Source organism: the organism of the source record quoted next, unplaced genomic scaffold (assembly GCF_019419815.1).
Source record: "Pyrus x bretschneideri cultivar Hongxiangsu unplaced genomic scaffold, Pyrus_bretschneideri_v1 Contig2, whole genome shotgun sequence".
In the NCBI taxonomy this organism is placed as follows: domain Eukaryota; kingdom Viridiplantae; phylum Streptophyta; class Magnoliopsida; order Rosales; family Rosaceae; genus Pyrus; species Pyrus x bretschneideri.
In genome coordinates this window covers 13,604,383-13,661,146 of record NW_025999501.1, presented here as the reverse complement: position 1 = coordinate 13,661,146, position 56,764 = coordinate 13,604,383, and the positions used below count along the sequence as shown (strand labels likewise).

Sequence of the window (56,764 nt, the reverse complement as noted above, 5' to 3'; positions counted from 1 at the left end):
ACTGCCCTTAAACTTATCCAACTTCAGATTGTACATAGTTTCCAGAGGAGTCCTCTGGGGAGGGCGCATCACTGCCTGAAGGGCTGTAGCAAAAGCTTCCCCCAATTGAGTAATATCGGGGAACATAGGCTCAGAAGAGCGACGGGGTTCCCGACGAGGCGGCATAGTTCTGACAGAAGACACCAAAATTATTAGAATACTCACAAGGACACAGGACTGCCAAACCTAGGCTCTGATACCAAACTGACACACCCCGACCGAGATAGGAGTGTGCTGGCCATCACACAAAGGCGACGTAGCCATGTGCACGTGCGGAAGCTAATAGAGTAGTAATATAAAAGTACGAATAATTAAAAACTAGCATTCAAGTACTAGAATAAGTGCTAGTTAGTGCGATACAAATTCAGAGCAGGTCTATAGCAGTCCAAATAACACAACAACAGTAGTACGCCCGAAGGCGACCCTACAATATGGAGTGTCTATCAGAACGCCGAAAAGCTCGCAAGGGAAACCACCGCAACGGCTAAGCAACTAGAACCTGGAGGGGCGCAAAACAAAAGCGTGAGTGGGCAAAAACAAAGCTCTTTGAAAACCATTTAGCAAAACACAATCTAACCCCTCGCCGTAAAACCTGTATACTTCCCAGAAAATAACATATGTACGTATGTATAGATGTGCCCAAACATGCTCAAGGGTATGCCAACATGCTCAATATATGCTATGACAAAATCTCCTAATGATATGCAAGTGCTCAGGTGTAAGTCGTTGATGCGAAAATTATACGCACACAAATTAAACCCTCTTTTTGTCAATTGTAGTAAGTACGTAAGTAGGGATCGTTCTGGACCGGGGATTAGGAGGGATTGTTAACCACTTGGATTTGACTTCAAAAACGTAAAAACAATATAAAACACTAAACTAGACTCAAAGAATGTGAAAATAAACGTTAAAACACTAAGACAAACCAAAAGACTCAAAATGCTTTAAAAACACAAACTAAAATGATTTCTAACTAAATTGAACAATAAAGTAAAGGGGGATTGAGTTTTGGACGGAATTAAACTAAATGAACAAATTGCAATTAAAACATAATGTAAATATGAAATTGATGAAATGAAATGAATGGATGCTAGCCAAGGGGTTCATCTCCACACATGTTACACTTGCATAATAAAAAGATTTCTAATTGCTTTTCAATAAACCATGAATTCTCAACGCCCCGGGTTAATTAGGTCCGCTTAAATTAACCGTCAAGTTTTCCTTAAGTTAATGAATTGGATGATTGCATACGACAATCCAAAGCATTCCTCACAAGTTCCCTACATGAATTGCATAATAGAGATACAAGCAAGAATCATTAAGCATCATGAAAACTATAAGTGTTGACGAGGCATTCGTTACTATGATTGCATGAAACTTATGCCAAGAATATGTTTAACACGATTGTTTATAAGCAACCTCCACTACTTGTGAATATAAGTTCATAACTATTATGTGAAACTCACTTATATTCTAGCGTCAAATTCATGCATGAAAATTAAGCGTTCATTCTTAATAAACATACATAAATAGGTTATCAATCAAACAGTTAAACAAATTGAATTCACAACTTATGAAACGTAATTAAAAGTAATCAAATCATATTACAAACATAAACATAGTTTCGAATTACCCCCTAGCTAAAGGGGGTTTAGTTCCTCATAACTTTGAAATCAAAGAAACACCTAAACATTCCAACAACTCAAAACTTTGAATTGTATGAACGTTTAAGCACTCTTTTCTTCCATTTCTCATACGTACAAAACAAAGAGAATTAAAATGAAACTTTGAAATCAAAGAAACACCTAAACATTCCAACAACTCAAAACTTGAATTGTATGAACGTTTAGGCACTCTTCTCTTCCTCGTTGTTGTAGCACAAGGTTTAAGGATAGGTTGGTTGGGGGGATGGAAGTGTTGGGGAATTATGGAAATGGATGAGGATTGGTGGAAATGGAAGATGGTTTTTGGATTCTAAGGGAGAAAGGAATGTGTTTGTGGTGTGTTGTTGTGTTGTGAATGAGATGCTTTCTTGAATGAATGAATGCAAGGGTATTTATAGGAGGAGTGGAGATGTATATGGCTATTTGTTTAAGGTGTTTGTGGTTGCAATGATGAAGAATTGCATGTGGAAATAAAAGGGAAAATGTGGTGAAATGATGAAGTAGGAAGGTGGAAATGCATGTGAGATGTTGGAAAGGAAATGGGAATATGAGTAGGCCATGGCATGGGAGTTGTTTTGTTGGTGTAAATGTGCCATGGTTGCAATGATGAAGAATAAAGGGTGCATGTGGGGTGGAATTGAATGAATGCAAAGTGAATGAATAATGAAATGAGTTAAAGAGGGAGAATGTGCTAGGCCCTTTGTTTTATGTCCAAAATGAATACAAGGCCTTCAAATTCGTCCAACACTTTGGCTCCAATCATATGCTATCCATTCCAAGCCCAATTTTGCTCCAAAATGCTCCAAAATGCATCTTTTTGCTTCCCTAGCCATATGAACCTAAAAACACACGAAAATGGCTTAAACTACTAAAACAACTATGAATTAACAACATAGATGCACGAAAACAAGCTAAGTAAGTCGCCTAAATATGCTCCTATCAAACTCCCCCACACTTATCTTTTGCTAGTCCTCGAGCAAAACAGAATAAAAACAAATAAACAAAACGACACTAAACACGTAAAACACAACCTACACCTTCCAACAATCGTTTCAGGGATTTCCAATGCACATGACAAGTTAAAAATTATTATTCCCACAGAATTTAGCCATCTTTACCTTAAGTACATTCTTAATCATAGTCACCACATACTAGTTCACAATTAAGCATTTAAAACCATGTTTTGAATGTAGTAACATGCCTTAGAGAATTTGCTCAATTCCTTACAAGATATGCACTCAATTTTCACTCAGATTTTCTAACTACACACCCTAATCTAGTTATATGTGAGAAGATTGATGTAAACATAAAAACGAACACTCACATATATGTATCACAAAGAACACAATTTTTGAAGTTAATAAGCATGTTTAGATTATGATCTCATGAATGGAATGCTACTACTTAGACGCGAGAACCAGTGACACCATATGCTCATACCAAGTTCAAACTCCACAAATTGAAACACATAACACTCAAGATTGAAGTCACGGGTTGTAATGGGGCTTGGGGCGTGTGGATAACAAAGAAGGGATATGGAAAACAAAGGTTCTTAAAGAAATAGTGAGCAAGGCAATTGAATCAACTTAGAATTCACTTTTGAATGAAAACTCAACTTTGGAATAAAAAGGGAAACAATTTAAGGCCAGAATTGGTGTTTTGAGCCCTTACTTCAATCACTCATTCTTTCATTTTTTTCAAGCTCTTTTTTCTTTCTTTCTTTTCTTTTCTGTTTTTCTTTTCTTTTGAAACTCAAAACATACTTAAGAACAAGCATTCCTTCTCCCACACTCATTTTCTTGCATAATGTAACTCAAAAGGAATTCATTTAAGTCATGCTCACTATCTTCTAAGAACAAAGGTGTGGATTGTCCTAAACTAGGCTAGGTGAGGATAATGTGGGTTGACAATGAATAAAGGCTAAACAAAGCTCAACGGGGGTAAAACTTACAACATATACGAAATATGGGAAGTGAGGCTATTTGGCTATGGTGGCAACTACACAACTTCATCTTGGTATATGTTATGCAAATCAATAACATGCTTTGAATGAAATGGGCATGAGTTCTAGCATTTGGAACTATATGATGAAACGCCTTCTAAGTAGTAACCAAGCAAAGAATAATGAGATCATGCAACGACTTTAGAAAACAAGAAATCACAGATTATACTCTCTAAAGAACGTTATAGGCTCAAGTCTCTCAGGGTTGTAGCGTTTGTTTGAGTTCCTTCCTTCAAGCATGTTACATAACTAATTTTTTTCTTTTATAATTGCATGTGAAGTCATACATTATAACCATAACCAAGCATATACCAAGAGTAAATCAAACTTTTCTCCATGTTTATAACTTTTTTCAACAATCATGCAATTAGAAACCAAATCCTTATCATTGTGTTGGAAGGTGACCTACGACACAAAAACGACTCAAAACACTCTTTTTAGGCTTTTCAAAACATGTTTTTCAAATTTTTATGTGATTTTCGAATTTTTAAGTCAAAACACACTAAACACACTTAAAAACAGCAAGAAACAACATTTGAAGTTATGGTGGATAAAACCCTACGAATTTGCATCAAAACACTTTAGTAACTCCCACACTTAAAACAAACATTGTCCTCAATGTTAAAAACCATACTAAACACAAACAAACATATAAACAGCAATTAAACATACTAAACATGGCAGAATGTATTTAACAAAGAGAAGAGTTTAGAGATGCAAATCTGGTTATGGAGTTTTCGTTCCATCTTCTCCTTGGTGATTGCAGTGAGGCTTGGATCTTTGTGATTCCACAGGCTTACTCTTGAACTGCGCTGCTCCCATCGTTGATTTTCCTTTGTGCTACTCTTGAACTGGGCAGCAGGCTTCCTTTGGTCTCCCCCGAAGGTCTGAGCTTCCTTCTCTTATCTGTTTCTTTGTTCAATCTCTCCAATTCGTATTGAAGAGGGTTAGAGGATAGCTCAGCAAAGCTAGGTAAGCAACCAGGGAATAGAGTCTAGATAGACTCCAAGTGCCGGCTGATTGCTTCTTTCACTTTGCTATGCGATTAATAACAAAGACAAAGGTAAAGACAGGGAAAGAGCATGATATGGGATACTTTTGCTTTTGACCTTGATGATATGAGATACCTTTGCTTTTGAAGAAGCGGTGAATGAATCAGCACATGTATTTGTTGTGCTGCTTCCTCCTGGGTCATCTGTACTCCAGGCATCTGGTATCATCTTTGGGGAAGAAGAAAGAAGTGAGTGTTTCGAAAGGCTTTGCTGGGAGTGCGCCCTCAGAGGTGAGAAAGAGTTGGGCATTTTCTTCAGGTTTGCCTTGCCATAAAAGATGAAAGTCGACAAATATAGGGATAGCAAGTGGTGGTACTGTTCTCTTACCCTTGTCGACAAACGTTTTGATCCCGCAAATCCGGCTTTTTGAAATAGTGACGACTCTTCGATATTTGAAGACGCCTCTTCGATTTCTGAGCAGGCGCTTTCTGAAAAGCAGAGAAAGCGTCGCCGAACTTTGCGCTTGTCGGCTAAAGACGTGTAGCTGCGATGATGGCCTCCACATGTTGAACGCGTTTTCTGAAAAGCTGAGGGAGCGTCGCCGAACTTTACGCCTCAAATTCCGGCTTTTTGAATCGGTGGACGCGTTGCCTTGGCTTTTTATAGAGCTATCGATCACCGCCAACTTACACACTCTAAAGATTTCCCATTCTTGAAACTCGTTTCCGGCCCTTTGAAAATTTACTCCGTCCACCCCTTCTCTTTGAACACTTTTTAAAAAAAAAAAAAAAATGGCAAACCCATCGAACCTTAGCTTAGAATTGAGTCTCCGCAGTGATACGGGCGTGCCGCTTCAAGGTAACGTATGGCGCCCTTCTTTCTTATCTTCTAACGGTCCTCTTACAGGTGAAGATTCCGTGATGCAGGACGCCACAACAGCTACGATAGTAGCTCGGAACCTCCTCACTCCCAGAGATAGTCAGCTGCTTTCAGGACGGTCCGATGAGTTGGCCGTTCAAGAGTCCCTGGCTCTCAGCGTTCAGTGCGCTGGTTCTGTGTCAAACATGGGCCAACGCCTCCTTGCTCGCTCCCGTCAGGTTGAATCATTGATGGCGGAGGTGGAGAACCTGAAGCAAGAGATAAAACAACTTAAGCACGAGAATAGAACTTTGCACGTGCTTGCAAATAATTATTCATCAGGCATGAAGAGGAAGCTTGATGAGCTTGATGACCGTCAACGGTTTGCAGCTTTCTTCCAGAGGCACCTCTTTCCTGGGTCATCCAGCGTTCCACCAAGGTTTGGGGCCTTGAATGATCTATCCTCGGTGCCTCCCGCTCCTATGCCTCCCGCTCCTATGCCTCCTGCTCCTATGCCTCCTGCTCCGATGCCTCCTGCTCCGAGACCTCTTGCTCCGAGAGTGTTGCCACGTAGTGGGGCCTCACGTACACAACCTTTGTAAAGGCTCCATCTTTCTGCCATGTTTAGATACAATTGTAATTTATCGAAAAAAAATCAATGAACAAGCAAAAGTTTTATTTACTGTATTGGGTTGCCTCCCAAGTAGCGCTTGCTTTTACGTCTTGTAGCCGGACGAAGAACACAATCATGCCTTAATGGAACCCACGGCATGGAGTTGATCATTGAATGGATGATGATACTTGAAATGTTCCGGCAATGGTTGAATTTCAAGAGTGGGTGCCCTAATCATTGACATCAACAACATATTAGTCAAAAACGACTTTGGATTTTGAGTTGGTGGCTTACCTATGGGCTGCAATATTGGCTCTAAAGTCGCAGCACATTCAACAAATGCACAAGGGATGTTTTCATTCAGATTGGACATTTTGAAGGTTGTGGCTGTGTGATCCACTCCAATTTCCTCCTTAATGAATTCAAGATGCTCCTCAACCACTTTTTCCTCGTGAATTGTTGGAAAGGTGTCCAAGATGTCTTTCTTCCCCTCATCTTTCATGGATTGCATGAACCTGCCAGGGAAGGGTGCATTTGGGGGAACAAAGTTAGAAATAATTAAATTTGGAACAACCTTACTTGAATGGGGTGGTTTAGGAATATTGGGAGGTTGCGGCAAGGGTTGTTCTTCCCTTGCCGTGCCTTGTGCATCCTCCTCCTCTTCGAGCAGTAGCAATTCATCCATGGGCTCATCTTCAACCATTTGTTCTTGAATTTGTTCCATGCATTCTGCATTCTGCCTAAATTGACTGTTCCACTCAGCCAACTTTTTTGCTTGATAGAAATCCTCAATTGGTCGCCAAAATGCGTCTTGTTGAAATGGTTGAGCTTCCCTGCCCTGCTCCACAGAATTCAGTTGTTGAATAACTTCATTATAATAATTTGATATACCTGAATTTGGATGTGAAGATTGAGGGGAAGGCTGTGGTGGTGCATATGAATCCTCATATGGTTGCCAATATGTTTCTTGGTGAGTCTCCTTAGCTTGATTTTGTGAACCCTGCACCAAAGAGTTTAATTCATTAAGAATTTGATTATAATCTAATGACGAATTTGAGTTTGGTTGGGCATATTGAATATGAGGTGGCTCCCAATATCTTTCTTGTTGAACATTTTGAGGTTCCCACCACATAGAAGTTAAATGATCACTCCAATCCGAATTGTAAGTATTGGAAAACACATTATTCCTTGATTGAAGATCAACTATATCAACGTTTTGCATTTGGGACCTTTCCATGAGCTGTGACAAAAGATAAGCATTATCAAATGCCATGTTGTGCTTCTAAAATCAACAAAATAAAACTAAAAATATATACACACAAACGAAAATAAAACAATCCAAGGGATTAGCAAAGTTGCTAATCCCCGGCAACGGCGCCAAAATTTGATGCGAAAATTATACGCACACAAATTAAACCCTCTTTTTGTCAATTGTAGTAAGTACGTAAGTAGGGATCGTTCTGGACCGGGGATTAGGAGGGATTGTTAACCACTTGGATTTGACTTCAAAAACGTAAAAACAATATAAAACACTAAACTAGACTCAAAGAATGTGAAAATAAACGTTAAAACACTAAGACAAACCAAAAGACTCAAAATGCTTTAAAAACACAAACTAAAATGATTTCTAACTAAATTGAACAATAAAGTAAAGGGGGATTGAGTTTTGGACGGAATTAAACTAAATGAACAAATTGCAATTAAAACATAATGTAAATATGAAATTGATGAAATGAAATGAATGGATGCTAGCCAAGGGGTTCATCTCCACACATGTTACACTTGCATAATAAAAAGATTTCTAATTGCTTTTCAATAAACCATGAATTCTCAACGCCCCGGGTTAATTAGGTCCGCTTAAATTAACCGTCAAGTTTTCCTTAAGTTAATGAATTGGATGATTGCATACGACAATCCAAAGCATTCCTCACAAGTTCCCTACATGAATTGCATAATAGAGATACAAGCAAGAATCATTAAGCATCATGAAAACTATAAGTGTTGACGAGGCATTCGTTACTATGATTGCATGAAACTTATGCCAAGAATATGTTTAACACGATTGTTTATAAGCAACCTCCACTACTTGTGAATATAAGTTCATAACTATTATGTGAAACTCACTTATATTCTAGCGTCAAATTCATGCATGAAAATTAAGCGTTCATTCTTAATAAACATACATAAATAGGTTATCAATCAAACAGTTAAACAAATTGAATTCACAACTTATGAAACGTAATTAAAAGTAATCAAATCATATTACAAACATAAACATAGTTTCGAATTACCCCCTAGCTAAAGGGGGTTTAGTTCCTCATAACTTTGAAATCAAAGAAACACCTAAACATTCCAACAACTCAAAACTTTGAATTGTATGAACGTTTAAGCACTCTTTTCTTCCATTTCTCATACGTACAAAACAAAGAGAATTAAAATGAAACTTTGAAATCAAAGAAACACCTAAACATTCCAACAACTCAAAACTTGAATTGTATGAACGTTTAGGCACTCTTCTCTTCCTCGTTGTTGTAGCACAAGGTTTAAGGATAGGTTGGTTGGGGGGATGGAAGTGTTGGGGAATTATGGAAATGGATGAGGATTGGTGGAAATGGAAGATGGTTTTTGGATTCTAAGGGAGAAAGGAATGTGTTTGTGGTGTGTTGTTGTGTTGTGAATGAGATGCTTTCTTGAATGAATGAATGCAAGGGTATTTATAGGAGGAGTGGAGATGTATATGGCTATTTGTTTAAGGTGTTTGTGGTTGCAATGATGAAGAATTGCATGTGGAAATAAAAGGGAAAATGTGGTGAAATGATGAAGTAGGAAGGTGGAAATGCATGTGAGATGTTGGAAAGGAAATGGGAATATGAGTAGGCCATGGCATGGGAGTTGTTTTGTTGGTGTAAATGTGCCATGGTTGCAATGATGAAGAATAAAGGGTGCATGTGGGGTGGAATTGAATGAATGCAAAGTGAATGAATAATGAAATGAGTTAAAGAGGGAGAATGTGCTAGGCCCTTTGTTTTATGTCCAAAATGAATACAAGGCCTTCAAATTCGTCCAACACTTTGGCTCCAATCATATGCTATCCATTCCAAGCCCAATTTTGCTCCAAAATGCTCCAAAATGCATCTTTTTGCTTCCCTAGCCATATGAACCTAAAAACACACGAAAATGGCTTAAACTACTAAAACAACTATGAATTAACAACATAGATGCACGAAAACAAGCTAAGTAAGTCGCCTAAATATGCTCCTATCAGTCGTATCAATCACACAATCCTCTGGCAGCCGGAGTCACCTAACGTGACCTGTACGGCTGTATATAGAGCTCAAATGTCAATCTCAATAACTAAACCTGCCCACGAGTCGGAACCACCTAAAGGGTCTGTACGACAGGCCTGGGTGTAACATGTATATACGCTCTAGTGCTACGATCACGTGAAGGCTGTGCGAATAATCGCGGGTCACCTACGAGTCGGAACCACCTACTGTGGTCTGTACGACAGGCCTATGCACCTAACTTGGATCCAAGCTGAGCGTATGGTGCGGGAGGTGAACAACACGTGAAGGACTGTGCCCTACTCTGGGCGGGAGCACTAACACCGGGGGTGCAGGTTATGAGCTCTCTAATCATCTCTAACCACTATTTAATGCAATCGTTAATTAACGCTTACCTGGCACTTACCTATGCCTCCACAGCACCCACACATAAATATATATGACATATGCATATGTATATGTACGCCACAAATGATGCATGCAACGATGCATAAACGATAAATAATAAAGTACATGGCATAAGGCAAATAACCCTTTTTAAATCAATTTCTGGGAATATAAATGTATATAGGTATATACGGAAAACAAAAGCCCACTCACTGGTAAGTAGAAGGGTCGTAGCCCCCCTGCCTCGAATGTGCACGCTCGTCCTCGGGATACGTGTCACCTATATGCGAATTAACTACAAAAACGTTAACTTTAAAGCACATAACCGTCCATTCAAAATAACTTCTCATACATTGCTCAAAATGGACAAATGAATATACCAACGTGACCTACACAACCTCACGATCACAACCATATTTTTAAAATAATTTTTGGACCACGCACGCGCCCCCACGCGCCTGGAATGGCACGGGTCCACGCGCCCCCACGCGCGGCCACGTGCACGGCACACCGACGGAATATTCCGTTGACTGACGGAATATTCCGTTGACTGACGCCGTTAGTCCTGTAGGAATATTCCGTTAAGTCCAACGGAATATTCCCCTGTCTTCTCCGGCGAGCCGCCGCCGCCTGCGCCGCCGCCGTCGCCGGAAAACTGGAAATTTTTCAAACTTCGTTTTCTCACTCGTTTTTCAACCATTTTTCACGTTCTTTATACCAAAATGAAGCTTAGGACTAGTAGAATCACGTTAGACTACTTTTAAGGCCTAAAAATCAAAGAATCTCACCTGCAACAACGATCCAAGTTCGGCCAACTTTGAAACTAAGCTTTCCCGACGTCCAAATTCACCCAACGAAGCATTCCCAAGCTCCTTGAGGCCTCACTAACACATCTACAAGCTTAGAATGTCCAAAAACATACTAGATTAGGTTTGCATGAACAGTGCTCAAAACGGAGCTTACGAGATCGACGTGAAAACGACTGGTTTCTCACCTGAAAATGGCACCACTAGACTCCTCTCGGCCTCACCATCACGATGGTGTACTTGGTTCCCTCGATCTGCAAGGTTTTGGATGGTTTTGGGTTTGGTCCGTACATATATGGTGAAGAAGAAGGGGAAAGAGGGAGACACGGGAGGGAGAGAGACAGAGGGAAAGGGAAGGGCAGAGAGTGTGCAGGTGTGTGTGTGGCCCAACACATGCCACAACACACAAAACAACCCCACTAAGTGACGAAAACACACTAGGGGCAAAATTGTAATTCCACACGTACGTGTTAATAATCCCGGGACGGGATGTCACACGAAGCCAGTGAGCTCCCAAAAGGCCTCGTACTAGGTAGGGATGAGAATATACATGTAAGGATCACAACCTTGGGTGATGTGGGATTTTACAAAAAACCCTTAAATTGCTCTCAAATTCCTTCCAAATTTGGGTGATAATGAGAAAATGAAGGGTTAGATGATGATTGGGAGTGGTGGCTTGGTCCAATTCGTAAGAAATACGGTGGAAAACCACCGGAAAACATGGTGAAAATGTGTCGAATGGTGTGGGTCAAAGATCTGGCCGATCCCCCCTTCTCTTTTTCTCCCTCATTTCCCCTCTCTCTGGTTGGTCACTCTCTCCTCTTCCTTCCTGATTGGGTAGGAGCCCATCACTTCCCTTTTTTCTTTCTTCTTCCTCCAACCTTTTTCTTTTTCTTTCTGACTCCCACCACTTTTTCCCCCTTAGGAAAACGCTACAAGAATATTTAGTACGTCTCACAACACGTTGGTCAATGAAAGTTAAAACCTTCGCCTCTAGGGCATTCTCGTAAATTCTCATTTTAAAAATTTATAAAATAATAAAATTTGGGACGGGTTGTCACACATATATATTATGAAGTATTAGAACATATTGAAAACATGGGTAACAAGCATATAATGTGTGTTTATTTAAATAGTCAACAAGTTTCTTACAATTTATTGAAACAAAAAAAAAAATGCAAAATGAAAGTTATCTATTTTCTGTTTAATTGAGTCGCAATCTAGGCTTGTGCCTAGGTGGGTTTGGACATGCTAGGTGATCTAGGCGTCCTTTCTTAATTTTCAAACGTCTGAGCATTAATTGGGGCAGCGCTAGGCGAAGATTTTTATAACAACGCACAAAACGAGTGGAATTGGCATGTTTGAATAGCAGTCCACAAAATCATACTTCAAGCAAAACTTTGTTAATCAAATCTGCTTTACAACTAAATGTGTGTGTGTGTGTTTTTTTTTTTTTTTTTTTTTTTAGCTAAAAATGAGGGTAAAGGCAAGAGTTCAGACAAACTACTCAATAATAAGGATAATGCTAGAAATATCAAAATTCTAAACCAAATGATATGTCATCAACATGAAATAAACACGTTAATAAAAACTTAAGTAATTATCTAATTATTAAAATACACATAATTTGGTTTGCAAAATTTGGTTTAGGAATTTGGTATTCCTAGCATTACCCCAATAATAAATCAAGACGGAAACATCCCAAGTCGATCTTCATGAATAAAACTAACTAAACAAAAAGGACGAGTATAAAAAAAATATATCCTAAATCAAAATCAAGATTATAAGTCGCTAAACTATCCGGTACAAATTCTTTTCTCTATAGACATGACGAAGTTCACATTGCCAAGGACTTAAAAGCAATTCTCGGTAGGCCAAAACAAGGGGACTTAAAGGATGATTATTGTTAGTAGCTTACAACACCAGATGAACTATGACTGTAGAGTCTGATTCTATCAGTAATTTATCAATCCTTAATCTCCATGCCAATTGTAAGCTTAAGTAGAGAGAAACTGTAGGCAAAACTTTTTTTTGGAGCTTTTTATAGAATTGAACCTCGTTCTTTGTAAATTTTAGTGTGTGTGTGTGTTTTTCCTTCTTTTATTTTTTATTTTTTTTTAATAATTAATCTACCGCTTTTACAAAAGAAAAAAAGAAAAGGAAGAAAAAAAAAAGTGTACTTTGACATATTATCAAATTTAATAGCGTAACGATCAATTGCAATCTGCAACATGTATCAATCGGTGACTTTACCGGTCACCAACGAATGGAAGACAATATTTATAAAAATAAAAGGGAAGAAGAGGACAAATGCTTGGTTGCTTTAAATTGAGGTTTAAGTTTGAGAGGAGGCACAAGTAATCATGTTTTTTAGTTAGTCACCAAAACAAACCAACCCCATACCTGTATTACCCATTGTTGGCAAAATGATGTCAGTTTCTTCAATTTGTTTGATCTAACAATCGAAAAGTGAGAGTAGTGTGTAAAAAATAAAAATGAGTGTGTGGATAACACTATCCATACCAAAGTTAGTTATGACTGAAATCAAGGTAAAGTTACATAAAAGTGAGAATATTAAAGCAATGTAATTACCAAACTAATCATCCGTACCCTTCATATAATGAGAACAACTTAAGTAAGATGAGTTCACTTTTATTGTAACACCTTGATTCAATATTGAATTCTCCTTGTCCATACCTAGAATCCCCATTAAATTGTCTTGGTGGTGGTGGTGCGCATATTCATCAAATGAGTTTGCCCTCACATGTTCCCGTCTCTTTTGGACGAAGAGTTCGGCCATTGCATAAAAAAGGTAACAAAAAAAACAAAGCCGATAAGAAATGGGCCTTAGTCGATGGAAGGGGGCTATATTCCGGCCCAACATTTTTGTCTTTTAAACCCTGTGTAGGCCATCCATTTAGTTCACCAACCCAACCCATTTTACCATCTTGATTCCCTGCCGGTGAGAACAATGCATGGTGATCCAATTGCATGGTAACAAAATAAATTGACTTTATTTTATCAACTCGAGGGATCTCTAAAATCCGATGGTGTAGGTTTAAATCCTAAAAAGCGTGATTCTGTGTCACTACTTTTTATATTTCCAATTAATATAACGGAATCATAATTTTCTTCACAGTATCATAATAGATTACTTTTATGTCTGAAATTTAATAGGGACAAGTATTCCACGTATCCAATATGTATTGTTTACCCACATGGCCTAATAACACGTTCAATGATAATGGACAACTGGGCGGAGCGAGCCCAGCCGATTCTTCTAATTTGCACCCACGTGTCTTACGCGTCAAGACACACATCTTTCTTTGCTTTGCTTGCGCTGCCGGCTTTCCAGCGTTGGCACTTGGATCGATTCGATGCTTCCGCCAGCCGCCTTTATGGATTTCTTTCCCCCTTCCCACGCTCTTACCCAAACGCGTCGCCTCCACAAATTCACTTATACTCTTGTATCTCTCGTTAATAATTCATTTGCAACAAATCATAATAAATTGAATTTTCACACTTAATTTACTACATTTGAACAATTTATGTTCACGTGAATTAAATATAAGACATATTTTAACAAACTGAAGATAGACTGATGAAGCTAAAATAACTAATAACATGTATACATTGATCGCCACACAAATATTTTCATAATAAATTGTTGATTTGTTCATAACAAATTACGATGAACCACAATTTACTATTAAATGTTTCCAGTATATTGGTTCATAAGACAAACTAATATTTAACGACTAGTTTGACAATGTTATAATCTAAACAATGTGGAATACACCGATACGTTGTAAAATTTTCAAAGTTGAAAATGCGCGTACTCTTCAAAAGTTTGAAATTAAATTCAAGGGGAGAAAATATGCTTCCGTTGAAGTTGACTTCAAACATAAGTAGCGCCACCCAGAGTCGTTACTAATCCTCGCTGTTTCCTCTCTTAATTTAAAATCTTTGGAAAATCCCAACATTTCCACCTCGCCCCCCTCTCTCTCCCTCTCTCCGTCTCTCTCTCTCTCTCTCTCTCTCCCCCGCTCGTTCGCTTTGTATTCTTCTTCTCCAGAAGCTGCTGTGAGAGCAAACCAGAATCTAGGGTTTTTACATCGGCGATGGCTTCCAATCCCAAGGATCCGAAGCAAAGCGGAGGTTTCTTCGCCTCCATGGCTTCCACTTTGACCAATCTCGGTAGCTCCATGACCAAATCCGTCAACGGGTATAAGTCAAATCCCTCTTTGATTTCATCTTTCGAGCTGATTGGATTCGTTTGGAGTTTTTGGGCACGGGGATTTGGATTTTTTTTTTTGTTTGTTGAATTATGCTTTCTTGGTGTCAATTTTTAGCTCTGTTAGTGTTAGCTGTTACAATGAGCTTCCAATCTGATTCAGTTAGTTACTAATTTGGGATTTCTATTGATTTGTTTTAGAGTTTTTGATCAAATTGTGTGTCTAGTTTGCTGGATTTGGGCTGCACTTGGTGCTTAATTACTTGTAGTTCTGCCTAGTTTTGAATCTCATGTCTGCCAAATCGAGGTTTTATGTTATGTGGTTGCTCCGTGCGGTTCTGATTCAATAGATTAGTAATTTATACTCAGTTTACTAAGTTCAAAATGCATGCTCAGAAACTAGTTTTCGATGTGTGTTGATAAACTAGTTTTTGTATGTATTGATCAGATTATGACAATCCCTGGTGTTTCAATGTGCAGCATAATGGGTTATGAGGGGCTGGAGGTTATCAATCCAGACGGAAGCCATGAAGATCTTGAAGACGAAGCAAGGAAAGGAAGATGGAAGCAGGAGGTACACTATTTGTTATGGAAATACCAATTTCTCTATATGATAGTAGACATAAGGTTAATGTCTTGGGTTTGTTCTAATATAGGTGTTAGGGGTGCAATGAATATGTTACATTTGGATTTTGAGCACGATGGTCTGCCCTCATAGCTCATCTTGCATGACCTTTGAAGCAGCGTTATTACAGAGGACCATACTATGTACAAAAATAATCACATAGGTGATTTAGTACACCTCTAAAATCATGCATCATGACATTTCTAGTTTTGCATTGGAGAAGGAGGAGTATCTTCTTTATTAGGTGACTCAGAGGAAAGTTCTCGGAAGAAATGAAATACCCAAAACTAATGATAGATCACATATGCATTAAGCAGAAATACAATTATTTTAGGGAAGTGTTATTGGTACTCCAAAAATCTCATTCTACACTCCTCACAAGTGTGTTTTTCTTTCCTAAGTGTAGAATGAGATTTTTGGAGTGCTAATAACAATTCCCTTATTTTAATACTAAAGGAATTTTAGTATTGTTTATCTCATGATGAGGACAGAGCATGATCACAGATATTAGTTAGCCTATCACCATTAGATTGTTTTTGTTTTGGCTAGATAAAATTAAAGGACACAACCTTCGCTAAACCTGGAAAGTATTTCAAAAGATTTGTCAATGTATCTACCAGCAGGCTGCCCTCGTCTGGGCTTATCACCATTTTTTTACTTAGCCTGTTTCATATTAATTTTTTTCCTTCAGCATCAAAACCATTTTGCTGTATTCTCTCTTTGGAAATCACCTTTTATGGCCTTGAAAAGTTTCCAGCTTAGTCTTTCCAAGTCTAGTAATTCAATCAGAGCAACAATAAAGCACATAAGATGTCATTTTCTTGTATGGCAGCTTCTATGTGTCCCATAGATTACTTGTATAGTAAGATCATATTGGCGGTGAAAAAACCTATAAAATAATTCTTTCAAATGCTTTCATGCATACTCATTACAGAAGATCTTCCCCTTTTTTCTTTTTTTCAGGATCGGGATAGTTACTGGAAGATAATGCAGAAGTATATTGGCTCTGACGTCACCTCACTGGTGACCCTTCCAGTACTTATTTTTGAGCCGATGACTATGCTACAGAAAATGGCAGAGGTTTGTGTTATCTGTAATTAAATGGTACTGGAGAATCTTGGTTCAATCCAATACTGTTCTGCCCAGAAAATCTAACAGTTTTCCAATCATGTCACAGCTTATGGAATACTCCCATCTGTTAGATCTTGCAGATGAATGTGAGGATCCATACATGAGATCGGTATATGTTGGTATGTATTCTCTCTCTCCGTGTGTGTGTGTGTGTGTGTGTGTAAACATAGATGTTTTCCACTCTCCTCTCTCTCCTCTGCTGTTTGAGCATGCACTGTTTGGTGACTAAGTTATGATTGCTGTTTGCAGCATCATTTTTCATATCTGTCTACTTTGCTTATCAACGAACCTGGAAGCCATTCAATCCAATACTTGGTGAGACTTATGAAATGGTTAATCATGGGGGCGTTACATTTTTATCAGAACAGGTGTGTTCTAAGCGCCAAAACTATCAATTCTATGTTTACTTGAGATTTACGATGCTTAGGCATGCAAATAAAAGAGTGTATTTTGTAAATGAATCTCATATTGTTTGGTTTGTTCTTGAAGGCTTACCATGATCATATAATTGTTGGTGCAATTTGTATTTTATTAAACTTATATTCTTCTTTTATTCCTTCCAGGTCAGTCATCACCCTCCTATGAGCGCTGCTCATGCTGAGAATGAGCACTTTATTTATGACATAACTTCAAAGGTGAAAACCAAGTTTTTGGGGAACTCAGTTGATATCTATCCAGTCGGAAGGTAACCCTATATGATCTTTCTCTGTGGAGCTGAAATTGCATAGTGAGCATAATCTTTAGTAATAACTTATGCAACATTTAAATGTTTTTCAATGCAGGACGCATTTGACCCTCAAAAGAGATGGTGTTGAATTTGAATTGGCACCCCCTCCAACAAAAGTTAACAACTTAATTTTTGGACGAACATGGATCGATTCACCAGGAGATATGGTTCTGACCAATTTGACCACGGGGGACAAAGTTGTGCTGTATTTTCAACCATGCGGTTGGTTTGGGTATGACATCTTTCTATTGTAGTGCTCATCACTTGTAACATTGTTTGCATCATATGAAAGCTTATTTGGTAACATCTTGCGAGAGGGTATTTTGGCCATACAGTCAAAGTTCCAGGTCAAAGGATAACCTTATAGCCTTCTGTTAAAAAGATGTTATTCTAAAATTGCGAGTCTACCTTGATATTGTCATGTTAGTTACCTACTCCAAATGTGAACAGTTATATATAACTATTTTCCTTAAACACCATGTATAACTTCGTTCTTCCCTTGGTCGTGATTGTGTTATTCAAATTCATGCACCATACGATTACTTATAGAACATGACTGGTAAATCACACTATTCACATGATGCGATGATCAGAAACAAAAATCTGCTAACGCTGCAATTTTAGACAAAACTGAGTGGCAGGGGAAAATTCCAAGATTGAGGATCAAACTGATCTGAAAAAGAAATGTAACTAAGCCCAGTCTTTTGGGATGAAGAGTTGGTTTGGGTTCAAGGATTTTAATTATTAGTTATCAACTAGTGCATGCTCTATGTTGGTTTCACACTTCTATCTGAAGGAAATTTTTGGTTGCAGATCTGGTCGCTATGAAGTAGATGGATATGTTTATAGTTCTGCCGAGGAACCTAAAATATTGATGACTGGAAAATGGAACGAGTCAATGAGTTATCAACCCTGCGATGCAGAAGGGGAACCACTTCCTGGCACTGAACTGAAAGAGGTTTAGTTTCTTACCAGCTACACATTGCAGCTTGTTGAATCTTATTTAGGAAAACCTGGAGTGAGCTTCTGTACTGTGCTTGTAAAGTGGAATTGCATGCACCGACTCCTAAAGGAATTGAAAGCTATATTTATCCTTTATATATCTGGTGTCCAGTAGATGTATGAAGTTGTAGAAACGAATAAATCTTTACAGTTCATAGGTGCTCCTAATGGTTTTGATTGCCATGTTAGAGAACATTCGTTAGCTATTTATAAAGTTTCGGTTTGTTTCCGATAGGACAAAAGAAACGCTAGGAAATTATTCTATTTTTTCAGTACAGGAAGTTATCCTAGTAAGCTCATAGGAAATTATTGTATTTTTCTATAACAGGTTTGGAGAGTTGCTGATGTTCCACAGAATGACAGTTTCCAGTACACACATTTTGCACACAAAATAAACAGCTTTGACAGTGCCCCTAAGAAGTTGTTGGCATCAGATTCTCGCTTGCGTCCTGATAGATACGCACTGGAGCAGGGTGACCTATCCAAAGCCGGTTTTGAGAAGAGCAGGTCTCGATCTATCTTTAATTCTCTCTCTCTCTCTCTCTCTCTCTTTCTCTCTCACACACACACACACACACACACACACACTCACAAAATACAGTACTGAAGGGATTACGGATATCCACAGCAAGCTTGATGCTTGTTTTGACTGTAAAATTTTATATCGATTTAGTAAGACTAACCCGAATGAGGAAACTGACATCTTAAATACATCTACCTGCTCTTTGACCAGTCTGGAGGAGAGGCAGAGGGCTGAGAAGAAAAATCGACTGGAAAAAGGACAGGAGTTTACTCCAAGGTGGTTTGACAAAACAGATGAAGTCTTCAAGACAACATGGGATGACATGGACGTGTACCGTTACAATGGGAAGTACACCGAACACCGGGCTGCAATAGACAACTCAGACAGCGTCGAAGCGTTTGACATCAAATCAATAGAGTTCAACCCCTGGCAATACGAGGATTTGGCTGCTGCTTAAGGTGTATCGTGTGATTGTTTTTGCCTGTATAATATTTTTTTTCTTCTTATTTGTTATTCTTACCTCTGCTCGCTCCCCTTCGGAGTTAGTATCGTGACGATGGAACCATAAGACTCACAGGCTTTGCCGACTATGATATTGCTGTGTTGTGGTGTATCTCTCGCGATTGTTTATTTATGAATAGAAGTTAACAAATTGAAGCCTGACTTCTTGTCTGCCTGAATTTCTTGAAATCGAGTAGCATTGTCTGGTGGGAGCATTTTAGCTCACCACCTTAACCGCAGGTACGTGTGTATGACCATATGAAGATCCTTGGCTGCCGCATGGGAGGTGTTTTGCCTTTTCGCAAGTCAGTTTCCTGACGATAGTTATAAGACGGGAGAGAAAGGATTCTTGCCGGATCCTCTTTGGGAGGATTCCGGCGATCTTTCAATCACATCCATTTATCGTACATCGTGCCGTCAGTTTTTGTTAAGTACTATTTATATTCAATTTAAAACAAAAAAATTTACAATAATTTCTGATCACACGATCTACGATGAACATGATCCAACGAGAATCCTCCTGGTAAGACGAGAAATGATTTTTGTACACATTTTTTCTTCTTGCACACATGGATGAATAGGCATTTCCGGCTATGACACGTGTAAGACAGCGAGCTGCTTCCAAAGTTCATGGCGATGGAGCCGTTTGTTCAGAGAAAGATTAGGGTTTTGTCTTTTTGAGATGTCTGATGTCTATCTTTCTGTTTCTTTCTCCTTCCTGTTACTTCGTTCCCTCTCAAACGACCTTTTCAGACTTTTGCTTTCATCACTTGGTCCTCCCTTATCCACTCTCTCTCTCTCTCTCTCTCTCTCTCTCACCACAAAAAATTAGGCCTCCCCTTATCCCCTTAGCTTATCGTTCTTTGCCTAAATTTGTGAGCTTGGATCTTCTATTGCAAAATATAATGTGGATTTGGGGGTTAATTAAGCTCGTTTGGAAGTGTTTTTGAATGTTTAAAAGTACTTTTGATGAAAATGTTTTTAAACTCAATCAGTCAATCCTTAATAAAAATATAAGTGAATTATGAAAAAGCACTTGAAGTGTTTTTGAAATCCAGAATCATTTTCTATAAAAGCATTTTAAGCTGTTCATATTCACCCGCTACTCTCTTTCTCTCAAATTCTTTAATGCACATTTAATAGTTAAATTTAATAATGTATGTCATACATGCATTGATGCACACTCGAATTTTTGTGTGTGGGCATTGGGTTTCTTGGAACTTTCATATGATCAGTCTGTGACATCCCACATCGTCCAGGGGAGTGATCCTTAAATGTATATTCCATCTCTACCTAGCATGAGGCCTTTTGGGAGCTCACTGGCTTCGGGTTCCGTAGGAACTCCGAAGTTAAGCGAGAAGGAGGCTAGAGCAATCCCATGATGGGTGACCCATTGGGAAGTTGCTCGTGAGTTCCCAAAAACAAAACTGTGAGGGAATGGTAAGCCCAAAGCGGACAATATCGTGCTACGGTGGTGGAGCAGACCCGGGAAGTGGTCCCCCCCCACCCCCCCGGGCCGGGATGTGACAATTTGGTATCAGAGCCTAACCCTGGTCGTGGTATGCCGACGAGGACGTCGGGCCCCTAAGGGAGGTGGATTGTGACATCCCACATCGCCCAGGGGAGTGATCCTTAAATGTATATTCCATCTCTACCTAGCACGAGACCTTTTGGGAGCTCACTGGCTTCGGGTTCCGTAGGAACTCCGAAGTTAAGCGAGAAGGAGGCTAGAGCGATCCCATGATGGGTGACCCACTGGGAAGTTGCTTGTGAGTTCTCAAAAACAAAACCGTGAGGGAATGGTAAGCCCAAAGCGGACAATATCGTGCTACGGTGGTGGAGCAGACCCGAAAAGTGATCTGCCCCGGGCCGGGATGTGACACAGTCATTCTTCTTCTTGCTTTTTAAAAAATGCAGTTAAGTGTATTCACGATATATTGACAATCATATTAATCGTATATCTATAATTGTAAGGTAGAAGTGCGAGCATTATCAATAGTTTCAAAAGTATTATTCAAAAAGTACAATTAAATTCACATTAGATAATCATAATGATCAATCCACAACCTAAACGTGAAATCAGAAACAAAAGCACAATTCAATTAAAAAAAAAAAAAAAAAACGAAGATACGCTTCTTGAATATAATCAGAACAATACTAACATTGACAATAAGAGTTCAGCTCTCATAACTCAGTGCATGTATTTGTTGAACTGATAAACTTGTTTTCAATAAAACTTTTATTAAGCACGTTTTAAACTTTTTTATTTTTATTTTTTAAATTTAAAAAAAAAACGACTAATTTGACTTTCTAAATTGAATTATTACCCGTTTTCTTCCTTTTTTTTGGTAAATGCAGTTTTATCAATTTTCTTCCTTTTTTTTTTACGATTGATTTTTCAGCATGACTGATAGTAGTATACTAAGTGTCACGATATAAATAGTGCGATATATATATTAAAAAGTTAATAACTTAAAAAATAAAATTTTTCATTATTTATATAAAAACACGTAATGTACCATCTATGTTTCTTTTGTACACATGATTGGTTGGTCAGACTAAAAACGTGGAAGTCGGAGGAAGAACCTGAGCAAGTGCAGCAAACGTCGCCCCCCACGTACGTACAGTTAAAGTATCCGTACAGGTACAGTAAATTTTACATTATTTGCAAGTACAAATTACCACAAAGATTCATAATTTTATGTGAACGAGATAAGATTTTAAACCAGGAACCCGGAGACAGTTACACGTGTCGAAGACGCAAGTGATGTGGCTCAAACGTAGGAACTGGTCCAAAGAGGTTTTGCTTTACGTAGCCGGTAAAAACCCCCACCAGTTACCGGTTCGCTCTGAATTATGGGGACGAGGTTCAAAACCTTATTGGGGGTTTAAGAAACAAGAGAAAAGAGTTAGGAGGTTTTTGTGGGGGGTTTTTGGTGATCCGACAGACAGACCCATTTTCGTAGGTGAGAACATTTGTGTTTTTAGACACCGATTTTTGTGTCTTTTTATGAAGAAACGAGTATAATTCTCTCTTTTGGTGCAGAGATTTTTGGTTTCGTTGATGAATTTTGAATTGGATGGGTGCTTTTCTTCATGAAAATGAAAACCCAGATCAGATTTTTGAATTTATTTATGTAAAGTTGATTTTTTTTTGTTTAATTTTGTTTGCTCTGATGTGTTTTTGTGTGTTTGTACATTTGAATTTCTTGGAATTTTTGTCTGCCTAAATCTGATCCCCCTGTCCTTTTCCTGTTAAAATATATGAATTCTAGAAAATGTGTGTCTTTCTCTCTCTCAAATATAAATATGATTTTCGAGATTAAGCGTAGCCAAGTTGGATAGACCAGGAGAATTCGGATTAGATAAGAATATTGCTCAAATAAAAATATATAAGTATAATTTTGTGATCTGCCATTTTACATTCTGTCAGAGTTTAATATTTTGGTTTCATGCTGTGTTATTAAAATATTACATCAATATATATATATTTCTTTTTTTTTTTTAATTGTTGGTTGAATAAAGAAAGGTGTGATCAGTTTTGTTGGTTTTGCAGAAACTGAGGGTTCCATTTCCATATCAGGCTCAAGTTATTATATATTGTAGTCTGCAATGGGTTGAATTGGAGGTTTTCCAACTACCCTTTTACCTGTAAGCCTTCTTTTACCCCTTCAAGTTTCGACTGTCACCCTTCTTGTCTGCATTGATGCATTTTGCATTAATTTTTCCTTTTTTTAATTTTATTTTTATACAAATGATATGAATTTGGGTCCTAATTCCTACGCTTACTTATTTTTTTCCTTATTCTGAAGATCTGGAAGTAATAAATAAAATGTTTGGTCAAGAATTAAAACTGCATTGAATCCTTAAAATGCTAAAAAAAATAAATAATTAACTTCCCAGAGTAAACGAGAGGGAAGCAGGAAAACTTCATTTGCTTGCACAGAATTTTTGGAATTTATTTTGACTATGATCTGTTGTTGTTCCGTGCTTTACTTGGTTGAATTGGTCCCGAAATTAGTCTTCTGTTTGTTTCAGAGCTCAATTTGGCTTTAAAATGTCGGGTTTCGCAGCAATTGGGACAACCACTTGGCAGCATATAAGAACTTATCTACATTATATCAGTGTTGTTAAAAAATAGTATGACTTGTTTGATATATTTCTGTCTTGGTGTTGTTAATCAATTTCCTCTCAAGCTTGGTGCGTATCTATTTCGATTATTTGGCACAAGTTCTGTTCTTGTTTCATCAGGATAATCCTGCAATCCACTCCCCAGCTTCACACCATACGTTTATGATGTGTCCTATCTATGGAACATGACAGAAACGTTAACCTATATTCCGAACGTTAATTGCTGATGAACTTCTGTGGTCTTTTTTTTTTCTTCACATGCATTTGATGCAGGACTTCCCTGGCTGCTAATTTGCTAATTCTTTTGTCTCCAGTTTCTGTGTGTATCATCATTGAATGCAGATGTGAATATCAGGTCATTACTGTTATCATATGTTTTTTATCTTATTGCAGTGGCAGATGTTACTTTTAGTGGATGACTCTTTGTACTTGCGATGAATGACTGAGATATGGTATTGCAGCGGAGGTTGGAATATGGCTTCAATGGCTACCGGGTGCCTGAGGTTCCTCGAGCTTCTAGATCAGCTAGGGTACATAAAGGCTCCCATGACCCATCTTATAGTCGTCTATTGACAATTTTTTTCATGTGTATAAGGAGTCCTGATTGCATTAGTCATTATTATGTTTATTTTAGGGGAGGGGACCTATCAGGAGTAAATTTGAGGCCAATCAGATTCATGCGTTTGAGAGTTTGGCTGGTGTAGCTGGTAAACTATTGCAGGAGAGCAAAGACCCTCTGCCAACTAATGATTCTTGTGGAAAGGATCCGCATTTCAAATTTGACGTTATTACTAAAAGCGAACAACAGGATACAGGAAACTTGTTGAAGGAAGAACCTTGTGAATTGGGAAGCTGTGATGAGGAAACCTTTTTATACGTGCACGGCTTGCAAGAGCCCCGAGAAAGCTATACATTGAATGGGGTTTCACATTCTCAGGAAAATTTTAGTTATGAGATCAACTCGGTGTCAAAAAGTTTAGATTCAGAGGGGATCAATATTGGTAAGGGATTGGGTGCAGTTGATAGCAGAATTTTTAGTGGAAGCTATTCTAACAAAGTAGTTAATGACTCTCCCTTATCTGGAGAGACCATTGTAGATCTACTTAAGAGGAAGCGAGCGACTGAACCATCACAGGATACCAGTATAAAGGATGAAAGAATCGAGTTTCTAGGCAGTTCAGAGGATGTAATGGAAGTAGAAGAAAGGCCTCATGAGCTGGTCAGTTCTGAACATGATGTGAAGACTCTGTTTTCAAGGGAGTGCAAAAATCGAGGACCTTTTCTCCGCCACCGTTCTAATATTAGAGAAGTTAATAGAGATGATGATGAATACACCATGACAAAGGAATATGAACACCCACCAGACAACGGTGATAGGACAATAATGAATCTGGCTGCATCCGGGCATGGTAATCGGCTTTACAATGCACTGTTGTTTTTAATGTAAAGTAGGTTTTGGGTTCTGTGGTAGCAATTCATGATCATATCAGTGTTCTTGTCTTACAATGGAAACTCTTTTTCTTGTGTACTTTTATTGTAATCACCCCACCTTTCTGGATTTTATGTTATTTATGATAAATAATAGCTCTGATACCCAATTGATGGTTTCAGATGGGAAAAGAAGGCAAGTTAACCGCAATTGGAGAACTTGCTACGCACATCAAAGGTCACAAAAGATTTATCCTTTCAAAAAGAGAAAGCTCTTTAATTGGAGTCCACTCAATACATCTGATAGAGGGTGTAACTGTGAAGACATATTCAACTCCCCCGACAAGATAGTAAATGGCGACAGCTGCTGCGCAGGTTCAATGATTTGTCTGCTTTCCATTTTCAACATATGTGTAGATAGTGATAAACTCTGCGTTTATGTTTAGGGTTTGGATTTTAGGGATGTATTCAAGTTTGGCTGAAAAGTCCTAGTTCTTGAATGCAGCAGTTGGATCATCCTCAACGACGGGTCAGCAAGTGCCTCCCAAGTCTAACAATTGTAATGTTATGAATGTCTGCAGTAAAGCTTTACAACATAATTGTCGTTTTATGTTATGATTGTCTTACACACTTATTTCTTTTGTTAATCAGTGAAGCTTAGTATTAAATCCTTCAAGGTCCCTGAGCTGTTTATTGAAGTTCCTACAACCGCAACTGTTGGTTCATTGAAGGTTTGTGTTATTGCCTTTTCTGATATGTTCATACATAAACTTTGCGTGCATATTGTTTCTTTAGGCCTAGTTTATCTTTTGAGGGGATGGCGGTGGTTAAAACTAAAAATACTCTCTGGTTTTTTGAATTTCATATGAAAGATCAGGTCAAATCAAATCTGTTACACCCGAGCGATTGAAGATTACTTCAATTTATGTCATACGATTTTTTGACATTATTCTGGTTTTCCTTGAGCTGGATAAATTAAGCATGGTTGTCATATATTGATTTGGGTGATTGTAATTTCTTACACCGAGCAAGGTTGGTTGGGTGGAGTGTATAGTTTCAGCCCTGGGTTTATATTTTTTGGGAGCACTAGTGGCTGAAGTAAGGAGGCATTTCGCTTTTTTGGTTGTTCATTGCTGGAACTTAACTACTAGGTTATGATTAAGAATATGCTGAAGGTATGTAAATTCTTTCCTTTTCTGTGTATTTGATGTGGCATCTTAATTGAGTAGAGGAACAAAAATAGATCCATAATTCGTTCTATCATTTTGTCTAGATTTTTTGGTGATAACTAGTTAGGTAATTTTTCTGCAGAGGACAGTAATGGAGGCAGTAACGTCAATACTCGGAGATGGATTACATGTTGGCATCCTGGTCCAGGGAAAAAAGGTCAGAGATGACAACAAGACTCTACTTCAGACAGGGATTTCTCAGGATGACAAGCGACATAATTTGGGTTTTATATTGGAGCCCAAACGGGCAAAGCTTACGTACCCTCCATTCAGTGAAGATCCATCTTTGGTATCTGGCAGGTCTCAGGAGTTAACCAGGTGACCATATAAAAATGTGTTAAAACTTATGATTTAAATCATCATATTCGTGCCCCACTCTGGGTATACTCGGAATTACTTCTTGGTTTTCAAATCTTAGATTTAATATCGTTGCTTATGTTTATGCCAGTATGTTTTATTGACAGGCATTCGACATCTTTGGTGTCACAACCGGGGACTTCAGATGTCTCGATGAATCCTCCAGTACTCAGTTTGGGTGGCCGCAATGGTAGAGACTTCAAAGTTCCTTCTCTTGCTGGTACTTTGATTGGCAAAACTCCGCCAACATGCCAAGCTCTTGTTGCAGTTCCACCAGTTAGCATGAAGGCATTGGCTGTGGTTCCTTTCCATCGGAAATCTGGGCATCAAGAGTATGTACAGCGCCGAATCAGGAGACCTTTCTCTGTTCCAGAAGTAGAAGCATTGGTTCAGGCTGTTGAGAAACTTGGAACGGGAAGGTTGGTTTGAACTTTTATTATAATTATTTCTTTTGTTATGGCTGAGGAAAATTAGTAGCACGATGCAGATTGTGAGAATTTTCTTCGGTTGCAGGTGGCGTGATGTTAAGTTGCGTGCTTTTGAAAGTGAAAAACATCGAACTTACGTGGATTTGAAGGTTAGTGTTTTATCTGATAATTGTTTAGTAGAAGCAAAAAACGGAATGGTTTACAACATTGTTGCCATTTAACAAAATGTGGAAAATGGGAATGGGGCAGGACAAGTGGAAAACACTGGTGCACACAGCAAGGATCTCCCCGCAGCAAAGGAGAGGAGAGCCCGTTCCACAGGAGCTTTTGGACCGGGTCCTTGCCACCCATGCCTACTGGTCTCATCGGCACGCCAAGCAGCAGGTGAAAGTGGCGGTCTGAGCCCGGGGCTTTGTAAAAGAGAACTGGAAGGAGAAGGGTATATTGTCTATATGTAAAGATTACAGACAGAAAACTTGACATGTAAATGTGACTTGATGTAAAATGCTGCCTTTAACTTGACCCACAAGACACCAAATCTTTTATTTCCCAGTTAAGTAGTGTCTTGTGATTCAATGCACAATTAAATTTTCAAAATTTTGAGGGTTGTTTCTACCAACATTTGACTTGTCAGGTATACCTTAATCTTGTTGTGTACTTAATACTTTGTTTTCTATCCTCTCTCCCTACAAGTCAATTTCGTCAAGCCATTTGAAATAATAGTTTTTGAGTTATTCTTACACTTGAATATTTGAGAGATACTCTTTGTAATCAATTTGTCACGCGGCAAGTTTTTATTGGATAGGTAGTTCGGTTTTTTCAACACGTAGCAAATATTGATTGGTTAAGTGACACTACGAAAAGTCTGAGACTATAAATAGATTGTAAGATTGGAATTACGTGTTCGTAACATTAAATAAAACAAATGAAACAGCTGATAAGACAGAAGCCTAATCAACAACAGGATCACAAACACACATTATTAAATACATAACTAAGATCTATAAACAAGAATCCTCAGGGTGTTGTACTATGCACATGGTTCACCGTTGGTGAGACAAAGGAGCATGTGAAGGAATTTCAATTGATGGATTTCTCATCTGTGTTTTGGGAATTCCATGTGCTTAATTTGGGATGTGCTATATCCACACATCCTATTTTATTTCTTACACACCTTTTGATAATTATTGTCTGTTGATCTTCTTCAATTCATCCGATCCGACGGCAGAAAATTAAAAAAGTGTGTGAGAAGTAAAATGGGATGTGTGGATATCACACCCCTCTTAACTTGAGTTGATCACTTAATTAAGCACTAATTAAAACTAGAATTATTATTTAAATTGAGTATTAGGTAGAGAGATATGTGAAGTCAGCTCTTACTACAAGCAAAGTTACATTAATGATGATCCATAATTAATAATTAGAGGATTTGTTTATAAGAAAGTCTTGTGTATTTGGTATGGAAGTTGTGTATAATGCATTGAACTTATAGATTTGATAAAGTATTAGAGTTAATCTTTTGCATCTGAAAATCACGGATAAATTGTTTGTTTGTGATGAGAAATTTTGTACAACGGTCACACTGTTACATGGATGCTATTGGTAGTTTGATACGTGTCTACTTCACTTAGTTTTGCGGTTTGGTCGTATTTGTTTTCATTTGCACTTAAGAAATTTTAGTTAACAGGAGACATCTCAATATCATAACACGAACCGAAAAGCAAACTCTTAACAGAGCTTCTTTCAAATAACATAGTTGTCCTATTTTTTCTTCTTATCTTCTAATTTATTTATCTTATGTATTCATCTTTTATTAATTTTTTTATTCATAATATTTCTATTTTTGGTTTTTTTTTTTTGAATCTTATAAATGAAATGACGAATTCGATTTTAATTTATTCCCGGCATCTCTTAGTGTAAATATATTAGCGTATAAAAAATGTGATAATGATTAGACACAAATCTAAAAATTTAAACTTATCAAATAATAACAGATAGAACAAAAATATTCTAAGTTGAAAACTGGCACCAACACTTCCTTTTTATCTTCTTGCATTTGCCCTTTTGTTTTTAAGTGCAGGATGGAACAAATCGATGAATGATGAACAAAAACAAAAAAGAAGTGCACAGTACACAGACACAAACGCACAAACGCACAAACACACATGACCAATCCAAGTGAACGAGTCAACCTCCAATTGGAACAATTTGTTGTGGGAAGCACTTTCTATCACTGTCTTTCGATGAGAATTAAAAACTCATCCTTTTCCCTTGGTGCCACTTTCTGTTTCTGCTTTTTGAAAGATGCCCCCATCCTCATTTCTTCTGCTATTTCCACTTACTATTTCTTTCCAACCGGTTACAAAATAAACAGTTTAAGTTAATAGTCTGATAAGATAGCATGATTATTGTTTAATGAGATAAGATGACGTCATTAAATAACACGAACATGACAAACACTAGATGATTACCAAGTTTAATATCATTTGTATGTGCACACACACAACTAGGGAAGGTCAAACTGTATGGGGGTCCTTCACTAGATCCCCTTCACCTTCCCTAGTACATGAAGGCCTCTTAAATATTGTGTGGGCGCATAAGTGACCTAGTTCTAAACCTTAACACGAGAATTTCTCTATAAATAGAGGGGTTTTTTTTTCTTCTCAAAAGTGAATAAAACGGGAGTGCAACCCACAAAGATAGGTTGGTCATTTTTGGATGTCCTCGTCCAATAATGATTTGTCGTTATTTCTATTTTGACTGTATTATTAGACTAAAACTCGACATTTAAAAGAGTAATGACTAGAATTTTATGACTAGAATTTTTCTCCAAAATTGAAAAGAGTAATGAGCCACGTGGAATAAGTCTGTTTTCATATTGACACGTGGCCACTAGGAATAAAAACCGTAGTTGAAGTTCACGAGAGATTTTAAATGTGCTTCGGACACAGACGGTATACAACATGTCATTACACAATTAGAGACACAAAGTAAAAAAGCTTTTCTCCACTTAAATAATACCTGTCCAAGTTCAACGGACTCCAAATCGACGGTTGCTGTTCCTCTATTAACCCACAAAGGACAACCTTAAAATTCTAAAACCCAAACCTCAGATTGTTCCCTCTCTCTCTCTCCCCCTCTCTCTTCTGTAATCTCTCAGTGAGCTTCAGAGCTGGAACTTAAAGGTAAGTTTTTGTTAATTTTGTTGTTCAATATAACTGTAACCCGTTTAGCGGTTTTGTTTGACCAGCATTCCTGGGTATTTCAATCGTTTTCTGTTCGTAGTTGACTTGGTATTGAATTAATTAATTAATTCTGTTTTTTTTAATCGAAAAGTTTGGTCCTTTTCTTCTCATATGCATTTGCTTTTTTATCTGTCAAATTTAAGGTTTCTGCTTGCTTTTTATGCTTTAGTTTGTGAATTTCTGAGGTTTTAAGGTTTCCATGTTTGTAGATTTACTTGCAGAGGTTTTGATTTTCATTTTTGTGTTCTAATGGATTTTTAGGGTTGAAGAGGGAAACTGATTTGGTAGGAAATTCTGCTGCTTTTTTGGATTTGGGTTTTCTCTCTTAGTTGAGATTCTAGAGAGAGAAACTGTAGAGAGAGAAATTACAAAGTAGATGACCATGGATCCTCGTCTTAGGGCTTTCTCTGATTCTTTCAATGGAGTTCAATTGGGAAACCAACCTTTACCCATTCTTTCACAACCAACCGTTGTAGCCGCATCCCGATTCGATGGTAAAACCTGCTTGGACAATAATTACAGAAATTTCGATTACCCTCAACCCGGTCTTACCCCGAATAGTGTATCTTCGTACTCGAGTGTGAGTCCTGAGGATGATTCTGCCGAAGATTGTGACTTTTCGGATGTAGTCTTGAAGTACATAAACCAGATGCTCATGGAAGAAGATATGGAGGAAAAAACCTGCATGCTTCAAGAGTCGTTGGAGCTTCAAGCGGCCGAGAAGTCATTCTATGAGGTCCTTGGAAAGAAATATCCCCCCTCCCCTGATTTATACCGGGGTTATGCCGGTCAATATGGCGAGAGCCCGGGTGAAAGTTCATCTGGAACTTGGAGTAACTATATCACTAGTAGTTGCAACAGTGGTGGTTATTTCGGTGATAATTCCTCGATTCAAAGTCCAGATGGATATTCGTCTCAGTTACAGGGTCTTCCGGATTATAGCATTTCTCAATCATTTAACGGGTCTTCAACTAGGGTCAGTAGCCTCGACGGGCTGGTGGATGCTCCTAGTAGTAGTATTTATACCCCAGATTTGAAGACTGAGAGCCAATCTGTTTGGCAGTTCAGGAAGGGGGTTGAGGAGGCTAGTAGATTTCTCCCTTCCGAGACTAATTTGGTTGTTGATTTGGAGGCAAATGGGATGTCGGTACACGTGCCAAATGTTGGGACAGGTGCGCCATTTGTCAAGGCGGAGAGAAAGGATGGAGGAGAATATTCTTCTGGAAGGTCAAGGGGAAAGAAGAATCTATATAGGGACGACGAAGATGTGGAGGAAAAAAGGAGTAGCAAGCAAGCCGCTGTTTCATCTGAATCTCCTCTGCGGTCAGAGATGTTTGATGTTGTATTGCTTTGTAGCACAGGGGAGGGTCTGGAGCGTTTGGGTTCTCTTCGTGAGGCCTTGCAAAATGGAATGAGCAAAAGTGTGCCACAGAATGGGCAATCCACAGGATCTAATGGAAGAAAAGGTCGTGGTAAGAAACTAAGTGTTAAAAAGGAGGTGGTGGATTTGAGAACCCTCCTAATTAGTTGTGCACAAGCAGCTGCAGCTGATGATCACAGGACCGCAAATGAACTGCTAAGGAAGGTCAGACAACATTCCTCACCTTTTGGAGACGGGACACAGAGACTTGCTCATTGCTTTGCTAATGGCCTTGAGGCACGCTTGGCTGGTACTGGTAGCCAGATTTATAAAGGTCTTGTTAGCAAAAGGACATCGGCTGCCGATTTCTTGAAAGCTTATCATCTGTACCTTGCTGCATCTCCATTTAAGAAGATGTCTAATTTTGTTTCGAATGTCACAATAAGGAATTTAGCAGAAAAATCGACAAGGCTCCATGTCATTGATTTTGGTATCCTATATGGTTTCCAGTGGCCCACCCTTATTCAACGGATCTCATGGAGGGAAGGCGGACCCCCAAAGGTTCGGATTACTGGAATTGAATTTCCTCAACCAGGATTTCGGCCAGCTGAGCGAGTTGAGGAAACAGGACGACGTTTGGCAGCTTATGCTGAGAATTTCAAAGTGCCGTTTGAGTACAATGCTATTGCAAAGAAATGGGAAACCATTACACTTGAGGAACTCAAGATTGACAAGGATGAAGTTCTTGTTGTGAACCTTTTATATCGGGGTAAGAACTTGCTTGATGAAAGTGTGTCTGTGGATAGCGTAAGAAACAGGGTTCTAGCTTTGATAAGGAGAATCAATCCAGACATTTTTATCCATGGAATTGTTAACGGAGCGTACAATGCCCCCTTCTTCGTTACCAGATTTCGAGAGGCGTTATTTCATTTTTCTGCGCTGTTTGATATTCTTGAAACTGTTGTTCCACGCGAGGATCAGGAGAGGATGTTAATTGAGAAAGAGATCTTTGGTAGGGAGGCTATGAATGTTATAGCCTGTGAGGGCTGGGAGAGGGTTGAAAGGCCAGAAACGTACAAGCAATGGCAAGTTCGTAACTTGAGGGCTGGATTTGAGCAAATACCTTTTGACCGAGAGCTGGTAAAGAGGGCGGCTAAGAAAGTGAGCTCTCTTTACCACAAGGACTTTGTCATTGATGAAAATAGCCAGTGGCTGTTGCAGGGATGGAAGGGACGAACCGTCTTTGCCCTCTCTGCTTGGAAACCTGCTTAAGAAATGTCAAACGGTACAGTGCGTATAATTTGCTTCTCAGCTTCTTCAACACGGATGCTTGATTAAAGGTAATCATGTTCCTGGATTCATGTTTTTGTAATCTTTAAATCCTTGTCTCTCCCTCCCTCCCCTTGTTATCATGCTCTCACATTTGTTAATATGTGGCAGGTACATGGGGTTGCTGACTTTAATTGTTGATTGTTAATTACGGATCAAGGATGCTAAGAGATGTTCATGAGAGATGCTTTGTCTCCTTGGTAGAAATCTTGCGGAATTGTCGAGTAACTCTTCTCTTCGGTCAATTTGGATCGTGTGATGTACTCTTTTCATGGTGTCTGATAATCCGATAGACCCATCCAGCAAATTACGGGCTCGTTCTTGTTCGATTTTAACAACCAGAACAAGATAATGTGCAGTTTTACACCAGTTGTATTAAGGAAACTCTTTACTTTTGCTCATTAGTCTCCTTCCTCCTTTGTCTTTTTAGTTAGAAAGGAGTACAGCTGACCATTTTGGAGTGTCAATATTATTATTATTATTTCTGAGACGTCTGGAGTTGTCCTGCATATAACATTTGGTATGGTAGTTGGCATTTCCTTTGTTTCTAAACCCTACATGTCACGGAAGTGATTGTCGCACGCCCTTTGATCTCTGTCTTTGCTTTTGGATTGAATAAATCAAAAGGCAGACACATAGAAGTGTGGAATGAGAAAAGTGGTGTGCGGCAATCAATTTTCCAACATTACAATAATAAAAGAAGCCAACTCTTTTGGGATCAAATGCAAAAATGCCACTTTGATGGAAATTTAATTAATCCTTCACTTGGTACATGAATGATAAACAACTGTCAGTGACTATTATCATTTTATTAGGCAAACCCATAAAATAATGCAATGTAAGCTCATCATTTTACATCTCTTGGTGTCTCACTTGGATGTGCCAAGGGCGTCGCACTGACGGTAAACTTGTTCTAAGAAAGTCATTCCGCTTGGACAATCAACCACAGGTTTCTATGTACGAAACTTTCTAATATTTTGGGAGAATCTGCGGTCTTCCGATGTGTATACACCAAAATGTCTGGCTCACTCGTCAAGTTCTTCAGGCAACCTTGGCTCGTCGAACCATCGAGGAGGATCATATCCAGTCCCACCTAAGAAAAATGTTAAATGAAACAATTCACCTAAACTTCAGAGACCCAGAAAAGGATTAAATGAAATCTCAACAAAGTTAATTAGGAAAGTGTTAAGTTAATTACCAAGAGGATTACAACGACAGATTCGCCAAGCAGTCAAGATGGAACCTTTTGCAAATCCGTACTTCTTGTAAGCTTGCATCGAGTACTCACTGCAGGTTGGTACATAACGGCAACTCTTCAACATCAGAGGTGAGATTTCCCCTGCATTTTTTACCCAATTAATTTACTTCATTTTTCCTTTGACAAGCGATATTCTAACTACTCTAATTTAAGTCGAATGGAGAGCACGAACTGCTTTAGCTAATTGGTCTAACCTGAATTGGCTATTAATCGCGTTTTTCTAATACAATTAGAGGTGAGATTTACACTAAGTTACACAGTATACCAACCATAATTTAGTATCGAAGTAGCCATATATGGGAGTCCATCGCGGCCTATTAATCTTAATGAAGAGATATGCCACTAAACCGTAATGCTTACGTTTTAATAAGCGATAAATAATAATTAGAAAAGAAACTCACTTCTGTAGAATTTGAGTAGAGATAATGCAGCTTTAACCCCCAAACTGTCCACTTCCTTATCTGATTACAAGCAAACTGCCTTATGAGCATGGAAATGTTCAAAAATCGAGAGAGAGAGAGAGAGAGAGAGAGAGAGAGAAAAAGAGAGTACCTTGTGGATTGTTTGGGTCGGACTGCGAGTCTCCATTGGCTCCATGGATTATTGGGCGACGACGAGCCGTACAAGAATTGTATTGAATGGGGTAAAGTTTGCGCGAATTGAAGCTAGGGTTTTGGGATTGGGGATGAACAGCTATAGCCAAAGGTTTATGGTAGTTAACCAACATAACGACCGCCATCTTCAGCTACCCTTTCCAGTCATACGTGCTTATGATATTTTCTTCGTTTTCTTCGTTTTTTATCACTTTTGTTTTAAATAAAAAATATCAATATGAAATTATTTGGAGAAACTTATTTGAATTTCTTAAATAGTACATAATATTGAATGATGAGAATATATTTTATAATACTTTTAAAATGACTTAAAATGTTTTGAATGAAAGTGATTTTGAAATCAATTATTAGTAAAAACATAAATGAATCATTGAAAAGCATTTAAAATACCTTTTGTCTAAAGTGCATTTGAAGTGCTTTTAGGACTCAAAAACACTTTTATCAATAGCACTTCAGTAGTTTTAGCACTTCCAAATAAATTTTGAATGGCTGAAACTAAAGATAAAAGATCTTTGTATTAGAAATCAAATTTAATAGCTAAAACACTCTTAGTATTGTATAATAATGTCTTTTAACATTATTCAATAAAAATATTATTTACAAACAAGTAGCAAAGAGTTGTAGCCGCGAACAACAAAAAGCAGAGGCCAACAAAGCTGCACCAAAGTAGCAACAAAAGACGGAAAAAGTACACCAAGTAAAGCGCAACAGACAAACACTAACTATTCATGGGATATTCCATTCCCATGAAATAATCTCATTAGCAACGGAATGGGCAATTTCAAGAAACTTATCAAAAGTCTAATAGTGGATCTAATTGAGTTAAGAACACCGTAGTCGGTTGACACTTATTCTTGAATAAACATTTGTTCTGCTTCCTTCAAATATAAAAAACAGTAGCAGCAAGACACAAATACAAATGACAATAGAGATTTTTCCTTTCAACTGTAAGCAACCCACACGAGAAGAGGAGGCCAAGGGAGCTTTAGCCAATACAACACTCGATCACCGCCGAATACTAAATACCGTCAATATACGGACATCGAAAAAAGAGGTGGCAATGAAATTCTGTAGCACTAGAGTAGAGGACGCACAAGTGATTGGAGCCAACATAGCAAAAATCAAAATCCTGTCTAAAATGTAAAGCTTGCATTTAACGGCCAATCAGAGAGAAGAAACTCGTTTGGTGAATATTTTGATTATACCAGACAAGTTGAGACCAATATACATTAGGCTTAGACTGTCCAAACCTATCCAAAGCAGAATAAGCAGAGTAGATGCCAAAAGACAAAGGAGTCCCTCGAATCATATTAACAAAGCTAGGATTTTGAACAATATTAGACAGAAATTTGAATTTCCAACCACTCATGAGAATAAGTATGAGTTCAACACAAATTAGAACCATTCAGAATATTGCAAACCAATGCAGTTTTAGGCAGTGCGGAACACAATGATATTGCAACACAAATTGACAACAAGATGACCAACGGATGCCAATTGTATAAAAAAATATTTTACCAAGTGTGAGCTTTTATATAAATTGAGTTTGCTTAATTATTTTTCTCTCTCAACGCCCAAGGTTGAATATCTTTGCTTAAATGAATATCGTATTTGTTAATAGTGGCATACTATGAAATCATTTTATGGCATAAGCTTAAAAAGGTTTGTTTGTACCATACTTTATTAATCTTGAAACTATCAAGTACCATCAACTTCATACATTCAGGGACCTATTGAAGGATTGTGTTGAGGCAACTCTGCTGAAGCACAATAGTTTCTCTCCAACATGAGACCAATCATAACACAACACATGTCAACATTAGAATAAAACTTCTAGGGTCCCACATCGACCGCGAACGAAAGCCAAAGACCTTCCTCAACTATAAACGGAGATCTTTCTTCCTACAATTAAGGACAAATGCCATTATTGTACTTAAACTCGTCATTAAAACTCACTAATGATGATTATGCTTGAACCTATGTATTATGTAAACTCTTCACTATTAATGAGAGCTCTACTCTGTGAACTTAGCCCAACTTAGGATGAACCACGTACATCTTGTGTTTGCTTCCCTATCTTTATCTTTCTACAAATTCACCCACTTAGTGATTGGAGCAACTGTGCGAAGTCGCAAACTTAGACACTTTACGTTGTTCCAAAGTCTCATTGATTTTGTGCATCAACAAGGTTAAAACTTACTATTCCCAAACACGACCACGTCCTACTTATTTTAATAAGTTTAGGGCTTGTTTGGTAAGTGCCTTTAAATGCCTAAAAGAGTTTTAAGAGAAAATATTTTTGGAGTCAATCCTTATTAAAAATGCAAGTTAATCATGGAAAGCACTTGACGGGCTTCCTGCAAGAAGCACATAACTGGTTCTTGCAAGAAGCACATAACTGGTTCTTGCAAGAAGCACTTCAAATGCTTTTAAAACTCAAACATTTTCCCTAAACAAGCTTTCAATCATTTAAAAGCACTTCCTAAATGAGCCTTTAGTTCTCAATTGGCAAGGCAGACAATGAAGGAGAAACTAAGGTTTCCCTGTCAAAGAACACCAAAATTCACAAGCCAAAATAAGGGAAAAGGTAAAAACAAGCTCTGGCGCATTATTAAAAGTGCAGGCACAGTGACATGCTAGTTCTTTGATCCCTGCATTACAAATTAAAAACTGTTCAAGCTGCATACGCATATGCTATTCATTTTCTACCCTTTTTGTCCCAGTATAAACAGAAACTCATACGGGGAGATGTTCGCTTTGGCATTACAGAAGCCAAAAATTAATATCGGGTAGTGATCTGGGAAAATAAAGCCTTAAAATCCTTGGTCGGTGTCCCAGTTCCCTCCGGCTTTGAGGCCAAATCAAATGCCTTGAACTTGGCCTCCTCGAACTGCAGTGCCTGATCAAAACGCAAACAGTTCAGTACAATGCATAACAATTGCTCGAAAAGTTGATACTGAGATGCATGCTAGCTTTGAGGTAAGCAGAGAAAAAGGAAACAAAGAAATTATTTATTCACAATACCTGAATGCAGACTTCTGCGACATCAGGTCTAGCAATGGTTCTTGTTTCGGTCTTAAGAAGCTCGTCATCCTTCCCTATAAGTAGTTCACGGATGCCTCCTTCTTTGTCTTGCAAGCCTCCAGCCCTAGTTTAACCATAGACGTCTAAGTCAGTTGGAAGTCAAGGAAATAAAAAAAAAAAGACCAGATCGGAGCATAACTAGGTATGGAATTTAGTGATTTGAACTTCTGTTGACACTAGACTGATGCACATAACAAGCAGACAATCTTTAGTAGGAAATGAAATCTAGGCATCGTTCCAGCAGACAAGATTTAGTATCTGTATTCATGAGGGATCACAACAATAAAGGGCTGTTTTGGTGTTTTAGAAGTTCTCAAACATTGTGTTGGCCAATGCAAAGCAGCATAAACAATGGCTTCGTATATCATCATTGTGAGGGTGGTTGTCATAAAAAGACTTCTATTTTTCCAGTAACAGTAGCAAGGAAAGCAACCAGTGATTTTACAAAGTCTACTCAATACAAACATATTGTTTGAACCGAGTCTGAATATAACTGGACCAACCTTATGATTGTGTATGGAATTCCGGAGTCAGCCAAATACTGCTCAGCCTTCCTCTTCCAAACCTGTGTTGTAATATATTGCATAAACATTTATAATTAACATATAAGCAGGAAGGAATAGATCAGCAAAGTCAAATTCCATTTCCAAAAACAGAAGGCCGAAAAGCAACCACAAAAGGTGGTAACTCAAATGTAGAAAGGGATTACTAACCAATATGTTGCCATTACCCAATTTGTTCAGGGGATTGTTAAGATCTGTTCCGCCCATAGACCCAACTAACACAATCTGCTTCACTCCCGCAGCCTTAGCTGTTCACATTTATCATATAATTCAAAACTTACAAGTTGAAATGAACCATGTTTCGATTGAATGGAAACAAACATAAAAATTCTCACCAGCATCTATTTGGTTTTTCTGTCCAATCCAATCAACCTAAGATGCAAACCATGTATCAGAACAAGGAGCAAACCAGAGATTCTGAACACCACCGTTGTAGAACCACCTACTTACAATGTCCTAAAGTCATAAAAAATGACAGAAATTACCTGTTCAGGATACGACCCGTCTTCAAAATAGAACTCAGGCCTCCCACCTTTGGTCGGATCAAAGCCAGGTTTCATCTTAGGCACAGCGCTTGTAAGGATTATGAGAGCATCGATGCCTTGGATTGCAGGTAGAATGCTGTCAGCATCCCTTATATCTCCAACATAAAGATCATCTGCTCCGCCAATGATCTGTTTGCTCTCTTCAGTCCTAACCAGACCCCTAGCAACATACTGGTCTGACCTCTCCTTTAACTTCTTATAAACTAGTTCACCTGCCAAGTTTCCACCAATAATACATTTCAATCAGAAACCTATCCTTAAACAGAGGGGAAATACAATTTCCTCTCCTGCTTCCGTCGCCATAGATGTTGGAGCAAATACAACCCAAACAAACACATTCACAGTAACAAAACATACTTCCGTCGCCATAGATGTTAAGTCAACTCAAACTACACACATTCACGATAACAAAGCACGCTAACTGTTACCAAAATCACAAAACCCCAAACCCTAAACAGGTCACCTTACGCTTACAGCGTGCAACACACCGAGCATCTCTCCCACTCAACAGACATGCTTCTCCACAAAAAAAAACACCCAATTATCTCACACATTTCTGCTCACACACTATGGGACTGCACAGGTCCAATTACCCCACCATTAATCCCACAACCCAAATACTAAAATACACATCTTGTAATGCTTTGTACTAAAACCCCACAACCCAAATACTAAAATACACATCTTGTAATGCTTTGTACTAAAACTTAATAAATTTATTGAGTCCATGACTCACTCAGGATTACAGATTCATAATCTAGGAAATATAAACAATAATCTACTCGAATTTTGAGAGCTGTTATTGGTACTTCAAAAATCTCGTTTTGCTCGTGTATTTTTCATTTTAAATATAAAAAATTTGGACTACTAATAACAATTCATAAATTTATTGTGTTACAATTTATTAGTTTAGATGAATTTAATTTAATTATCTTTATCGTTTATAAAAAAGAAAACTTGAATCCAGATTAAAATTATATAATCTATAAAACTGAGCGCCCAATCAACACCTATTAATTAATTAAATTAATTTAAAACAGTCAACTTCCGGGTGTGTAATCAATTAGAAATTTGAAAGATTTTAATGGAATTATAATTCCATAGATTTTTATGGAGTTTAACCGATTTGTAGAGATTCTATGTAAAATTTTGATTCAATTCTCTCGAAATCTCATGAGAAGATGTGAGATTTGTATATGCTTAAAATACACTGCAAAATCTCTCAAATTCTCTCAAATTCCTCAACTTTTCCAAATTCTCTAAATTCTAATTCTATCACATCTGAAATATTATAAATTTCTTTAAAATTCTAATTGATTGCTCCGGATTTCTAAGAATTTTAATAAATTATCTCAAAATTATAATTGAATATATATTAAATTTCAGATAACCACTTACGATCCTAATTAAATACCTAAATTCATTAAAATAATTAAAATACCTTAAAATCCCAATTGAATATCCTGTTTAAAATTCTTGTTCAATAATTAACAATTAAAAACGAGAGAGAGAGAGAGAGAGAGAGAGAGAGAGAGAGAGAGAGAGAGAGAGAGAGAGAGAGAGAGAGAGAGAGAGAGAGTAAGTACCAGTTCTACCACCAGCTCCAGTGACAAGGACGGTGCTTGCACCTGAATCCGCCATGGCCTTCGTGACAAGGATACAACAGAAAATGAAGTGGATTGAAATAAAAGGGTCGATCTTTCTGGAACTGCCACCCAACTACATTTATGACATTGATTATTAGAGATAACCACGGGAACACGTGGTGCCACTGCCACCATTGCCATCATCGTGTTCCCACTGCCACCATTGCCATCATCACTAATGAGACCCAAAACTTAGTTGTGCGGACTGTTCCATTTGCTGAATTGTTCTTCACTGGTACCTGTTAATTCAATGAGTTTTGTCGGTGGGTTGCTTATCCTTTAGCTCTTGTGAAATTCTATTACCTTATTATGCGCCTTATCTCTTTGTCATTTGGTCATGGAGACATGAACTTACATCTAAATGATTTACCCTGACATACTGTTTGGACCCAAATTTACGCTATCGGCCCATACAATCAAGGCCGTTAGATGAGTAAAATTCTAAACTGTTGGATGATAAAGTGGTTGAGATAATCTTCAATTATTATTAAGGAATAATATTGTGGTTTTTAATCATAATATTATCTCTTAATATATATTGGATTATCTAAGCTTAATATTGGCTATATCCAACGAATCGTTTAAAGATAAATGAAGAAGCAAATCATATTTCCAGCAGAAGTACGTTTCAAACAGGTTTGAGATGTTTGGTACGACCCACGAGTCATGATCACCAAAATGGCCTGCACCTTTGGGATTTGAGGGATTTTTTTACCGTGGCTAATTATGACCTAAACCTAAGTCCTATATAAAAGTGGGACCCAGTGCTAAAACTACGAAGTTTATATGATATATCAAGATGTCAATCCGGCTCCATGTAGCCGATTGCACGAGCTTCTTGAGCAGTTGAAAAGAACCAGAAAGGAGAATACACAACGCCTTGAGGAGAATAGAAAACGCCTTGAGGAGGATAAAAAATCGTGGGAAACGGTAAAACTTCTTCGTGGCGTGAGAGCCAGGCAAAAATCATTCGCCTACATGTTGGGAGTAAAAGCTCCTATTACCCTACAAGAGCAATGGGTAGACGAAGACATGGCTCGATTTAATGCCTGGCTAGATGAAGAATGTTTTCCTTACATTTCTGATTACAAATCAATTCCATTTGAAAAATGGTTAAGTCTTAGGGCCGGGGGGCAATTTTTCACTCTGGCCACAATTAAAATTCGGTCTCAGGAAACTGCCCAGACGGCCGAGGAAACACATAGGCCACCTATTGTCTCGGTTGAGACTGAAAGTGTGGTAGGCCTAGAAGAAAATGTTCAAATTTTTGAGCCAAAGATTGACTCAGGAGATGATTCATCAGAGGAGAGTTCCAATGATGAACAAGACCAACACACAACTTCAGACCATAAAACCACATCAATTGATATGGTAATTGGAGACATGATTTTAGATATCGAAACTATACCAATTGACATGGTTATTGGTGATAAAGCCGATATAGATAAATCCCATTCGGCTAAGGTGTTTGAATTAAAAGCCGAAATTATGCCTGGGGGGCATAATAATTGTTCAACACATTCGGCAACCAATGATAAAAAATCTTTCGTCAAGCCGAACATATTTGGAGATGATTTGTTATTCGGCCTAAAGCGAAATCAAATTGAGAATTTTAATATGAAAACATCTCAACTAGGAATAAAACATCGTTGGCCTCCACCTTTTCATGGATCGGCCACTCTTGTTCCCATATTGACTTATAAAAAAAAAAAAAAAAAATATATATATATATATATAGAAAACTGAATAAGAATTTATTTTCTTAACCATTCGGCTGAACAGCCGATGCTCAAGGAAATAAAGGGGGGGAACAAGATGGTGCGGCAATCCAAAAGATAGTGTGCTCGGTTTAAAAGGATGTTTCTTTAGCCAAGCCGAGAAAAGACGGACGTTTGCAGTTAGCCCGATCTTCACTCAACGCGATTGGCTTTAAAGTCGGCCAAATGAAGGAACTACAAAAAGCTGAAGAGATTTGGACGAACACAAAATTGTTTAAAGCTTCAGAGGTCGTGCCATACCCATGTTTGAAATAAAGGTGTCTCAACCCCATGCTTTGGATGGAGTTGACTGTTCAAAGGTTGGCTTTTCAAAGAATTGGTTTTGGTGAACGGTGGAATAATGCATGGTTAATGCATATATTTCAATTAGGAGACAGTGGCATATTCATGATTGGTGGGCAGGCCGAACTGCCAAGAAAGGTTTTTCTCGGCCGAATGTTTCTTGAGCTCGTCCTAATTTTTATCAACCTACCTTTTCTCGACCTCGGCTTAATTTGCTAGTTTCTGAAATGTTTATTTGCTGCGTTGCTGACATTGGGTTATATATATATATAATTAGCAGTGCCATCATGCTTCTTTCATGATTGTTGACACTCGGGTCGTCGAAGATGGAGATGATAAACTGCTCAGGCTCGACTGTAAAGGTTAAGTGCAGCTACTTTTGCTGCTCGAGGCAGCCTCTTCCCTGGTGATAAACTTGATGTTTGATTTGATGGGTGTTTGTTGAGCTCAAACAGTATTTTTTGGTGTAAACGTCTCGACCGAGAATACCATGCCTAGCCTCGACCGAGAATACCATGCCTCGTCTCGACCGAGAATACCATGCCTTTGTCAATAAAATCTTAGAAGTTGCCGAGCTGTTACTAACAAATAGGCCACCTTTTTTGTGGCCATTCGGTGTATACACGCGGCATCCCTTCTAATAATGGAAGACAAGACATTTCCGGTATGTTTTCACCAATTTATTGGATATATATATATATATATATATATATATATATGTATGTATCCCAACGTTTGCCGAGCTCGGCGAGCATGAGTTGTTGCTCGGCAATGCAATCATGGTTTTTTTTTTTTATTGCATGGTATCTGCAGTAAAAGAATATCCCCTGGGGACTTGGCCGAATTTAAAAGAAAAAATATATATACATATATATGTAATAATTTGAGGCCAGTTTTGGAGTTCGTGCCCCTGAAATCCTGCTTAAAGATGGGGGATTTGTGTTAATATCTCGGTGGTTTCTCAGTAGTTCTCGGCCATATGTTTTTCTTGACCATTCGGCTCCTCGGCCGATGCTTAAGAAGATAAAGAAGGTTGAGGAACATTCCATGCGGCATCGAATCATTCAATTATATTCAAGACAAGCCTCTCATGATATGGTGCTTGGCAATCCTGTGCTCTATCTATAATATATATCACACATGCCGAGCTCAGCGAGCTGATGCTCGGCACACGCTCATTCTATATACATATGTGTGCGCTCACCATAGAAACGTTATATATATATATTCTTCGGTCGTCGTCGAGTTCAGCAAGACGTTATTCCTTTCCTTCTGATTATGTCGTCTTCCATAAACTTTTCTTGAAGAAATTAATATCCAGTGAGAGCTTCGGTGTTTTTCTGGAAAATTTTCTCGACAAGCAGCTAAGAGAGCTTGGAGTTGATGTTGATCGAATGAGGCTCTGATAACAAATAAAGTTAGTGGGACAAAGTCGAATCCAATATGGATTATGCTTCGTGCCAGTGTAATTTTTGGCATGCCACAATGTGCCAATTCTTCTTCATTTCCCTAGTTCCAAGACAAGAATAGTGAGATGCTCTGAGATGCTCATTCGGTTAATAAGAGACTGGCGTGGAGCCCATTGGTGGAAAACAGATGAATTTCCTCAAAGCCGAGTGATGGTGGTTTTTAGGATGTGACCTTAACCCAATGCTTCTTGAACTCGGCTCATTTCTCTTGGCCCCGTATGGTTTAGCCACTTTTATAAGTCACTAACATATATATACACGAACACACATGCCGAGCTCGGCGAGATGGTGCTCGGCACAGGTTTGTTTTATGTGTGTGTATGTGTGTGTCTATATATATATATGCCAAAGGCATGGCAGACAAATCATATCAGGCAACCAGCTACCTCTATATATATATATATATATATATATATTCCGAGTACCATGAGAAGCAGTGGGCAAGAGCCTTTAAGACTTCGACCCTATTTGGTTTTTTCTCGGCCAGCTCGTCGAGGTTTCGAGACTTGTCAGGTTATGGAGTGGATTCCTCGACCATATATTTCTTCGACTGCACTAATTTCCTTAACCATTCGGCTTAAAGGCCGAAGCTCAAGGAAACTGGGGGGCAATGTTTGGACCCAAATTTACGCTATCGGCCCATACAATCAAGGCCGTTAGATGAGTAAAATTCTAAACTGTTGGATGATAAAGTGGTTGAGATAATTTTCAATTATTATTAAGGAATAATATTGTGGTTTTTAATCATAATATTATCTCTTAATATATATTGGATTATCTAAGCTTAATATTGGCTATATCCAACGAATCGTTTAAAGATAAATGAAGAAGCAAATCATATTTCCAGCAGAAGTACGTTTCAAACAGGTTTGAGATGTTTGGTACGACCCACGAGTCATGATCACCAAAATGGCCTGCACCTTTGGGATTTGAGGGATTTTTTTACCGTGGCTAATTATGACCTAAACCTAAGTCCTATATAAAAGTGGGTGGTGCGGTACAAAGTGACTTGGAATTCATGGATGAAATTGGTGTACGTGGTCTTATCTAGAAATTGGTGAAGGAGTCATGCATGCATGTGGTCTTTGGCAGAAGGTTTTGATGATGGATAAAGGTTATGATAATGATGGATAAAGGTTATTAATCAAAGCAGGATTGCATCAGGTTGCAGGATGACAACAAATTTTGATAAGATGTGAGCAATAAAGACTTAGAGTCACAGTACAATTAGGATTGGTTTTCGCGACTTTGGCTTGCAGATCTCTATAAATACCAAGCAGCAGACAATTAAAAAGGGACCTCCAATTCAACACACAATTGCCCTGCGCAAAACCTCTCAAACATCTTGAGATTTTTTTTATTTTCTTTTTTCCGTCGACACATCTTCAGTTTGGATAAACAGCACTGTGAAGGCAACCGGCGAACATCTTCAGTTTGGATAAACAGCACTGTTGCCGTAGAATCAGCCGTTCCCGAAGCACCTTCAGTTTGGATAAATAGCACTGCGTCGAGGCCGATTGGTTATCTATCCAAGTCTCGGTCGAGAAGGATTTTCAAATCCTTATTGGCAGAGGTCATCTCATTAGCCTTCTCGGCGAAGTGAGGTGTTACCAGGTTACTACATTCGGCACCTTGAGAGCCGAATTTGATATTGAACTTCGTAGAACTAGCAGCCTTGTCTTCAGGCTCGAGAATCCAAAGGCCGAGATTTGTTCCTTCCTCGGCCGCAGTCGCAAGATAAAGAAGTCAACAACGCGCTCAACGCAACATCAACAAATTTTACTCCTCGGCCGAGCTCGGCCGATGAGTTGGCACGCCCCGCATTCAACCGAAGGACGTAGTTAGCTTATTAATTACTCGGCCTGCGCGCCACGTAGGTTTCTGTAATTTTTGTAGCCAACACATACGTTCTCATAAAATAATGATATGCGTAAAATTTTTTATATAAAATTATTTATTAAATTGAGATACATTGTGATGATGAAGTGTCCGTTTGGATACAGATATTACAATGCAGTGTCCGTTTCTTGGTTCTGATTTTTTACATTTGGATTTAGACACTGCAATGTAGTGTTCATTTCTTGGTTCAGTTTCTTATATTTGGATTCGAACACTGCATTGCAATGTCCGTTTCCTTTTTTCTTTTTCTTTTTTTAGTTGAGTATACTCCTCCATGTAAATGAAGGGCGAGAGAGAGAGTGATAGAATATACATGTTCTAACTATTTATAGGATCAAGTCATCTCAAGATCAGTTCCATATGAATAGAAATTCAATGGCCAAAGCCTCTTCCCCGACCTCTCTTCCCCCTCAACTCCTCTTTCTCTCTCGCAACCCCACACCCCACCGTTGTTAACAAACCCAATTCAATTGCAGTTCATCTGTGCTAAGTCTAATTTATTTTTTCGGAATCCCTTACTGTTTTAGCTTGTTATTTGTCGTCTCTTTCTTCTTCTTCATCATTGAGATTTCTCTCTCTATAATTCTTCCATAGTTACGAAAAAAATCTCTGCAACTAGAAGACATTGGTTTACACAGCCCCTCTCTTTGTTGTTTCGTTAACATTAGCTGAGATTTTAAGGTTAAGGGACTTGCAATTGAGGGATGTGGCAGTACTTAGGCTGATTTTTGAGAGGGTAAGGTAGTAGGACGGTTGGGGTTGGGTGGGTTGTGGTGGTTGGGGCTGATTTTGAGGTAGGGTTGAATTTAATTTAAAATTTGAAGAGTTGGTGGTTCAAGGTTGAAAGCTTCGAAGTGAGGGAGAAAGAGAAGAGTTAGAGTGGAAAAGAGGAAGGATAAGAGATTTTGATCGTTGGATTTGTATCAATGGATGAGATCCATTGGTTTGGAGGATCTCCACAAAATTAATCCAGCGAGGATCTAAATCTGTATTTATAATAGCTTAAGCCCATATGACATTCATAGAAAGAGAAATAGAGAGAAGGATGTAATAGTCAAATTCTAACTATTTATAATGACTTAAAGCCTATGTCGTAATGTATCATTGACCTATGCCTAACTAATAAAAATATATTATTGATTAAGTCCAAAACAAAAATATGGCTTCATAATAAAGTTTTTATTGACTTTTGGCTAAATTACCTTACGATTTATAATCCCATTAACAAGTTGTAATACAGAAACAATCAAGGACAGATCTAGAGGGTTCTCTTGGGTCCCTGGATCTTATGAAAGTTGAAAAATATTGAGAGAAAGTCACTGGTGGAGCCTATGCTTATTTAGTATGGGACTTGAGCATGTCCACAAACTGTTCGATGAAATGCTTCTTAAACAGAATTTGACAAATTCTGGCAAGTGATGTTCAACTGACTTTAGGTGGGACAAGCCTTGACAGGTAAAGCTTGGCATCATGCCTTGGAAGTTTTAAAATAGAATATAGAACATAACGAAATGGCCACTAAGTGCAAGACTAAATTTCTCAATAAAAAAGGTGAAAAAAATTTGGGCGCTAAACACGCTCGAATCTTAGACATTGGGACCCTATGAGGTTAGACTTCCAGATCTGCCATTGAAAACAATAATCAATCAGATGCAAATTACTTGGAAAATCATATGAGTTTCATTTACTTTTTTAGCAGAATATGGAAGTTACAAATTTTCACAAATTTGACACTTTAGCATTCCCTTCTTGGTGACACGTTGCGACTATTAAAATCCTCAGATCTAGAATGGGGCAAGGTGAAAAACAAAGTGAATCAAAGTCATGCTTGAAGAAAGAAGTTTGGACTGACATTAAGATCTGGAGACCATTCTAGACACGACTCGTCACTTTCTCATCCTTAATCCGATCAATGCATCATAACAAGTTTGGAGCAAAGGATTTTTCAGGAGTTTTAGACTTGGCACTGGAGTAGGGTGGTACTCTTATTATCCAAGTGGAAATCTTTATAAACACTAGGATTGGGTGGTAGCATTTTTTACCGAGGGGAGTAAACCTCTATCCAGGACCTATAAGCTTATTCCTATTTCACTTCGTTACTCATTACATCGAAGTTAATTTATTTCAAAAAGATTGTCAGATTAAACTATATTCCGCAATAAGGAAGCAAAAGACGAAATCCAAGTGTTTTACTCTAACAAGCTTAAGGACTTGAGTAAAATAAACTTAACAAAATGACTCCTAAGGCATCTAAGTCATTCTAGGAATACAAAGGCGAATTCCATCTTACACCCAACTTTTTAGCTATGCATGTGGAACTCCGATCATAGGTCTATAGTATAGTTAAGAACTCCAAAATATTAGATCTTTGAGAGACAAGCAAGCAGGATGAACTAGAATCGGCTAGCTCCAAGCCAAAAAAGTAGTTTGAAGGTGCCACACCTAGGAGTCGAGATCGGTGGAAAAATAACCTCGAATCCAAAGCACGAGCTAAAAATTAAATAAATAAAGAAACATAAATAATGGAGTGAAAAATCAATTCCTCTTAAAAAAAAAAAAAAACTCAAGAATTCTTTACAAGGCTAGAAAGAAAACAAATAAATTAAACTTCTCTTTCTCACTTCTAATCCAATCTCATCCCATCTATCCTCTTAGATGGTCTAGTTCGTAAACTTGCATAATAATAGAGGAGTGAGCTTCAACAACTCAATAGGGACAGAACATTGTCACAGTAAATTGACAATACTAAATTAAGTGTCCTGAAATCATATAACAAAATACCAAATTATTAGCAATGACAATGCATGAGTTCAAATGCAAACTCTTCGACTATTCCCGTTAATTCATATAATAAAACACGTGGACCTGCACGTCCTATACCGTGCATTTTACCTCTGTAGTGGTGGTTCGAATGTTCTATTATACAAATTAACCACATGTAACTCAATCATCTCAATTTCCCTTTTTGTTAGTCATCTTGCAAAACTCTTCATCGCCAATCCCGAATTACCCTAAAAGCAACTGTGCATTGTGGGTTTGCCTGAGACTTTGTACCTACTAAGAGTTTGGCTCAACTACACAAAAGATCATTTCCATTACCCTCATTTTTAATTCCATTCTCAACACCGAAGCTCCAACCACATGACACATCATGAGTGATTTACAAATACTTTCATTTCATCATTCACATATACCACAATATATTCTCAACCAAACATAATTCCCTAGTCAATAACAAACATACACCCAAGAGAAACATTTAACAAATTAGCATCAAATCACATCAATCAACCAATAAGATCAATAATAATAACATAACACTTTGCAAAATTTAATATAGCCAATCTCTATAAAGGTCTGCTGTATTTTCCCTACTTGGACTCCAAAGCATTGCACAACTCTCTATTACAAGAGTTCACCACCTTGATAAAATCCTGAGATTGTAGTACTCTTCTCCATATATCATTAGACGAAAACGAAATCAAATTTGAGATGAAGTATGGTTAGGGTTTGGGATTTTTCTTTATTTCCACCTAAAGAGCATGAGAAAGAAATGAGAGTTTTCTCACTGATCGAACTCTCTCTCGCCCTCTCTCTTTCTCTCCAACCCGACAAGGGTATATATAGGCATCCTCATCTTCCTGATTTGCACTGCCTGCATCTTCTTATTCCTTTGGGTTCAATCATCACTTGCCATGTAGCTAAATTGCCCCTAACCTAATCAGAACAACTCCCTTTGCTGTCTGATTCTAGCTGCTGTCACGTGGCAAGCTAGCCACTCATTGTCTGCCATGTGGTGCTTATTCATTGGCCCAACATGTATATTACCTTAAAAATTCATCGAGTTAGGAAAGGTAATTGAAAATATGCTAAGAACTTGTATTAACGTCCACTATCTTTTTATGAATTCTCAATAAATAAGCTAAACATATATTTTTTTTCAAATATTTCTCTTCCTTGTTAATAAAGTCTTGGGATCTCACAGAAGGTCATTTTGTTATGCATTCTAGAGAAGTTATTCTGGGATAGTTCGCTCATGGTCCGTTGGAAACTATCTATCTTCGAAGCAAAGCACTCTCAGAAGCATATTTATAAGCAATTATGGGACCATGATTTTCTGGTCCCATGACGAGTGGCACCTTGGGTGGCAAGAAGGACTGGAATGCACATAGACCATGAATTTCAGAAGGTCGGACTAGCTAGGCTTCCTAATCCGAATCGGAGTAAGGTATTCGAACATGCTGAGTAGTTAGAGGCATAGTTAGACATCCATTTCACAACTTGCATTACTTGTCTCAAGTACAGAAACTCTAGTTCAAGTCCAATTAGAATATCGTGGTGATTAGGCAACTTAATCATAATCCTAGGAGGATTGGATTGCTTATCTTAGACTTCTTCCTAAATAGTCTCATGATCTAACTGGGATTACTTTCCCTACAAGGACTCCCAAGATCTCCATAAATACCCTAACTTGGGTATTTATCAAGCGTAAACAATCACATATGAAGATACATCTCTCTGACATTCTCTCTAAGACTAAAAGAGGCTCATCTTTCTACATGTTGCCATCTATGTGTAAACATGTCCACAAAGAACTCATCTCATCATGCCCCTCCATAGGCTATTCATCAAGGATGTATTCTAATGTATCACACATCATACCTACTCCTTTCTTAAAACTACATTTATGGTTTTATTCTCCTTCGGATATATGTAAACAGTCCAATCTGGATTCAACCACACCCCCAAACAACCCAATTCTCCCCTTTACCAGATATCATGGATCATTCAGCCTAAATCCCGACTCCATCAATGAATGTGCGCGATTTTAGTTCCAACAATGAACCCTATTTATAATTGGAACCATAGTTACTTATTAACTACTCACACGAGCTTCGTTACTTATGCGGATTTTATTTTCCGGTGCACCATTCCTATGGTGTAGTATTGGTTTAGTCACGAGGGACTTCAAGTGCAGTTATGTTGGAGTTGAGCATCTGAATTGACTAGGTTCATTGCCTTTATTTATCATTTATTTCAACACTTCGATTTGCGAGCCTACTTGCTTATTTATTAGGTACTTATCTATGTATTTTATTAAAGTACTGAATCAATTTGAATTTTATTTTAGTCATACAGTTATGTTCTGACTTACATATCTACCATGAATATATCTGGAGATCGGGGCGTGACACTTGATCACCCTTGGAAGGGTGGAAAGGTTAAATTTAGTTGCCTTTTTTCGCTTGTCTTTTTCTTTTCCAGAATGTTTGAGGTGTTTATGTTTCACTAAATAAGGTTTAAGTTTGGATGGTATTAGTCGTATAATCTTGTCCACTTATTAGTTCTATACGTGTATGATGGGCTTGATGTTGTGGATACTTTTGTGGATTGACAGAATAAACAAAATTGGAGTAAAAAAAAAAACGACCTAAACCCAAACCATCGAACAAAAAGTGGAAAAAAAAAAGTAAAAAGAAAAAAAACCCCCCAAATTGTACAGTAATTTCAATTCGATTTTCGGTTTTGGGAAAAAAACCGAATAGATTTAAACTGAACCAACTCTTACTGGTTTGTAGGAATTTTAAGGGATCATTCACTAACATTTGAACAATAAATCTCATATAGATGTCTTCATCTATATACCCCTTGAACTTGTATACCATGTTAGTTTCTATTCTGAACTTTTATTTAGCTAATTACCCTGGTGAATGTTTATAAATAGTTAATTACTTCTCCACCATTAGACTACTCAACATCGCATCCAAAATTCCTTTCATCTTTATCTTTTTCACGTGGCATCAAGTGAGCCAACTAAAAGGGTAAAAAGGTCTCATACGTAGATAAGCCATTGTTATACTCTATATAGGGATTGATGGATCAAGCTGCCTACACAATCTAAATGGTTGGATTTACTGTGGGCCGAATAGTCATTTAACGCTCGTAATTTGGTCATAGGTTGTGCACATGAGAAATATGAACGGAATAGTGTGAAATTTAAAAATCTGATGGCGATGAGGAAATTGACTATTTGAAAAAGTTTGGAAGATAATTGGTTAAAATAAATTCAGGCCATTTACCAAATATGACAGATGATTCGATCACAACGTAAGAAAAAAAGTGGAGAAATATTAATGCAAACTTGTGAATACTCTGGGATACAAACTTGGGATTTGCGATACCAAGTAAGATCGGTACATAATCATGCGGCAATTTTCTCTTAGATAGGAAGGGCTCTTGCACAAAATATATGTTAGTAATTGTTCTATATGCCTATATGAGATTCTCATGTATTCAAATGGTACTTTGAACTTGGAACAAGCATGAAAAAAAATTAAAAATACTTAATTAACATTGACTTAAAAATTCAAAACATATATAGGCGAAAATGCCTCTAATGTAATCTAGATACCAAACAATAAACCCTAATATTTTGAAGTTATTCTGGGCTCACAAATACATGACATTGGGTTATGTTGTCTTCCCAACTGCCAAGTCGTTTACTTTCCTACACGGCTAATTCTGTGATGAAAAAAGGAAGCTTTTTCACAGTATTCATCTGAAATTGAGGACACATAATGCAACTAATTCAACTTCTCTCTTACTTTGGCTAACTCAGCAGATTCATGTGATTTTCCAAGTCAATGATGCGAATACAAGTGTGAAGTGTCTAGTAGTAGTATCCAGAGACTCAAGAATATGGTGATACGATTGATAGAAGTATATTACTAATATAGTAATAATATGATGAGTAGACTTTTGAAACAGTAAACGCATATAATATTCACCTGTAATCTTGAACACATCATTTTCCCACACAGTTTCTTGCGCATCAATTATGCTACACAATTGAGTTGTTAATTATCATTAATATCAATGTTTAATGAGTATGTCCCTTTCATTGCAAATGTCGACTAAAATGCGTACACACACACACCTTATGATTATTGTATACCTAGCGTGATTAGCATGAAGTTCCACTAATAATTGTACTTGTGATTAAATTTCGACTCCTTAAAATCAGGAGTAAGAGGTACGTGATTTTCCTAATCACGACAGTTCGGTATACGTTAATGTTATGTTATTAACTTATTTAATTAGACAGGTTGTTATTTGAATGTTTTTATTCACGGCAATGTGATACACGTTCACGCAAAGTTATTACACTGATTGACTAGCTCTTAATTTTGTGGTATTTCTGTTTTTTATTTTTATTTTTTCAAAGAACGAAATGTTTAAGTGAGGGAGTAGGATTCTCTCCCCCTTTTTTTTTCCCTCCCCTTCCCTCCCCTCCTATTTGAATGGTCACGGTTAAACCACATCAACATCTTATACGAATTTTTTATAGCAAGAAAAAGACAAAATAAGAGAATATAACAGAAGAGGATGAAATGGGATGGAAAGAGGAAGGGAGAGAATCATAGTCCTTAAGTGAGTCGTTATTTGAATTTTTCTAATCATGAGAGTGTGACATGCGTGATGTTATTAAACTAATTGATATGGTATGAGCAAATGTAGTGGCTCATAGGCTTGGAAAGTATAACTATTTAAAGGTGTTTTTTTATTTGTATAATGTGCCCCTTCATTTTATTATTAAACAATTTGGTGAATCGTCATTTGAGTTTGTCATATTGCTACATTGATTCATCGTGAATCGTTATTTGAATGTTTGATTCAAATTTACAATACGAAAGCATACAATATATATTTTATTATAATTAGCATCGGATCACAATGAGACAAGGAAAATGAGACTTTTTTTTAAATTTTTTTAAAGTTTTTAATTATTTATTTTTTATGATAAGGAAAAATGGGACGGTAAAATCCCAAAAACATGAATATTTCCTCATAAAAACTTAGTGCATGCAGGGCACAAATCTAAGCTGTGACTGATGTCTCCACTGCAACCTTCCCAGAGTAACCAACTTTAGATTTCCTATCAGCCTCCCAAAGCTCTGGTATTGCTTCCCTAAGGTTGTGAATGCTTTCCAAAGCATAATCTGCACCTTTTACTCTCTGAGATGTGCCAACCTGTAACATTCAATAGTGACAATAAGATCGCATCAGCTTATGACCAACTTTGTCAACCTGTACTGCTGTACAAGTTGATTGATGATGATTTCTTTAGGAGTTGTGATGAGATCCGTTGTATGTGAGTTAGTATGTTTTTGGTATAAAGTTGTCAATAGCTTACCAATACAGTTTGAAGTCCCACTCTTTTGCCAGCTTGTATGTTGCGGACGCTATCTTCAAAGAACAACTGAAAGAGCCAAAAATACAACCAAAAATGGGCATAAGTGAATAATCTAAAGAACCTGGAGATATTCAAATTTTGAGAAGAAAATATAAATGTTTCTTACTGTTCTCTGAGGGTTAATGTTGGCTATCTTGAGAGCCCGTTCGATGGCATCTTCGGATGGTTTGCAGACAATTGGAGTTTTGGGTAGTTTGGAAGTGGGGTTTGCTGTAGCAAAATGGCCAATGATGTCAAAAATCTGGGAGCTGCTAGTAGTGGTGGTAGTGCTGCTTAATCCCACGAATTCTATGTCGTCTTCGTCGTCAGAGACCGTGTTTTTGTGAATCGGATTGAGGGTCTCAAAGCAGATAATCCCTTCAAAAATGTCTTCCAATCCAAGCCTGCTTAGTGCTTTAGCAGCGTGGATCTTGTCTGCATTTGTGAAAATCTGTTTCACATATAAAAGAGAAATAATTAGCATAAAGAAAAAAGCTTGAAACTCTTGTCACGTGATGTGAAAGACAAGGGAATAAATAACCGGTTACACAGTAGGTGCTTACAATTTTCCTGTAAGGCAGGTTCAGCAAGAGGCTCCTCAAAACCGGGTCCGGTTTTATGTTCTCATAAGGTAATCTTCCATGGACAAAACTGTGATATTCATCGTAGTCAAAGTCATAGCCAATTGCCTGCAAAGAAGGACCCGCAAAGTTATGCATAATTCATTTGAAAAGCTTAGAAATAAAATAATAAAAGGTCAAAAATATGCGAAGAATTTAGAAAAGAAAAAAGTACCCTGAGACCAGCCATTGTTGTTCCATAATTCTTGTACAGTAGGTTACCCAACTCAGGGATTATGCTCCTGTCAATGCCAAGCTTTTCAACCATATAATCTGGAGGAAAAGAAAAAGGGAAGTCATCAAAACAAATTATATTGATATGAAAAATGCGGAACGGAAGGGTTCCTCGACTATCCTAGCCATCTGGCCTAACCCACCTCTGCAGTTCCAAGGCCTCACTTAGAATAAAAAGTATTACCTTCTATATTGATTCTGCATGCTGTAGCAATGCCACTGCTATAGGGATACAGTGTATCATCAAGATCTGCAAAAGTTCAAACAAAAGTGGTCTAAGATGATTGCTTTACAAGTGAACTCGTATTCGTACATAAATTTCCAAAATTAAAAGGCTTACCGAACAAAAGGCAGTCGAATTTTGTCCTCTGAGCCTGCATGAGTCGATCGTCGAATTCCATTTCAGGAAACCTTCAGAAAACGGCGAAGAGAAGTGAACACTAAGTTCCATGAAAGCTTAAATCGACACAAGTTTATATCAAGTTTCATTTTCAGTCTCAAACTAAACTTATCCATCATCATATATGGATGACAAAAAAAATTTGTGGCCCCTATTGACTCAGATTACCACCAAAACAAGAAAAGGGTTTTCAAAGGTGAGTAATCTGAGGCCAATACCTAATAGCTTAGCTTGGAATTGGATAAGGGGTTTCTTAGTTTCTGAATGGACAATCCACAGCCGCTACTATAAATTGAATCAAAAGAAGAGGTGGACCAATGACTTTATGGGAATTTAGGTTTGGATATAGATTTATATTACAACCTAGTAAAAGTTGTATTTACTTTATAAAATCAGGCGTTAGATTAATGCATAAAGCTAAAAACGAAAGTTAACTTAAACAAAGTTTCATGTGATTATTTCAAGCACTTCCCGTAGTGTATCATAACTTTAGGGAACAAGAACAACTCATTCAATAAATTTTTACAATTTAAAACTATATTTAATTTGAATCACAAGAAAAATTATTGGGTTCATTGGGCGAGCCTCAATGTATGAACTGCTTTAGATAATGATTGGGTTCATTTGGTGTAAATTGGATTTGATCTAAGAACCAAAATTTTTGTGCAAAGTGGATGTCATATGAATGAAATGAACCACTTTTGCTTATATAAATGATGTTTGAAGGAAACCCAAATCTCCAAAAAATGGGTTGGAAATGCCTTTGATCAAAAGATTGAATATTTGACTTACCAGATTAGAATGCCAATACCAAATCGATGAACTAGAGAGAAAGAGAGAGTTTCTTTCTTGCAAGAAGAGAACTCTGGGAAGAGAAAGAGAGAGAGAGAGAGAGAGAGAGAGAGAGAGAGAGCGAGAGAGAGAGCACAATGCTAAAGGTATTGAAGAACGAAGGAGTGGGAGGAGGAATGAGAGGAGAGGAGGTGGGTTTAAATAGGCAAAACCGTTGAGAAATTCCCACGAGTTTATGTATTTTAAAATGTTTAATTAGATTATTAATTTTTTTTCATCTCAAATCACATTCAGTTAAATTAAATTTTAAATGTTTTTTTTTTTTTTGAACACGTTAATTTTTAAATGTTTAAGACTCAGAGAAGTAACAAGAAAATGAGAAAGAAAGAAGGTAACAGGAAGAAGGCAACTGGTTTCCAAGGATTGAAAAGGTTGAACCAAACGTTGTATTA

The 56,764-nt window shown here is 37.8% G+C and overlaps 6 protein-coding genes across 10 annotated transcripts; 3 read left to right on the top strand and 3 right to left on the bottom strand.

Annotated features, from left to right (window-relative positions):
* Window positions 1-14,591: 14,591 nt before the first annotated feature.
* LOC103940998 (oxysterol-binding protein-related protein 3A) lies at window positions 14,592-19,550 on the top strand. Its single transcript, XM_009351180.3, has 10 exons — window positions 14,592-14,870; window positions 15,360-15,453; window positions 16,468-16,584; window positions 16,682-16,754; window positions 16,885-17,003; window positions 17,199-17,320; window positions 17,418-17,594; window positions 18,176-18,320; window positions 18,693-18,871; window positions 19,098-19,550. The coding sequence occupies exons 1-10, from the start codon at window positions 14,767-14,769 to the stop codon at window positions 19,342-19,344; spliced, it is 1,377 nt and encodes a 458-aa protein (XP_009349455.2). The 5' UTR covers window positions 14,592-14,766; the 3' UTR covers window positions 19,345-19,550.
* A 2,649-nt stretch (window positions 19,551-22,199) lies between these two features.
* On the top strand, window positions 22,200-27,606 carry LOC103940999 (telomere repeat-binding protein 5). Of its 5 annotated transcripts, XM_009351184.3 has the most exons (12): window positions 22,200-22,354; window positions 22,945-23,039; window positions 23,913-24,049; window positions 24,154-24,520; window positions 24,617-24,928; window positions 25,131-25,322; window positions 25,453-25,506; window positions 25,599-25,678; window positions 26,259-26,494; window positions 26,641-26,952; window positions 27,047-27,110; window positions 27,211-27,606. In XM_009351184.3, the coding sequence occupies exons 3-12, from the start codon at window positions 23,969-23,971 to the stop codon at window positions 27,361-27,363; spliced, it is 1,851 nt and encodes a 616-aa protein (XP_009349459.2). In that variant the 5' UTR covers window positions 22,200-22,354; window positions 22,945-23,039; window positions 23,913-23,968; the 3' UTR covers window positions 27,364-27,606. The 5 variants fall into 5 exon arrangements, with proteins under 5 accessions (XP_009349459.2, XP_009349457.2, XP_009349456.2 ...); XM_009351182.3 differs by having other exon boundaries at window positions 24,154-24,928; window positions 25,456-25,506; XM_009351181.3 differs by having other exon boundaries at window positions 24,154-24,928.
* A 2,338-nt stretch (window positions 27,607-29,944) lies between these two features.
* Window positions 29,945-33,385, top strand: LOC103941001 (scarecrow-like protein 9). Its single transcript, XM_009351185.3, has 3 exons — window positions 29,945-30,146; window positions 30,468-32,906; window positions 33,007-33,385. Exon 2 carries the CDS (start codon window positions 30,583-30,585, stop codon window positions 32,836-32,838), a length of 2,256 nt encoding a protein of 751 aa, XP_009349460.2. The 5' UTR covers window positions 29,945-30,146; window positions 30,468-30,582; the 3' UTR covers window positions 32,839-32,906; window positions 33,007-33,385.
* A 228-nt stretch (window positions 33,386-33,613) lies between these two features.
* LOC103941002 (UPF0161 protein At3g09310) lies at window positions 33,614-34,956 on the bottom strand. Its single transcript, XM_009351187.3, has 4 exons — window positions 34,706-34,956; window positions 34,555-34,614; window positions 34,094-34,234; window positions 33,614-33,988 (listed from the first exon to the last, which is right to left on the bottom strand). Exons 1-4 carry the CDS (start codon window positions 34,890-34,892, stop codon window positions 33,921-33,923), a joined length of 456 nt encoding a protein of 151 aa, XP_009349462.2. The 5' UTR covers window positions 34,893-34,956; the 3' UTR covers window positions 33,614-33,920.
* A 2,387-nt stretch (window positions 34,957-37,343) lies between these two features.
* Window positions 37,344-40,702, bottom strand: LOC103941003 (uncharacterized protein At2g37660, chloroplastic-like). Its single transcript, XM_048583698.1, has 7 exons — window positions 40,546-40,702; window positions 38,900-39,171; window positions 38,750-38,786; window positions 38,565-38,662; window positions 38,355-38,416; window positions 37,792-37,915; window positions 37,344-37,666 (listed from the first exon to the last, which is right to left on the bottom strand). The coding sequence occupies exons 1-7, from the start codon at window positions 40,598-40,600 to the stop codon at window positions 37,547-37,549; spliced, it is 768 nt and encodes a 255-aa protein (XP_048439655.1). The 5' UTR covers window positions 40,601-40,702; the 3' UTR covers window positions 37,344-37,546.
* A 13,023-nt stretch (window positions 40,703-53,725) lies between these two features.
* On the bottom strand, window positions 53,726-56,480 carry LOC103941004 (suppressor of disruption of TFIIS). The gene is made up of 8 exons (XM_009351189.3): window positions 56,313-56,480; window positions 55,461-55,531; window positions 55,305-55,370; window positions 55,062-55,159; window positions 54,830-54,955; window positions 54,394-54,717; window positions 54,228-54,293; window positions 53,726-54,064 (listed from the first exon to the last, which is right to left on the bottom strand). Exons 2-8 carry the CDS (start codon window positions 55,519-55,521, stop codon window positions 53,912-53,914), a joined length of 894 nt encoding a protein of 297 aa, XP_009349464.1. The 5' UTR covers window positions 55,522-55,531; window positions 56,313-56,480; the 3' UTR covers window positions 53,726-53,911.
* Between the last annotated feature and the right edge of the window lie 284 nt (window positions 56,481-56,764).

What these genes read in the sequence shown, in the direction of transcription:
- LOC103940999 (XM_009351181.3), top strand. Translation starts at nt 23,969, where the DNA reads ATGGTATTGCAGCGGAGGTTGGAATATGGCTTCAATGGCTACCGGGTG. An exon ending in GAGCTTCTAGATCAGCTAGG is followed by an intron (nt 24,050 to 24,153) that starts GTACATAAAGGC and finishes TGTTTATTTTAG; the next exon opens with GGGAGGGGACCTATCAGGAG. An exon ending in GCCTCCCAAGTCTAACAATT is followed by an intron (nt 25,507 to 25,598) that starts GTAATGTTATGA and finishes TTTGTTAATCAG; the next exon opens with TGAAGCTTAGTATTAAATCC.
- LOC103941002 (XM_009351187.3), bottom strand. Translation starts at nt 34,892, where the DNA reads ATGGCGGTCGTTATGTTGGTTAACTACCATAAACCTTTGGCTATAGCT. An exon ending in CGACCCAAACAATCCACAAG is followed by an intron (nt 34,615 to 34,705) that starts GTACTCTCTTTT and finishes GCTTGTAATCAG; the next exon opens with ATAAGGAAGTGGACAGTTTG. An exon ending in CTGTCGTTGTAATCCTCTTG is followed by an intron (nt 33,989 to 34,093) that starts GTAATTAACTTA and finishes CATTTTTCTTAG; the next exon opens with GTGGGACTGGATATGATCCT.
- LOC103941003 (XM_048583698.1), bottom strand. Translation starts at nt 40,600, where the DNA reads ATGGCGGATTCAGGTGCAAGCACCGTCCTTGTCACTGGAGCTGGTGGT. An exon ending in TGGAGCTGGTGGTAGAACTG is followed by an intron (nt 39,172 to 40,545) that starts GTACTTACTCTC and finishes GAAACTTGGCAG; the next exon opens with GTGAACTAGTTTATAAGAAG. An exon ending in TCGCAGAAGTCTGCATTCAG is followed by an intron (nt 37,667 to 37,791) that starts GTATTGTGAATA and finishes CGTTTTGATCAG; the next exon opens with GCACTGCAGTTCGAGGAGGC.
- LOC103941001 (XM_009351185.3), top strand. Translation starts at nt 30,583, where the DNA reads ATGACCATGGATCCTCGTCTTAGGGCTTTCTCTGATTCTTTCAATGGA.
- LOC103940998 (XM_009351180.3), top strand. Translation starts at nt 14,767, where the DNA reads ATGGCTTCCAATCCCAAGGATCCGAAGCAAAGCGGAGGTTTCTTCGCC. An exon ending in CATGAGATCGGTATATGTTG is followed by an intron (nt 16,755 to 16,884) that starts GTATGTATTCTC and finishes TGCTGTTTGCAG; the next exon opens with CATCATTTTTCATATCTGTC. An exon ending in GCCGGTTTTGAGAAGAGCAG is followed by an intron (nt 18,872 to 19,097) that starts GTCTCGATCTAT and finishes CTCTTTGACCAG; the next exon opens with TCTGGAGGAGAGGCAGAGGG.
- LOC103941004 (XM_009351189.3), bottom strand. Translation starts at nt 55,521, where the DNA reads ATGGAATTCGACGATCGACTCATGCAGGCTCAGAGGACAAAATTCGAC. An exon ending in ATGCAGAATCAATATAGAAG is followed by an intron (nt 55,160 to 55,304) that starts GTAATACTTTTT and finishes CTTTTCCTCCAG; the next exon opens with ATTATATGGTTGAAAAGCTT. An exon ending in ACATTAACCCTCAGAGAACA is followed by an intron (nt 54,294 to 54,393) that starts GTAAGAAACATT and finishes TGGCTCTTTCAG; the next exon opens with TTGTTCTTTGAAGATAGCGT.